Source organism: Pseudophryne corroboree, chromosome 11 (genome assembly GCF_028390025.1).
Source record: "Pseudophryne corroboree isolate aPseCor3 chromosome 11, aPseCor3.hap2, whole genome shotgun sequence".
Classification (NCBI taxonomy): domain Eukaryota; kingdom Metazoa; phylum Chordata; class Amphibia; order Anura; family Myobatrachidae; genus Pseudophryne; species Pseudophryne corroboree.
Window position 1 is genome coordinate 97,012,313 of NC_086454.1, and position 72,089 is coordinate 97,084,401.

General features: G+C 48.7%; 1 protein-coding gene across 2 annotated transcripts; it reads right to left on the minus strand.

Annotated features, from left to right (window-relative positions):
* Positions 1-8,968: 8,968 nt before the first annotated feature.
* Positions 8,969-55,354, minus strand: DDB2 (damage specific DNA binding protein 2). 2 transcript variants are annotated; one of them, XM_063944639.1, is made up of 12 exons: positions 55,219-55,354; positions 34,922-35,059; positions 21,694-21,874; positions 20,025-20,125; positions 19,743-19,931; positions 19,514-19,659; positions 17,726-17,825; positions 17,444-17,621; positions 16,299-16,444; positions 16,019-16,183; positions 14,239-14,284; positions 8,969-10,341 (listed from the first exon to the last, which is right to left on the minus strand). In XM_063944639.1, exons 2-12 carry the CDS (start codon positions 34,922-34,924, stop codon positions 10,121-10,123), a joined length of 1,476 nt encoding a protein of 491 aa, XP_063800709.1. In that variant the 5' UTR covers positions 34,925-35,059; positions 55,219-55,354; the 3' UTR covers positions 8,969-10,120. The 2 variants fall into 2 exon arrangements, with proteins under 2 accessions (XP_063800709.1, XP_063800710.1); XM_063944640.1 differs by lacking the exon at positions 34,922-35,059.
* Positions 55,355-72,089: the final 16,735 nt, after the last annotated feature.

Here is a 72,089-nt window from a genome sequence, read left to right on the forward strand (position 1 = left end):
AGTAGGTCTGTTTCTCTCCCCTCAGTCCCTCGATGCAGAGAGTCTGTTGCCAGCAGGCTCCCTAAAAATAAAAAACCTAACAAAATACTTTCTTTTCTGGAAACTCAGGAGAGCTCCCTGTAATGCACCCAGTCTCCTCTGGGCAGAGTAATAAACTGAGGTCTGGAGGAGGGGCATAGAGGGAGGAGCCAGTGCACACCCATACCTAAAGTTCTTTTTTAGTGCCCATGTCTCCTGCGGAGCCCGTCTATCCCCATGGTCCTAACGGAGTCCCCAGCATCCTCTAGGACATAAGAGAAAAAACAGTTAGACTATAAAAATAGATTAAGAAAGCTTATGGCTGCTAAAAACCAGCAGCCACCATGGTCCGGCTCTTGCCGCACCAAAAAACTGATTTGTCTGAGCCAGGAGGCGGGGATATATGGACGGGCCCATTGCATGCTGGGAGGCCGAAAAGCTTTGACCGATTGGTGCAAATCCGCTGTCGCTTCATCATATCCCAATGTTATCCTGTGGATAACCTGTGGACTCAGCCGGAGAGATTTTTATTATTTTGCCAGACACATAGGATTTGAAGACTAAAGAGATGAGAATTACGTATTGAAGACATTTAGGCAATCTGTTGTGATACAGCAATAATCATTTTATCCACACAATTATTGATTTTTACATTTTTTTTTATTTTACAAAAATTTATATCACATCTTCCATGACCCCCTAGCTTTAAGTTCCAAAACATTTTATGGCCCTAAACAGACAAACTGCAGACATGTCCTCCATCATTGCTGCAGTCATGTTATGCAGCCCTTCTAGTCGCGCCTAGTCGTGGACATGTTTACCAACTCTGGGTATGCCCCGTATCATTTTAATCAGCATAGTCTGTACATGTGTCTTATTCACATAGAGACGCATTTTCACCCGACTTTAGCATAGCTGCACAGGAATTGACGACTTACTCGCACCAGGAATCTCGCGGTGCTTGGCGTATTGAGGCTGGATGCATGAGGACGCATCTGTATTCCTAGCGCTAGTAAATATAGATAAAAAATGCCAAATACAGCTAAATTCAATGTGTCACCAATCCACAATGAAAATGAAAACTACAGAACACAGAAATGGAACATTAATGATAGAATTTTTTTTAAATAATGATTTTGGGGTATATTCAATTGAAGTCGGATCCATTTCAACATGAATTTGTCGGAATGGATCCGACAGGACCTATTCACTGAACAGCCAAATCAGACAGGATTTGGCCGTTCCTGACCATCTCAATCCGACTTAAAAAAAAAAAAAAGTCGGATTTAGAGGAGGGTGCTGAGAGGAGGAGACGGTGGAGAGCAGCGGCTACGGCAGCGTAGCCGGAAGATGGGGAACCGCCGCCAGACCTCATGGCAGTGTCCACCCGGTTCCACCAAGTGGGACCTCGCTTGCTGGAGCCAGGTGGACGTTGCCGTGAGCGGCAGCGGTGCTCCACCCTCCTGCTACACTGCTGTAGCCACTGCTCTCCACCCCGTCTCCGCGCTGCTCTCCTCCGTCTACTCCTCTCAGCACCCTCATCTCCATGCGACTTTTTGTAAAGTCGGATTGAGACGGTCGGAAACAGGGCCAAAACCTGTCAGATTTGGCACAGTTTCTGACAGAAGCACACGGATCAGCAGCTATTCCGCCGATCCACGTGCTTTCCACCAAGTCAAATTCCGACATGTCAGATAAAAAAAGCCGGGGATTGAATAGGTCAGAAACCCTTCCAACCTGAAAAAGTCGAAAACTGCCATCTTTCCGAGAAGACGGCAGTTTCGACAGCAATTGAATATACCCCATAATGTATATGTGACATAGAAAAATATTTTGACCACATGTGAACAAAAACAAATTCATAAAAGGAAATGTATTAAAAACAATGAAAGTAAACAGTAAGAATGTTTCCACTAGTTGCAAATAATAATGTGTATAAACATGTCGTCAACATCAGAAATAGAAACCTTTCCAAAGTTTGTCAGCCCTGTTCCATGCTCCTCATATTTTACGCTAATACTCCATCCTATGTTATCCGCTATAATTTCATTGCCGCACTCTTGTAAGACCCAGTGACTGTCCAACTCGTCTGGGGTCCAGAAACCACACCACCACAGCTTCCACAGATGATCATCTTCAAGGTCAAACTTAACACCAATGTTGAGGCTTAATGGAGCCACCACCTCTTTCATAACTGTTGAGGAATGATCTGTGCGGCGGTACACTCAGCGATTTACCGGTTAGAGGTCTACTACCTTTCAGATGAATTTTATGGATTGATAATTATACATGACTGATAACGCATACTTGCAGATATTTGTTATGACTTGTGGGCACAATATTTGCTATGTAACATATACATAGATAATCTATTAGCACTGTTCCATTTCTGTAATTAGAACCCCACCAATACTGAATGAACATCTGTTTTCCGTTGGATACAGAAAACCACATTTACTATTAAACTTCATTCTTTAAAAAAATATAGTCCTTCAAACAAAGCTGGTAGATGCAAGTTAATAGATAGTGCTATGTCATACCTAGTCGCATAAGACAAACCAAAACACTGGATATAGAGGGGTGGAGGATCGGGGGCACGGAGAGTGGACAGGGACACGGGGCCATGTCACCTAGTATCAGGCCTGACAAGTCTCCCGATTGCTCTAGCGGAGATTATTGCTGGAGTGAAAAAATAGGATTTTAATACCTACCGGTAAATCCTTTTCTCTTAGTCTGTAGAGGATGCTGGGGACACCATAAGAACCATGGGGTATAGACGGGATCCGCAGGAGACATGGGCACGTTAAGACTTTGAAAGGGGTGTGAACTGGCTCCTCCCTCTATGCCCCTCCTCCAGACTCCAGTTATAGGAACTGTGCCCAGGGAGACGGACATTTCGAGGAAAAGGATTTATTGTTAAACTAAGGTGAGATACATACCAGCTCACACCTCAAACACGCCGTACAACATGGCATTTAAACAGAACTCCAGTCAACGGCATGAACAATGTCAGCAACAGGCTGACTATAACATAACACAATCCGTGTGTACACATAACTAATAACTACAGATAGAGTCCGCACTGGGACGGGCGCCCAGCATCCTCTACGGACTAAGAGAAAAGGATTTACCGGTAGGTATTAAAATCCTATTTTCTCATACGTCCTAGAGGATGCTGGGGACACCATAAGAACCATTGGGTTTATACCAAAGCTCCAGAACGGGCGGGAGAGTGCGGATGACTCTGCAGCAACGATTAACCAAACATGAGGTCCTCATCAGCCAGGGTATCAAACTTGTAAAATTTCGCAAAAGTGTTTGAACCCGACCAAGTAGCTGCTCTGCAAAGTTGTAATGCCGAGACCCCCCGGGCCGCCGCCCAGGATGAGCCCACCTTTCTGGTAGAGTGCGCCTTCACTGATTTCAGTAACGGCAATCCAGCCGTAGAATGAGCATGCTGAATCATATTACAGATCCAGCGCGCAATAGTCTGCTTGGAAGCAGGCGTCCCAATCTTGTTGGCAGCATACAGGACAAACAGAGCTTCCGTTTTCCTAAGTTGAGCCGTTCTGGTGACATAAATCTTTAAGGCCCTGACAACGTCGAGAGATTTTGACTTCGCGGAGGCGTCAGAAGCCACCGGTACCACAATAGGCTGGTTCATGTGGAACGATGAAACCACCTTCGGCAGAAATTGTTGACGAGTCCTCAACTCTGCTCTATCTTCATGGAAGATTAAATAAAGGGCTCTTGTGAGACAAAGCCGCTAACTCGGACACCCGCCTTGCGGATGCTAAGGCCAATAGCATGACCACTTTCCAAGTGAGAAATTTCAACTCCACCTTCTGTAAAGGTTCAAACCAATGTGATTGAAGGAAATGCAACACCACGTTAAGATCCCATGGTGCCACCGGGGGCACAAATGGAGGTTGGATGTGCAAAACGCCATTCACGAAAGTCTGAACTTCTGGAAGGGAGGCCAATTGTTTTTGAAAGAAAACCGATAAGGCCGAAATTTGTACTTTAAATCGAGCCTAACTTTAGGCCCGCATCCACACCTGCTTGCAAGAAATGGAGAAAATGCCCTAGCTGAAATTCTTCCGTAGGAGCCTTCTTGGATTCACACCAAGACACATATTTTCTCCAAATACGGTGATAATGTTTAGACGTTACTCCTTTTCTAGCCTGAAGAAGAGTGGGAATGACTTCACTGGGAATACCCTTTCGGGCTAGGATCCGGCGTTCAACCGCCAAGCCGTCAAACGTAGCCGCGGTAAGTCGCGATATACGCACGGCCCCTGCTGTAACAGTTCCTCTCGTAGAGGAAGAGGCCAGGAATCTCTTATGAGTAATTCCTGAAGATCTGGATACCAAGCCCTCCTTGGTCAGTCCGGAACAATGAGGATCGCCTGAACCTTTGTTCTCTTATGATCTTTAGCACCTTTGGAATGAGTGGAAGCGGAGGGAACACATACACCGACTGAAACACCCATGGTGTCACCAGCGCGTCCACTGATCTTGCTTGAGGGTCCCTTGACCTGGAATAATATCTCTGAAGTTTCTTGTTGAGGCGAGACGCCATCATGTCTATTTGAGGAATTCCCCAAAGACTTGTCACTTCTGTGAAGACCTCTTGATGAAGACCCCACACTCCTGGATGGAGATCGTGTCTGCTGAGGAAGTCTGCTTCCCAGTTGTCCACTCCTGGAATGAAGATTGCTGACAGAGTGCTTGTATGTCTTTTCGCCCAGCTGAGAACTTTTGTGGTCTCTGCCATTGCCGCTCTGCTCTTTGTTCCGCCCTGGCGGTTTATGTGCGCTACTGCTGTTATATTGTCCGACTGTATTAGGACGGGTAGGTTGCGAAGAAGATGTTCCGCTTGAAGAAGAAGACCGTTGTAAATGGCCCTTAACTCTAGAAAGTTTATGTGTAGACAAACTTCCTGGCTTGACCATTTTCCCTGGAAGGTTTCCCCCTGTGTGACTGCTCCCCAGCCTCGGAGACTCGCATCCGTGGTTACTAGGATCCAGTCCTGGATCCCGAACCTGCGTCCCTCTAGGAGGTGAGAGCTGTGCAGCCACCACAGGAGCGAGATTCCGGTCTTGGAAGACAGGATTATTTTCCGATGCATGTGCAGATGGGATCTGGACCACTTGTCCAATAGGTCCCACTGAAACACTCTGGCATGGAATCTGCCAAATTGAATGGCCTCGTAGGCCGCCACCATCTTCCCCAGCAATCAAGTGCATTGATGGATTGATACTCTCGCTGGTTTCAGAATTTGTTTGACCAAACTCTGAATTTCCAGAGCCTTCTCTTCTGGAAGAAAAACTCTCTGTAATTCTGTGTCCAGAATCATTCCCAAAAACAACAGCCGTTTTGTCGGATTCAACTGTGACTTCGGCAAGTTTAGGAGACAACCATGTTGTTGCAGAACTGTCAGGGAGAGCGCAATGTCCTGCTCCAGCTTGTCTTTGGATCTCGCCTTTATCAGGAGATCGTCCAAGTAAGGGATAATTGTGACTCCTTGCTTGCGAAGGAGAACCATCATTTCCGCCATTACCTTGGTGAAAATCCTCGGAGCCATGGACAGACCAAACGGCAACGTCTGAAATTGGTAATGACAAACCTGAATAGCACACCTCAGGTAAGCCTGATGCGGAGGATATATGGGGACGTGTAAGTAGGCATCCTTTATGTCGACCGACACCATGAAATACCCTTCCTCCAGACTGGAGATCACTGCTCGGAGAGATTCCATCTTGAATTTGAATTTTCTTAGGTAAAGATTTAGGGACTTTAGGTTCAGAATTGGTCTGACCGAGCAGTCTGGTTTCGGGACCACAAACAGGCTCGAATAAAAGCCTTCTCCCTGTTGTGACGGGGGATCCCAGAGAATGACTTGATTCAGACACAGCTTTTGTATTGCATCGCATACTACCTCCCTGTTCGGAAGAGAAGCTGGTAAGGCCGATTTGAAAAATCGTCGAGGGGGAACGTCTTGAAACTCCAGTTTGTACCCCTGGGACACTATTTCTAAAATCCATGGGTCCAGGGCCGAACGAGCCCAGAATTGACTGAAGAGCTTGAGACGTGCCCCCACCGGTGCGGACTCCAGCAGAGGAGCCCCAGCATCATGCGGTGGCTTTGGCAGAAGCCAGGGAGGACTTCTGCTCCTGGGAACCTGCCACGGCCAGAGATCTTTTACCTTTTCCTCTTCCTCTATTAGCAAGGAATAACCTCAGCATTTTTTGTATTTATTTGGCCGAAAGGACTGCATCTGCAAGTGGTGAGCTTTCTTTTGTTGTGGAGGGACATAAGGCAAAAATGACGACTTATCCGCGGTAGCCGTAGATACCAAATCAGCAAGACCTTCACCAAACAAGACACCACCTTTATATGGGAGAGATTCCATATTTTTGAGTCGGCATCAGCATTCCATTGATGAATGCCCTCCTAGCTGAAACCGCCATGGCTTTGGCTTTTGATCCCAAAAGGCCAATATCTCTCGCCGCTTCCTTTAGGTAGGCTGCAGCGTCCCGGATATAACCCAGCGTTAAAAGGATGCTATCCCTATCTAGGGTATCTATATCAGATGACAAGTTATCTGCCTACTTTTCGATAGCACTACTCCCCCACGCAGATGCAATAGTTGGTCTGAGTAGTGTACCTGTAGTGACGTAAATGGATTTGAACGTATTTTCCTGTCTACGATCCGCAGGATCCTTAAGGGCTGCCGTGTCAGGAGACGGTAAAGCCACCTTTTTAGACAACCATTATAGAGCCTTGTCCACAATGAGAGGTGACTCCCACTTTTCTCTATCCCCAGAGGGGAACGGATACGCCATCTGAATCCTTTTGGGAATCAGAAACTTTTTGTTAGGATTTTCCCAAAGGGTGCTCAGTTCATGAGAAGGAGTAAACGTTACCTCAGGTTTCTTTCCCTTATACATACAGACCCTACTATCAGGAATAGCAGGGTCCTCAGTGATATGCAACACGTCTTTTATTGCCACAATCATGTACTGAATGCTCTTTGCCAATTTTGGGTCTAATCTGGTATCACTATAGTCGACACTGGAGTCAGTGTCCGTGTCGGTATCTGTGTCTGCCAACTGAGCAAACAAACGTTTGTGACCCCGAGGGGGTCTGGACCTGTGATAACACATCCTCCACAGATTTCTTCCATGCCTGGTACTGAGAATCAGATCTATCTAATCTCTTATTAATAAGAGCTACATTAGCATTCAACACGTTTACCCAATCAGGAGTCGGCGGTGCCGACAGGGTCACTCCCACAGCCGTTTCTGTCCCTAACACAGTCTGCTCCTGGGAAGAGCACTCCGCCTCAGACATGCCGACACGTGCGTACCGACACCCACAGACACACTGGGCAAAAAGGGGACAGACCCACAGTAAAGCCTGTCAGAGAAACACAGAGGGAGTTTGCCAGCTCACAACCCAGCGCTTATCCCGGTTCTGAAACTATAATATAAAATATGGCTTAGACCCTGCAGCGCTTTTATAATAACTTATTTTAGCACCAAATTAACTGTGCCCCCCCCCCACCCCATTTTGCACCGTTACTTGTACAGCAGTGGTGAGGAAGGACCAGCGTCTCTGCAGCTCTGTGAAGAGAAAATGGCGCTGATGAGAGCTGTGAGGGCTAAGCCCCGCCCCCTTCATGGTGCGCTTCAGCCCCGCTATTTTTCAATATAATTATACTGGCGGGGTTAAGGATTTAGTGCCTAGGCACTTTCAATCACACTTTGCCAGTCTCAAATGAGTTTTATGCTGCCCAGGGTGCCCCCCCCCCCCCTGCACCATGTAGTGCCGCTGTAAGTGGAAGCATGGCGCGCAGCGCGATCGCTGTGCGGTACCTCATAAGCCGTCACTGAAGTCTTCTATCTTCTTCTACTCACCTGTCTTCTGACTTCTGGCTCTGCAAGGGGGTGACAGCGGGCTCTGGAAATGAACCCCTAGGCGTACCTAGTGTTCCAAACCCTCAGGAGCCAATGGTGTCCTGTAGCCAAGAAGCAGAGCCTTTAAACTCACTGGAAGTAGGTCTGACTTCTCTCCCCTAAGTCCCACGATGCAGGGAGACTGTTGCCAGCAGTGCTCCCTGAAAATAAAAAACCTAACAAAGTCTTTTCCGAGAAACTCAGTAGAGCTCCTCAGTGTGCATCCAGTCTGCCTGGGCACAGATTCTAAACTGGAGTCTGGAGGAGGGGCATAGAGGGAGGAGCCAGTTCACACCCTTTTCAAAGTCTTAAAGTGCCCATGTCTCCTGCGGATCCCGTCTATACCCCATGGTTCTTATGGTGTGCCCAGCATCCTCTAGGATGTATGAGAAAATAAAATCTTCCATAGACTGCAAAGCTGTGTACACCTTATCCAATACTCGGGTGGAACAGACGATTTTCGACTGCTTGGTCCGATCGTCCCAAAGTGAGAAACCAGCACCCAGGACTGATTATCATTTAAAAACCGTTTGAACTACGCATCTCATCTGGTGTGTTACATGGCATATTATCAGAACCAATAAGCAATTATTGTGCACATCTTGTAGCATTGTCCATGATCTGACTGATCTGACAGGCATGCACGCCCTATAGTTCATTTAAAAAAGTCATCTATGATCTTTAGAATTATGATCCTTCAGATAGGAACAATAATTCAGTAGTGTGTACACTGGAAATCAAATGTTATCAAGAACATTTCATCGCTCAGAAAATCGTAGATTGCGAGGATAATCTTTCAGACGTGTTCCTAGCTTAAGCTCCACTGGAACAGGATGTGATGTGAATTCCTACACATTCTCTGCAAATCAATGCAGAATGTGTCCTATATAAAGAGCCATTAAGAAAATAAAGTGTGGCTTTGCCCCGCATTGACTTGTGACACCTACAGAAGAACACACCACCTCTGCCAGTACACACAAGCAGTAAAATAAAATAAAAAATGCCATGTTTAATTAGGCAGGATTTTAAGAAGCATACATATATACACACAGACACAACTGAAGCCTGTCTCACTTCTAAACCTTACTGCATACTTATCCAAGTTTTTGCACTATGAAAATCCTGATGGGCAAAGTAGATATTAGCTGCAGTTTTGGATAACGATCTCACAATTAGCTGTAAGACGATCACACATAATCAGATGCTGCTCATTGTATCACTTAACTGATCAGTTCTCTATCTTGTCCTGATCATCATCAATAGCAGTGGTGAGTATAAAGGGTAAAGGAACGTGCACAACCCCCTTCGGGGGAAAGCACCAGTTTTGAAAATCTATACCTCCCAATAGGGTATGGAAAGAAATTAGGTTTTTTTCCCCTCTAAGGAAGCTTAAGCCATTTAGTCCAGGAGTTGCTATTTGGTTCATAGAAACAGGAAGACGCTATTCCAATGACTAAAATAATCTAAGCCGTTTCATTTATCCTATTTCTTTTTACCAAAGGTCTAAATTTGAAAGGTCAAGAAGCCTTCAAAAAGTTCTAGATTCCATCTCACTATTTTGCTACAGATCCTGTAACTCGCAACGCCAGACTACGTACTGAATCTGTATTTCTGCAGGGTGGAAAAGGTCTCAGTTTAGGGCTTATGTGAGCCACACTTTTTAAAAAAAAGTGTTATTCTTCATTGATTTGCAAAAATGTATCAGCTGCCATTGATGGTCAAGAAGGGGGGAATGGAAATTCCACCTTAACAGTAACCGCTATTATGGCTTGATTTTCATTGTGAACTTCTATCTCTATTTCCTATAAAACAAACCAGTTGTGTTACTTCTAGCTGTGCCGTGCCTTAGCTATCTCTTTTGCTAAGCACTAACACACTGTGGAATGCTTTCACACCAAGAGATGATGCCCAAGGTGGGCATTACCCATATCTTGCCTACATGCGGAGAGAGGGGGATGAGGCAAGAAATAATAGGGACTTCTTGTTTTGGGGGGAGAACACACAAGGTAGACAGTGCCCCCTTAATGTAACCAAATGCACTCTGCTTCTTGAAACCAGTGCATTAAGGCACAACTGGAGTTTGGTTACAGCAGCCGCAGATGTTTTAGTGTAATAACACAGACTGGATCCTTCTGTCGCGATTATTTGTCTCTGCTCTTTCCACGTTGCTTATTAGTTGGTTCCTTTACAACAGTCAGAGTTTTTCCAGTTTCTGATGTGCCGGACTTGTCCTTTTGAGAAGGTCGACTTTTTGGTTGTTCTTTCCTCCCCACCGGAATCCCCTTTTCCCTCAGGGCCCTCATCATTTCCTCTTGCTTCATCATCAACAGAATCTCACGACTCCAGATCAAGATGTTAAAACCTTGAACAAAGATGGAGAACAGAATTTGGGACATTGTTTATTTCAACTGAACAAAATACTGCGTCTTTTCATCTTCATAGAGAGCAATAGAGTCACTCAGAGCAGGAGCGAAACTAGGATTGGTCACCTGGAGCAAGTCAGTAATTAAGACAGATCGATCCTAATTCTCTTTAGACCGAACAAACAAGGGGCCTAATTCAGATGCGGTTGCAAGCGGCTATAGGTCCAAGTCAGACCTAGTCGCTGATGTGCAGCAATTTTTGCACATCTGTGCATGCACGTACGCCAGTATGAGCATGTGCAAGGTCCTAAGCTGCATACTCTGCAGAAAGCAGTTTACGAGCTGGAGGGTGGCAGGAACGGGGTGTCGACACCGCATTTTGTGGGCATCAACGCTCCGTTTAAGGGGCCGTTGCTGGGGCGGGTCGCAGCTGCTGCGTGATGTCACACGCAGCAGCTGCAACCAAAAACATGGCAGGTAGCCGTCTGCTTTCGCAGCTAGGCTGCATAGGCAGAGGGCTACTTGACACATGCACCCACCCCACGTCAAAGATTTTGATCGTAGATGTGCGTTTTTTTACTTTGCATGCGTCTAAGCCGCAGTGCGTATGTGCAGCAAGTGAATTTCAACAGTGGTCACACCGAGGAATTAATCGCAAAGTGAGTGACAGGAAGACAGCGTTTGGGGGGAGGGAATGGGGTGTGTTCGGCATGTTATGGCATTTCCGGCTGCGTTTTCTGGGTGGCCATAAATTAGCAGTTGTGATCTTACTTGCTGCTGGAGAGACCTCTGCGTCCCGGGAGAGCAGCTCAGCCCGCGCGTCTACAGAGGCTCTCAAGACTCTGCGACAATGCTACTGATGTATCAGCAATAATACGCTGTTGGACAGAAATTGTGAGACAGCAGTGGCGTCCCTATGCTCGGGTTAGCTTCTGCCCACATTAGTATTTAATCGCAATTACGTACGCCAAAAGATAGCAGCTGTGCAACCACATCTGAATCAGGCCCAAGGAGCACATGAATGCCGTTTAATATGCTATTCACTGTAAGCAGGCACATAACGAAATAAGAACAAAAAGAAAAAGATGCTCTGCGCTCCAAGAATCACTTATAATTGATTAATTAGTTAGTTAATTAAGTGCAGTCTAACAGGGTGAATAATTGACTCAATGCAACTCATTTTAAAAAACAGATAATTTTATCAGAATGTTATGTTAAACAGACACACAGCTAAAGAAGCAATTGATACATGAAACAGGTTAAAAAAAACCAAAAGTGATTCTTGGAGCGCAGAGCATCTTTTTCTTTTTCTTTTTCATTAAATCCCATTTCAGTCTAACCAGCTGTTTTTGCTCAGCAGCTCCATAACTCACTATTTTTTTTAATATCTCTATTTAATAACTTTACTACTACATATAGCGCCAGGTTATACAGTTTGAGATTATTCTCTAACTGTATTCACATAACGAAATAATGACAATTATTAAAAGAATAGCATTATTTAAAAAAAAATATTGATCCATAGGTATTGCATTTTGACAGCAGAATCACTATGGCATGAATGGGAGTACACCAAATTAATTCACACTCACTTAAGAGTACTATAGATGCCCGTTCAGAAATGTGCAGCATTGAGAAAAGGTCATGTCACGTTGCCCTAAAGGTGTGTACACACGGTGAGATCCTTGCTATGCCCGATTTTCACTTGCGATTTCCCTTGAACTCCCTGGAGCCCAGATAGCACAGATTTTGACTAACTTTTCTTGATATGCACTAGGTGTGCTTACGATTTTGGCTTATGTGAGATTTTGGCTTATGTGAGATGTCATTCACATGTGAGATGAACTAGATCGGATTGACTTGCCTGCACAGTCTATCTTTTCTTGCGATGCCGACCTGGCGGGACCGCGCATTGGGATCGCAAGGTGACTTTCACCTTGTGATATGCACTAACTTTTCTTGCGATTTTGACTATATAGCCAAAATCGAAAGAAAATATCTCACCGTGTGTACACACCCTAAGTCCTGGGGCGGGAGGTTAATGAGTCTGAGTCTGGTGCCGTGCGGGATGCCGGCCAAACTTGGACATTTTTTAAAAGTAGTAATTATTTACAAAGGTTTATTTTAGCCTTGTAAATGATTGCCCCTTTAAAAAAAAAAAACACGACATACAAGTTCGGCTGGCAGCCCACATGGTGCGGAACTCACTTCTTTACATCTTACCCAAATGTAAGAATCCACGTTTTTTCTCTTCATTATTCCCCCCCTTCCTGAATTTCCTTTCCTGCTCATCTTTCCTCAATGCTATTTCCTGTAGTTTTAAAATGGGACTGGTAAGCAGAAAAGCGGTGGAAGACAGGATAGTGGGACTTGCGAATAGATGTTCTATATGGAAGACTTCTTTTCCACCCTCAAACAGTTTTAAGTGCTTCCCCTCATTGGTGAAGAGGTTGTGAGGGAACTAGACTCTTTTGGCAAATTTGCCCTAAAATCATTTGTCTTTCGTACAACCTGTCTACTCTTATTTCTAAGGTCATCTTAACACCAATCTCTCAAGACCAGGGGACCTTGTTAGGCTTGCCAATTGAGGGTCTGTCTAGAATCTGCCCTCACAGATCCCCAATACAACCAGATGCTGATAGCTAGTCACTAGAGAGAGAAAAAACAAAAACGCCTCTTCAACAATTTAGAACCCAGCGTCATGGTAAGAAAGTCCACAAACCTTAACAACAAAGCCCAAAAAGGCACCCGAATAAGACTCCTGTGACACCACTATTATACTTGTAATCCCCAAACCTCACCAATAACGGGATGGCATACCTCCAAGATAATCCTTTCCAGGAGGGACACAATTCTCTGTTCCAGGACTCCCCTCCAAATTTAAAATTGTCCTCACCTGTGTTGAAACACCTTTGTTATCAATTAACCTGTTCAAAGCAGGTAAGGGCAATCCTAAATTAAGAGGGAAGACCAGGAACAGAGCATTGTGTCCCTCCTGGAAAGGGTCATGTTGGGAAATATGGGTTGGGTGTGAAATCCTGGGACTTGGCATGCCATCAGTCACAAACCAGATAGCAGAACCCCTACTGCAGCCTAACCCTAACCATCCCCTCCCGCAGCCTAACCATAACCCTCCCCCTAGTGCCTAACCACTATACTTACCCGTCGGGGTTTTGAGTGTCTGGATTCCACTGCCAGGATTCTGATATTGACTATGGGGGTAATTCAGACCCGATCGCTGGGCTGGGTTTTTTGCTGCCCTGCGATCAGATAGTCGCAGCCTACAGGGGGAGGATTAAATCGCTGGGCAAGTGTGCGTTCGGATGTGTAGTAGAGCTGCACAAACTGATTTTGTGCAGTCTCTGCGTAGCCCAGGACTTACTCATCCGCTGTGATTGTTTCCTGCTGATTGGGGCCGGAGCAGACGTCAGACACCCTCCCTTCAAACGCTTGGGCACGCCTGCGGTTTTCCAGACACTCCCTGAAAACTGTCAGTTGCCACCCACAAACGCCCTCTTCCTGTCAATCTCCTTGTGAACGCCCATGAGAATGGATCCTTCGCACAATCCTGTCACTGACCGGCGATCCCCGTTGCTCTGGTCCGTCGCGCCTGCGCATTGCGGCTCAGACGTATGCGCAGTTCAGATCTGATCGCACTATGTGTGAAAAGGCACAGCAGCGATCAGGTCTGAATTACCCCCTATATCCCCCAATAACAACCTTTCAGACCTTGCTTGGTAATACAGTAATGTGATGGATTGCGTTCCTTTCTTTCCTTTTGGCAGGCTTGTCCGGACCCTTGGTTCTAGCAGCAGTGTGTGTGTGCGTCCCCCTGTCCTCCTCACAACTGCTGTATTTGTACATACATTTTCGGTCTGAAAAAAAAAAATGCTTACCCATTCCGGATGCTAAAAGGTCTCCCATTGGATTGAACTTGTTCAGCTACAAAGAAAAAAGAGAAAAACAAAAAAGCAAAAAAACAATTACAGTATGTACTACTCCCTAGAAAGCGTAAATGGGACAAGAGCAAGGTATAATAAGTTATGGCAGAAGGAGGAATAGATCGGATGAAATAGCCTAAGGATTTTGCTACAATGGCTGCACGTCGCTGTCCTAACTTTTTCCAGTGTTTTGAACAGAGGTTGCCAAGTTTACTACGTGAAGAGTTCAGAAGTCACTTTTGGAAAGGGGACAACAATGTATATTATTTTAATGTCACATCTTACGGTCAAATTTCATTTGGGCAATATGTTTATATTACCCTGGTACCGGAAGCCCTGGGGTACCAGCAAAGGCCAACATGCTAATCAGCTAGGAAGGAACCAGCACACGTTTGTTCTCCCTCCCCTCCCTAGGGTTCAGACCCAATGTGGAATAGTCTAGGACAGTGATCACCTACCCGCCGCTCGTGAGCTACCGGTAGCTCATCGTAGTATTTTCGGTAGCTCACAGAGCGCACAGGCTTGGCCAGTCACTGGCACTCCTCTCCTCCTCCCTTCATTTCTAATATGGTGCCGGCCATCAGTCAATCAGAGATCGCGAACCGGCAGCGGCGGCACCTGATTGGCTCACTTACCGGCGCCATATTTCAAATGCCCGTCGCGGAGACTGTCACTCGTCCCTCACCGCGGAGCTGCTTTCCGAGTCCGGACTTCAGAGGAGAGGCGCGCGCCCTTCCGTCCATCATACAGGAGCAGCTCCAGCGGCAGTGGAAGAATCCAGCAGCGGTGAGCACTGCGGGGGGCTCTGTATCTGGCAATGCGGGGGGGGGCATGATGTGTGTATCTGGCATTGCTGGGGGGTATTACTGTTGCGAGACCACACCCACTTTCACAGGAATGCGCGCGCATTGGGGGGAGCTCTTCCAGAAGTTTTATGTTCCGAAAGTAGCTCACACTCCAATCAAGGTTGGAGACCACTGGCCTAGGAGGAAGGCGACACCCTGCTTGTGTGTCACAACAGTTACACACTACTTAAGATAGAGGTACACACTATGCAGATGGATCCACAATCCGGTGACATACTCAGTTGATTTGGTAAGCATACGCACTTAACCAATTGGCTGCTCAATATGTCTGGCCACAAGACACAGCTGGGTGGGCATTTGAATTTGCCCACCCTTCTGCAATGTAGGTGCATGCAGCCAGTGTACAGGGGCAGACGGGTCGCCTGTACACACAGCCAGACATCTGCAAAATTGACATTGGCTGTGCTACAGGGCTTACGCAGGAGAGGCAGTCAATTTACTGGCTGTCAGGATCCTGGCTGTCAGGATACAGATGCCGAAATCCCGGCACCCGGTGAAATACTGGGCTGGAATCAACACTTGGGTGGCGGTCCACGCCACCACCCAAAGGGGGATAACCCTGAGGCCGCCACTGGGCCCAAAGCGTGGCAAGCGTAGCGAGCCCGCGAGGGGACACGCTGCACTCGCCGCCAGTATTCTGGCTGCAGGGATCCCGGCGTCTGTCTCCTGGCTGTTCGGACCTCGGCGTCGGCCTCCTGACCGCCAGGATATCATACTGATCCGCTACGCAGTATGTCTGAATGCCGTTGTTCACACCCATCGATGATCTACAGTAATATCGCCCATACGTTGGAACACGTTGTATAAGTGTGTACCCAGCTTAATACATGCATCACCATACACGCCATGCACAAGGAACACAGCCTCACCGAGACAATGCCAGACGCATAGGGATCATAGAGCTGACAGACTATGTTGCCACTTTGCCCATCAAACACATCCACGGTACGCAGCTCATCTGCCGTATACCCTGGGAACTGAGGGTCTGGGTAACGTCCAGCAACTATTAAGTCATAACGAGGATGCCACGCGGCCTGGATATAAAAGAGAAACATCGTCCATTACAGCACAATATACTGATAAATACCATCACAGTAGTCAGTCTCCCAAACAGAACGTGTTCATTAGAGTAGGAACCCAAGCACAGACCTTTATGGCAGTGAGGTGCTGGAACTGGCGATGTGGGTGTGGAATGATACGCTGGGGCACTGACCAATCATATGCTGAGTAAACTCGGATTTCGCTGTGCTGGTCAGTGGTCAGAAGTTTGGCTCCATCCGATGGACTGAAATAAGCTGCAAAGAACATATAAAACAGTGGAACTCGCCGTATCAGGGCTAATTGGGTACTGGCATTAGCCTGAGGTAGTAAGAAGGACAGCTGCAGATGTGTCAGGCTCGGAATCAGGCCCTAGGTCAGGGGATCCCAACAATACAGAAGGAGGAACGGAGTAATCTACACAATTCATGTTTTATATTCATTACATTTCATGCAGCATGGCCCTCTCTCCCCTGTATCCTAAATCTAATGATGTGGTAGAGCACTGTGGTTCCGGTATGAAAGATAGATAGTGTCTAGTTAGACAGTCAATAGATAGACACCATATGTTAGACAGACATTAGGTCGACAGGGTCAAAAGGTCGACAGGTCAAAAGGTCGACATGGAAAAGGTCGACAGGTCAAAAGGTCGACAGGGTCAAAAGGTCGACATGAAAAAGGTAGACACCATGTTTTTTGTATTTTTGTGCTTTGTGTGGATAGTTTTGTCATCTGGCACCCCAAATGCAGAAAGGCATACGCTCGCCACGCTTCGGGCACGGTGGCTCCCTGCGCTCGCCACAAGGTTTATAACCAACTCTATGCCGACATGGATAGAGAAAGTATGAAATAATCCCAAAACATGTTAAATAAAAAAACACACATTTGTCTATCTTTTTATGTCGACAATTATCATGTCGACATTTTGACCTGTCGACATTTTGACCTGTCGACATTTTGACCTGTCAACATTTTCCATGTCGACCTTTTGACCCTGTCGACCTAATGTCTGCCTAATATATGGTGTCTATCTATTGATTGTCTAACTAGACACTGTCTATCTACTAAACGGATAGGTAGCACTGTATGTACACAAGTTATGCTGCTCTCTGTGCTATACTCTACTTATGTAGTATGTTATGTGTTACCCCTATGTACGATGCTGCAGAACCCTTGTAGCTCTATATAAATGAAGATTATTCACCAGCAGGCTTTGACTTGACAATGAATTGAATAACATAATAACACAACATTACCAGAGTTCACGCCACGAGCATGTGTCAGTGTATGCAGGCAACTAGACTTGTCCTTGATGTTTCTCAAGTCCCAGAGCTTGACTGTCTGATCCACAGAGGCTGTGGCCAGGAGCCAGTCACATCGAGGGTTAAATTCCACATGTGTCACTTTCTTCTTGTGCAGCCTCAATTTAAAGATCTGAAAAAACGGAAAGGAATTCTTTATTCATCTCGGATCAATAACCTAGATCAGGTACATAACACAGCATCTATGCCAGGACTGCAAGATCAGCCAGTACACACCTCTTTTCCACACGTCTCCAGGAGCACCACGTTTCCCACGTTATCCCCAGTCACTACACACTGCTGGCTAGCGGAGACGTCCAGGCTGCAGTACCACATGCTAGGAGAGAACACTCAATCATTCAGTTATTTTGTAACAGTTTCCCTTTATGCCTCAATAACCATTCTCAAATCCACTGTTGTGAGGCTACAGGTGCTAATAGTTTCTGCTGGTAACTTAGGGAAGCAGTCATGGACATTGTCTCTCGCTGCCAAACCCCGGTGACGTCACTGCACACAAATGCAGTGCCAGCGCTTGGAGGATTTCATCTCCAAGCACTGGCTCTTCCTATGTTGTGGAACTGGTCCCATCGGCCCAGGTTACCCGTTCACACTGAACCACAACCCGGGTTGAACCAGTATTCAACCCTGGGCACTACCCGTGTAGAAGGACCCTTTCAGACCGCAAAATCCCAAATTGCTGTGCGTTCACGTACAATAATCCGCTGTATTTTTTGCTAGTCTGGGGTATTATTCATAGGTAAAGCATCGTAACACCTTCCACCCCATCCTATAGATTGCCAAAATCTGAAAACCCTAGGTAACTGGCTTCAGTTATCACAACTTCCACCAGAGCAAAGCCGGGTACTGCGCCTAGTTATATACAGTATAAGGGTCATTACATCTACAATACAGGATAATGTAAAGGGGGCGCCATTTTGGTATACCCCCTTTTATATAAAACATGCCCCTCTAATACACCTTTCAGACATCAGACCCGAGATATTACTGTGTCTAGCACGCCGGCAAATTCCCGGGTCTGATTTCATTGATACATACCAAAATCCCAGGTTGCTGTGCGTTCAGGTTAATCAAGCCGAGATTTTGATGCAAGTCTGAAAAGGGTATAACAGGCTGTGTAGTGAACCAAAAACCCACCCGATCACATTGCAGACCACCTATACTTGCTGCAGCGCCATCACAGCTCATATCACTGTACAATACTGCGCTACAGTACGGAGATGACCATGTTGGCTACACAGGTGCGGAGTGCAGGTTATATTAAGCAAAGTTGTCCTTTAATGTCACAACGGCTTGTACAACATTAACCATTATACGCCTCAGACAATGCCACAAGGTAAAGTACTTCAACCTGTATGCACTACTATTAATAAAGCAGAATGGGAGCACTTCCATGATCATACGTGTTTTTGTCTGTTTAACACTATTAAGCCGGCCTCCCCCAGTGCAACCAGGATATTTTAGAGTAAAGTGTAACCATTGCTGACAGAGAAGAGTCAGAAATACAAGTCGGATGTCCTTGTTCCTGCATTATGGTGGCTATACACTTATGCGACCACCCGGCAGCAGCATCGCATATGATACATCGTATGCAGTGTGTGTGTGTGTGGCCCAAGGCAAGGCTGCCGGTACAATATATCTATAGTACAGTACTTCTGATCTAGGGGCTCCGATCCGATACTCATGGGACCACGGATCAGAGGTAAAACACATGCGATTATTCTAGTTTTCATCCGATTTATCGTCCCGAAACGTCGGAATTGGATGACATCGGGCAAAATCGCACAAGTGTATGGGCACCTTTACATGCACATAAATAAAGGACAATTGCCCATCTGCAGCCAGACCACCCCATCCGTACACTTAATAGCAGTCACCATGGCCATCGGGCACTTTCTCCAGCCTTGAGACATCTGCTAAGTTAAGATTTTATTTTCAAGAACCCACTGGTTTCCCCAACAGACGCTTTCCCACCATCCATGCAATGTACAGGATAAAGCCTCTTACGCCCAGTCTTCTGTGTTTGTAAACATCTGTACAGTGCGTCCGCACAAGTCCTGCAAGATGGTGCTACCCGCTACGGAGGAGGTGTACAGCTGATTGGGATTGAATGGATCAAACTTCATTCCTGTAATACAGCCTCCTGCTCCAATCTGGGAAACAGAAGAAAGGCGATGAGACACTACATACAGACCAGCTGTGAATACTCCACTCATGCTGCACTTTCCAGACTTACACCAGGGATTAAAGTGTTATTAAGTTCCTCATAGTCCCACAGAATGATGTCCCCGCCTTTTGACCCCACGGCCACTGTAGTTGGCTGAGTTGGATGCCACTCAAGCGTTGTAACTCTCCTGTCAAAGGGACTGTTCGTTCGGTAGAGAATATAAGAGGCCAGAGATCGCAGGAACGGAGTCTGCAGGTACTGGGACGAGACACACCTAATAAAGCATCTGCAGACAGGCAGCAAGCAAGGCATACACTTATGATAGATATGCAGAGCTGCCTGATAACTTACCTTGGCGCGCACATTTCCACCTACTGTACTCCTGTACAGATAATGCACAATGCTTGTCCTTCTGTCTTCACGTTTCGTAGATTTAGAGTCATCTGGTGACTCTGCAAGATAAAATCGTTATATTGTCAGACAAAAAAAAAAAACTCAGAAAACTAAAAAACCCAATAGGTGGCATTGCAACACCAAAAGACTACAACGGTCTCGTAATAAGTCAAATGCAACAAAGGAGATCCATAGAAATCAAAGCGTTAAAATGTGCATCTGAACTTTATTTAATACGTACTGTATGTTTAACAAGAGTCTTCCTTAACTGGTTCAATAGGAGCCTTAAGTCACTACTCTGCTGTTTGGAGACCATTCTCATTTCATTATGTAATTATCAACCTGTGGCTTTCAGTCATCTCCAGTCACATGCAGCCCTGTCCTCACTAACATATAACTCCTGATACACTCTGTGCTGCTGGGGAACCTGCTCTTCCCACTATACACCTCTCAGCCTGTGGCTGCCTGTCATCTCCAGTCCCCTGCTCACATCATGATGCTGTTCCTGTCACATGTAGCCATGACCTCAATAACATATCACTACTCTCCTGATATGCTCTGTGCTGCTGTAGGATCCTGCTCCTGTCACTATGTAATTCTCAGTCTGTGGTTTTTGCTCTTTTCTGGTCCTAGAAACACTGGTTTTCAACTTGGCCATTGCAGTAAGATTAGACAGCATGTTCACCTTCAGTAACTATTAATCTAAGGCCAGCTTTTCATGAAACAAGTCTAAACTATATTTGTAATAAACCCCTAATCCAGGCCTGCATAACATGTATTTTAAACCAAAGAGGTGCCAATTTTATACCAAAGAACACATTTGGGTAATGCCTCCTTTAGCACTTCATACGAATCTGAAGCCGCCAGTTCCTTCCGTCTCTACAATATAACTATTACCCTTTTACCCCCATCACTCCCTCTCTTCTGAATCCTGCTATCATTTTACCAATCTCTTCAACCTGCCCCCCCATCAGTTGTTTCACCAATCCTTAAGAAACCTTCACTCGATCCAGACTCTCTCTCAAATTACAGCCCATCACTCTTCTCCCTTTTGGCTCCAATCTCCTTCAGAGCATTGGCCATCACCAATGCCCTTCTTCATTGCCGGAAAAAGGTCAAGTCCCTATTTTCATCCTTCTCAATTTTATACATTTTCATTTTCATGCAGCTAATGTATTGTTCCTTAACAATATACTGTATGAGATGAACCTTTCAAGAGATAACCAGCTGTATTACCTATGTAAGATCATATAAAAAGATTGTAGAGGTCTGGTGGCACATTATTTAGATTAGGCCTACTTGCCATATCAGTTTATAAGAGGTCTCCATAAATTTTCTGTGGTTGGACTTTGTGTCTAGTTACAGTAGGTTTAGGACAACTGCAGTTCTGCTTCTTTAGAATCTACTGTAGCAGGACTGATCCACATAACACATGCAGACTGAGACAAAAATGGAATGCAACCCATGAAATCCACTGCGACAGCTCCCATTCCCCAACATTTTCATTGGCCAACATCACCTCCTCTTTGAAATCTTGTGTTTGCCCCTGAGCCTGTGTGGACCATGCGATTATTGTACAGGAACCTTATCCCTAATGCAATATAAATGTAATTAGGGTGTGGGTTACCTTTGCTCCTCCTTGGATCAACCGCGGAAGCATTTTTCTTCTTAGAGGTTTTTTTGGGTACTTGGTCAGCCCCAGAGTCTGGTTCCCGCTTCCTCTTCCCAGGAGACTCCTCTTCTTGTTCTGTACTCTGGGAGGGAGGCTCCGATGTCTTCTTTCCCCGAGCTGATTTTTTGGGGGGCATCTGGGGTCATAAAGAAAGACAGAAAAAGTTATAGGTTTTGTATAATTACAGAAAATGTACACCACTACATTAAGGATGTCAGATGGCAGAAAACACTGTAAAAAAAGTAAACACCCCCACATTCATACAGTAACCACCAAAATCTCAATTACTCATTGTTCTTGTAGACGACCTTCACCTATTCTTGGGTCATTTTAGTCCCACCTCCCTTTTGAAAACCACATCCAACAACTGCTCTTCTACAGTCCAATCAGTATCCACAAGGACCTGATGGATTATAACTAACCCACCATAGGGCCATGGTGGCCGGTAATGCATACACCCCCCTTCCCCACCACCACCAGCATCCATAAGTTTCATGCAAGATGCAACGTCACCATATCTCAGCCTCCAGAATTACCCATACCCTTCAGTACCAAAATGTTCTGTCCCAGAACTTGCCACTTAACTTTTCTATTGCAATAACAGGAGCTGAATTGATGTTCAGAATACACTAAGAGTCTCTTGCCACCAGGTATTTGCAATGGTAAATGTAGTGGAAGGTTCAGGAGCAGAGTGTTTTTAATGGTTGAAAATAGTCAAGTTGGAAAGACAGCTGTATAGGCGACAGACACATTTATCATTATATGTTTGTTTTTGGGGGGGTACCTGCGAATATTAGAGTATACGCCAGATATACTATGGATGGATCACCGCAGATATCTCTGATGGGTCTTATGGGGGGCTTCTGTACTGCTGAATTTACCAGTCTCCGGAATGCTAAGCTTATAGAGCTTTATCCCAATGGCCACTATTTCACAGAGACAGAGAGAGACAGAGAGAGACAGAGAGAGACAGAGAGAGAGAGAGAGAGAGAGAGAGAGAGAGAGAGAGAGAGAGAGAGAGAGGTATATTTACAAAGATTCGTGTTTTTGCCGTTTTGAAGGGTGTTTGAACTCGAATGGTATCGGGTGCATTTTACTGCAACTTTTTGAATCCTGATACGATCATTCACTAAGCTGCCGAGTTTTGCACAACCAGCCTCGGGCTCTTTGAGCCGGTCCTGGTTGAAAAAATATGGGGGGAAAAAAATGACAGAGGTTCCCCCATATTTCATCAACCAGCCTCGGGCTCTGCGCCTGGTCCTGGTTCCAAAAATACGGGGGACAAAAAGCGTAGGGGTCCCCCGTATTTTTGAAACCAGCACCGGGCTCCACTAGCCAGGTACATAATGCTACAGCCGGGGGACACTTTTATATTGGTCCCTGCGGCCCTGGCATTACATACCCAACTAGTCACCCCTGGCCGGGGTACCCTGGAGGAGTGGGAACCCCTTAAATCAAGGGGTCCCCCCCCTCCAGCCACCCAAGGGCCAGGGGTGAAGACCGAGGCTGTCTTCCCCCATCCAAGGGCGGCGGATGGGGGGCTGATAGCCTTTTGAAAAAAAATAAGATTTTACTTACCGATAAATCTATTTCTCGTAGTCCGTAGTGGATGCTGGGGACTCCGTCAGGACCATGGGGATTAGCGGCTCCGCAGGAGACAGGGCACAAAACTAAAGCTTTAGGATCAGGTGGTGTGTACTGGCTCCTCCCCCTATGACCCCCCTCCAAGCCTCAGTTAGGATACTGTGCCCGGACGAGCGTACACAATAAGGAAGGATATTGAATCCCGGGTAAGACTCATACCAGCCACACCAATCACACCGTATAACTTGTGATCTAAACCCAGTTAACAGCATGACAAACGTAGGAGCCTCTGAACAGACGGCTCACAACAATAACAACCCGATTTTTTTGTAACAATAACTATGTACAAGTATTGCAGACAATCCGCACTTGGGATGGGCGCCCAGCATCCACTACGGACTACGAGAAATAGATTTATCGGTAAGTAAAATCTTATTTTCTCTGACGTCCTAAGTGGATGCTGGGGACTCCGTCAGGACCATGGGGATTATACCAAAGCTCCCAAACGGGCGGGAGAGTGCGGATGACTCTGCAGCACCGAGTGAGAGAACTCCAGGTCCTCCTCAGCCAGGGTGTACCCCTGACCAAGTAGCAGCTCGGCAAAGTTGTAAAGCCGAGACCCCTCGGGCAGTCGCCCAAGATGAGCCCACCTTCCTTGTGGAATGGGCATTTATATATTTTGGCTGTGGCAGTCCTGACACAGAATGTGCAAGCTGAATTGTACTACACATTCAACTAGCAATCGTCTGCTTAGAAGCAAGAGCACCCAGTTTTTTGGGTGCATACAGGATAACAGCAAGTCAGTTTTCCTGACTCCAGCCGTCCTGGAATCTATATTTTCAGGGCCCTGACAACATCTAGCAACTTGGAGTCCTCCAAGTCTCTAGTAGCCGCAGGTACCACAATAAGCTGGTTCAGATGAAACGCTGACACCACCTTAGGGAGAAACTGGGGACGAGTCCGCAGCTCTGCCCTGTCCGAATGGACAATCAGATATGGGCTTTTGTGAGACAAAGCCGCCAATTCTGACACTCGCCTGGCCGAGGCCAGGGCCAACATCATGGTCACTTTCCATGTGAGATATTTCAAATCCACAGATTTGAGCGGTTTAAACCAATGTGATTTGAGGAATCCCAGGACAACGTTGAGATCCCACAGTGCCACTGGAGGCACAAAAGGGGGTTGTATATGCAGTACTCCCTTGTCAAATTTCTGGACTTCAGGAACTGAAGCCAATTCTTTCTGGAAGAAAATCGACAGGGCCGAAATTTGAACCTTAATGGACCCCAATTTGAGGCCCATAGACACTCCTGTTTGCAGGAAATGCAGGAATCGACCGAGTTGAAATTTCTTCGTGGGGCCTTCCTGGCCTCACACCACGCAACATATTTTCGCCACATGTGGTGATAATGTTGTGCGGTCACCTCCTTCCTGGCTTTGACCAGGGTAGGAATGACCTCTTCCGGAATGCCTTTTTTTTTTTTTTTCCTTAGGATCCGGCGTTCAACCGCCATGCCGTCAAACGCACCCGCGGTAAGTCTTGGAACAGACATGGTACTTGCTGAAGCAAGTCCCTTCTTATCGGCAGAGGCCCTGAGTCCTCTGTGAGCATCTCATGAAGTTCCGGGTACCAAGTCCTTCTTGGCCCATCCGGAGCCACGAGTATAGTTCTTACTCCTCTACGTCTTATAATTCTCAGTACCTTTGGTATGAGAAGCAGAGGAGGGAACACATACACCGACTGGTACACCCATGGTGTTACCAGAACGTCCACAGCTATTTCCTGAGGGTCTCTTGACCTGGCGCAAAACCTGTCCAGTTTTTTGTTCAGGCGGGACGCCATCATGTCCACCTTTGGTCTTTCCCAACGGTGCACAATCATGTGGAAACAACTTCTCGATGAAGTCCCCACTCTCCCGGGTGGAGGTCGTGCTGAGGAAGTCTGCTTCCCAGTTGTCCACTCCCGGAATGAAAACTGCTGACAGTGCTATCACATGATTTTCCGCCCAGCAAAGAATCCTTGCAGTTTCTGCCATTGTCCTCCTGCTTCTTGTGCCGCCCTGTCTGTTTACGTGGGTGACTGCCGTGATGTTGTCCCACTGGATCAATAACGGCTGACCTTGAAGCAGAGGTCTTGCTAAGCTTAGAGCATTGTAAATTGCTCTTAGCTCCAGTATATTTATGCGGAGAGAAGTCCCCAGACTTGATCACACTCCCTGGAAATTTTTTCCCTGTGTGACTGCTCCCCAGCCTTTCAAGCTGGAATCCGTGGTCACCAGGACCCAGTCCTGAATGCATAACTGTGGCACTTTAGTAGATGAGCACTCTGCAGCCACCACAGAAGAGACACCCTTGTCCTTGGAGACAGGGTTATCCGCTGATGCATCTGAAGATGCGATCCGGACCATTTGTCCAGCAGATCCCACTGAAAAGTTCTTGCGTGAAATCTGCCGAATGGAATCGCTTCGTAAGAAGCCACCATTTTTCCCAGGACCCTTGTGCAATGATGCACTGACACTTTTCCTGGTTTTTGGAGGTTCCTGACTAGCTCGGATAACTCCCTGGCTTTCTCCTCCGGGAGAAACACCTTTTTCTGGACTGTGTCCAGAATCATCCCTAGGGACAGCAGACGTGTCGTCGGAGACAGCTGCGATTTTGGAATATTTAGAATCCACCCGTGCTGTCGTAGAACTACTTGAGATAGTGCTACTCCGACCTCCAACTGTTCTCTGGACCTTGCCCTTATCAGGAGATCGTCCAAGTAAGGGATAATTAAGACGCCTTATCTTTGAAGAAGAATCATCATTTCGGCCATTACCTTGGTAAAGACCCGGGGTGCCGTGGACAATCCAAACGGCAGCGTCTGAAACTGATAGTGACAGTTTTGTACCATGAACCTGAGGTACCCTTTGTGAGAAGGGCAAATTTGGACATGGAGGTAAGCATCCTTGATGTCCAGGGACACCATATAGTCCCCTTCTTCCTGGTTCGCTATCACTGCTCTGAGTGACTCCATTTAGAATAGGTCTCACCGAGCCGTCTGGCTTCAGTACCACAATATAGTGTGGAATAATACCCCTTTACTTGTTGTAGGAGGGGTACTTTGATTATCACCTGCTGGGAATACAGCTTGTGAATTGTTTCCAATACTGCCTCCCTGTCGGAGGTAGACGTTGGTAAAGCAAACTTCAGGAACCTGCGAGGGGGAGACGTCTCGAATTTCCAATCTGTACCCCTGGGATACTACTTGTAGGATCCAGGGGTCCACTTGCGAGTGAGCCCACTGCGTGCTGAAACTCTTGAGACGACCCCCCACCGCACCTGTTTGTACGGCCCCAGCGTCATGCTGAGGACTTGGCAGAAGCGGTGGAAGGCTTCTGTTCCTGGGAATGGGCTGCCTGCTGCAGTCTTCTTCCCTTACCTCTATCCCTGAGCAGATATTATGGGGACGAAAGGACTGAGGCTGAAAAGACTATGTCTTTTTCTGCTGAGATGTGACTTGGGGTAAAAAAGGTGGATTTTCTAGCTGTTGCCGTGGCCACCAGGTCCGATGGACCGACCCCAAATAACTCCTCCCCTTTATACGGCAATACTTCCATGTGCCGTTTGGAATCTGCATCACCTGACCACTGTCGTGTCCAGAAACATCGTCTGGCAGATATGGACATCGCACTTACTCTTGATGCCAGAGTTTCGCATATATAGAAATGCATCTTTTAAATGCTCTATAGTCAATAAAATACTGTCCCTGTCAAGGGTATCAATATTTCCAGTCAGGGAATCCGACCAAGCCACCCCAGCGCTGCCCATCCAGGCTGAGGCGATCGCTGGTCGCAGTATAACACCAGTATGTGTGTATATACTTTTTAGGATATTTTCCAACCTCCTATCAGTTGGCTCTTTGAGGGCGTCCGTATCTGGAGACGGTAACGCCACTTGTTTTTATAAGCGTGTGAGCGCCTTATCCACCCTAAGGTGTGTTTCCCAACGCGCCATAACTTCTGGCGGGAAAAGGTATACCGCCAATAATTTTCTATCGGGGGAAACCCACGCATCATCACACACTTCATTTAATTTATCTGATTCAGGAAAAACCACATGTAGTTTTTTCACACTCCACATAATACCCTTTTTTGTGGTACTTGTAGTATCAGAAATATGTAACATCTCCTTCATTGCCCTTAACAAGTAACGTGTGGCCCTAAAGGAAAATACGTTTGTTTCTTCACCGTCGACACTGGAGTCAGTGTCCGTGTCTGTGTCGACCGACTGAGGTAAAAGGACGTTTTAACGCCCCTGACGGTGTTTTAGACGCCTGGACAGATACTAATTGGTTTGCCGGCCGTCTCATGTCGTCAACCGACCTTGCAGCGTGTTGACATTATCACGTAATTCCTTAAATAAGCCATCCATTCCGGTGTCGACTCCCTAGAGAGTGACATCACCATTACCGGCAATTGCTCCGCCTCCTCACCAACATCGTCCTCATACATGTCGACACACAAGTACCGACACACAGCACACACACAGGGAATGCTCTGATAGAGGACAGGACCCCACTAGCCCTTTGGGGAGACAGAGGGAGAGTTTGCCAGCACACACCAAAAACGCTATATATTATACAGGGACAACCTTTATATAAGTGTTTTTCCCTTATAGCATTTTAATATATATATACATATCGCCAAATAAGTGCCCCCCCTCTCTGTTTTAACCCTGTTTCTGTAGTGCAGTGCAGGGGAGAGCCTGGGAGCCTTCCCACCAGCCTTTCTGTGAGGGAAAATGGCGCTGTGTGCTGAGGAGAATAGGCCCCGCCCCCTTTTCGGCGGGCTTCTTCTCCCGTTTTTCTGAGACCTGGCAGGGGTTAAATACATCCATATAGCCTCCAGGGGCTATGTGATGTATTTTTAGCCAGAATAAGGTATTATACATTGCTGCCCAGGGTGCCCCCAGCAACGCCCTGCACCCTCCGTGACCGTTGGTGTGAAGTGTGTGACAACAATGGCGCACAGCTGCAGTGCTGTGCGCTACCTTCATGAAGACTGAAAAGCCTTCTGCCGCCGGTTTCTGGACCTTCAATCTTCAGCATCTGCAAGGGGGGTCGGCGGCGCGGCTCCGGGACGAACCCCAGGGTGAGACCTGTGTTCCGACTCCCTCTGGAGCTAATGGTGTCCAGTAGCCTAAGAAGCCAATCCATCCTGCACGCAGGTGAGTTGAACTTCTCTCCCCTAAGTCCCTCGATGCAGTGAGCCTGTTGCCAGCAGGACTCACTGAAAATAAGAAACCTAAAAACTTTTTCTAAGCAGCTCCTTAAGAGAGCCACCTAGATTGCACCCTGCTCGGACGGGCACAAAAACCTAACTGAGGCTTGGAGGGGGGTCATAGGGGGAGGAGCCAGTACACACCACCTGATCCTAAAGCTTTAGTTTTGTGCCCTATCTCCTGCGGAGCCGCTAATCCCCATGGTCCTGACGGAGTCCCCAGCATCCACTAGGACGTCAGAGAAATGTGAATATTGTTTTTAGTAGATGTACTACAAGTCCCAGCAAGCCTCCCCCACAAGCTGGTACTTGGAGAACCACAAGTACCAGCATGCGGTGGAAAACCGGTCCCGCTGGTACCTGTAGTACTACTACTAAAAAAATACCCCCATTAAAAACAGGACACACACACCGTGAAAGTATAAGTTTATTACATACATGCACACCTCCATACATACATACATACCTATGTTCCCACGAGGCTCGGTCCTCTTCTCCATGTAGAATCCTTGGGGTACCTGTGAAAAAAATTATACTCACATAATCCAGTGTAGAATCAGACCTTTGTATGATCCACGTACTTGGCAAAATAATAAAACGGAAACCCGACCACGCACTGAAAGGGGTCCCATGTTTACACATGGGACCCCTTTCCCCGACTGCCAGGACCCCCCCTGACTCCTGTCAAAGAGGGTCCCTTGAGCCAATCAGGGAGCGCCACGTCGTGGCACTCTCCTAACTGGCTGTGTGCTCCTGTAGTGTCTGTCAGGCAGCACACGGCAGAGATACAATGCAGCGCCTATGCGCTCCATTGTAGCCAATGGTGGGAACTTTGCGGTCAGCGGTTGACCGAAAGTAACCTCACCGCTGACCGCAAAGTTGGGCAGCCGCCCAAGAAGAGCCCACCTTCCTTGTGGAGTGGGCTTTTACTGATTTTGGAAGCGGCAATCCAGCCGCAGAATGAGCCTGCTGAATCGTGTTACAGAAGCAGGAGCACCCAGCTTGTTGGATGCATACAGGATAAACAGCGACTCAGTTTTCCTGACTCTAGCCATTCTGGCTACATAAATCTTCAAAGCCCTGACTACATCCAGTAACTCGGAATCCTCCAAGTCACGAGAAGCCACAGGCACCACAATAGGATGGTTCATATGAAAAGATGACACCACTTTTGGCAGAAATTGCGGACGAGTCCGCAATTCTGCCCTGTCCATATGGAAAACCAGATAGGGGCTTTTATGTGACAAAGCCGCCAAGGCTTATAGCATGACCACCTTCCACGTGAGATATTTTAACTCCACGGTTTTAAGTGGCTCAAACCAGTGTAATTTCAGGAAACTCAACACCACGTTAAGATCCCAAGGTGCCACTGGAGGCACAAACGGGGGCTGAATATGCAGCACTCCCTTTACAAACGTCTGAACTTCAGGAAGAGAAGCCAGTTCTTTTTGAAAGAAAATGGATAGGGCCGAAATCTGGATCTTAATGGACCCCAATTTTAGGCCCAAAGTCACTCCCGACTGTAGGAAGTGAAGGAAACGGCCCAGCTGGAATTCCTCTGTAGGGGCATTCCTGGCCTCACACCAAGCAACATATTTTCGCCATATACGGTGATAATGTTTAGCCGTCACGTCGTTCCTAGCCTTTATCAGCGTAGGAATAACCTCATCCGGAATGCCTTTTTCTGCTACGATCCGGCGTTCAACCGCCATGCCGTCAAACGCAGCCGCGGTAAGTCTTGGAACAGACAGGGCCTTTGTTGCAACAAGTCCTGTCTTAGAGGTAGAGGCCATGGGTCCTCTGAGCATTTCTTGTAGCTCTGGATACCAAGTCCTTCTTGGCCAATCCGGAACAATGAGTATTGTTCTCACTCCTCTTTTTCTTATGATTCTCAGTACCTTGGGTATGAGAGGAAGAGGAGGAAACACCTAAACCGACTGGAACACCCACGGTGTCACTAGTGCGTCTACAGCTATCGCCTGAGGGTCTCTTGACCTGGGGCAATACCTCTGTAGCTTTTTGTTGAGGCGGGATGCCATCATGTCCACCTGTGGCAGTTCCCATCGCCTTGCAATCTGCGTGAAGACCTCTTGATGAAGTCCCCACTCTCCTGGGTGGAGGTCGTGCCTGCTGAGGAAGTCTGCTTCCCAGTTGTCCACTCCCGGAATGAACACTGCTGACAGTGCTCGTACGTGATTCTCCGCCCATCGAAGAATTCTGGTGGCTTCCGCCATCGCCACCCTGCTCCTTGTGCCGCCTTGGCGGTTTACATGAGCCACTGTGGTGATGTTGTCTGATTGAATCAGCACCGATTGGTTGCGAAGCAGGGTCTCCGCTTGACTTAGGGCGTTGTATATGGCCCTTCGTTCCAGGATATTGATGTGAAGGCAAGTCTCCTGACTTGACCACAGACCCTGGAAATTTCTTCCCTGTGTGACTGCCCCCCACCCTCGGAGGCTTGCATCCGTGGTCACCAGGACCCAGTCCTGAATGCCGAATCTGCGGCCCTTGAGAAGGTGAGCACTCTGCAGCCACCACAGAAGAGACACCCTGGCCCTGGGGGATAGGGTGATCAGCCGATGCTTCTGTAGATGCGATCCGGACCACTTGTCCAACAGATCCCATTGAAAGGTCCTCGCATGGAACCTGCCGAAGGGAATGGCCTCGTATGATGCCACCATCTTTCCCAGGACTCTCGTGCAGTGTTGCACCGACACCTGTTTTGGTTTTAAGAGGTCTCTGACCAGTGTCATGAGCTCCTGCGCCTTCTCCGTCGGGAGAAAAACCTTCTTCTGGTCTGTGTCCAGAATCATGCCCAGGAAGGGCAGACGCGTCGTAGGAATCAGCTGCGACTTTGGAATATTCAGAATCCAGCCGTGCTGTTGTAACACTTCCCGAGAGCGTGCTACACTGATCAGCAACTGCTCTCTGGACCTCGCCTTTATGAGGAGATCGTCCAAGTATGGGATAATTGTGACTCCTTGCTTTCGCAGGAGCACCATCATTTCTGCCATTACCTTGGTAAATATTCTTGGTGCTGTGGAGAGACCAAACGGCAACGTCTGGAATTGGTAATGACAATCCTGTACCACAAATCTGAGGTACTCCTGATGAGGTGGATAAATGGGGACATGAAGGTAAGCATCCTTTATGTCCAGAGACACCATAAAATCCCCCTCCTCCAGGCTTGCAATGATTTTAAATTCAATATGGGTCTGACCGAACCGTCCGGTTTCGGTACCAAACACTTTGTCGAATAGTAACCCCTTCCCTGTTGAAGGAGGGGAACCTTTACCACCACCTGCTGGAGATACAATTTGTGAATTGCAGCTAACACTATTTCCCTCTCTATGGGGGAAGCTGGCAGGGCCGATTTGAGGTAACAGTGAGGGGGCATCACTTCGAATTCCAGCTTGTATCCCTGAGACACAATCTCTATAGCCCAGGGATCCACCTGTGAGTGAACCCACTTGTGGCTGAAATTTCGGAGACGCGCCTCCACCGGGCCTGGCTCCGCCTGTGGAGCCCCAACGTCATGCGGTGGATTTTGTTGAAGCCGGGGAGGACTTCTGTTCCTGGGAACTAGCTGTATTGTGCAGCTTCTTTCCTCTACCCCTGCCTCTGGCAAGAAAGGACACACCTCGGACTTTCTTGCCTTTTTGTGATCGAAAGGACTGCATTTGGTAATACGGTGCTTTCTTAGGTGTTGAGGGAATGTATGGCAAAAAATTTGACTTTCCAGCCGTAGCTGTGGAGACCACGTCCGAGAGACCGTCCCCAAACAATTCCTCACCCTTGTAAGGTAAAACCTCCATGTGCCTTTTTGAGTCGGCATCGCCTGTCCATTGCCGAGTCCACAGGACCCTTCTGGCAGAAATCGACATTGCATTTATTCTAGAGCCCAGTAGGCTAATGTCTCTTTGGGCATCTCTCATATATAGGACAGCGTCTTTTATATGCCCCAGGGTCAGTATTATAGTATCCTTGTCCAAGGTATCAAGTTCCTCAGATAAGGTATCTGTCCATGCTGCTACAGCACTACACATCCAGGCCAACGCAATTGCCGGCCTTAGTAGGGTACCTGAATGTGTATAAATGGACTTTAGGATACCCTCCTGCTTTCTATCCGCAGCATCTTTTAGGGTGGCCGTATCCTGTGACGGCAGGGCTACCCTCTTGGATAAGCGTGTTAAAGCTTTATCTACCCTAGGGGAAGATTCCCAGCGTAACCTGTCCGTTGGCGGGAAAGGATACACCATAAGCATCCGTTTGGAAATCTGCAGTTTCTTATCTGGAGATTCCCAAGCCTTTTCACATAACTCATTTAACTCATGTGAAGGGGCAAAGGTAACCTCTTCCCTTTTTTCCCCATACATATAAACCCTCTTGTCAGGGACTGGGGTTTCCTCTGTGATGTGTAACACATCTTTCATTGCTATAATCATGTAGCGGATGGCTTTAGCCATTTTAGGCTGTAACTTAGCATCATCGCCATCGACACTGGAGTCAGAATCCGTGTCGATATCTGTGTCAACAATTTGGGATAGTGGGCGCTTTTGAGACCCTGACGGCCTCTGCGCTGTAGGATCAGGCATGGGTTGAGACCCTGACTGTCCCAAGGCTTCAGCTTTATCCAACCTTTTATGCAAGGAATTAACATGATCATTTAAAACCTTCCACATATCCATCCAATCGGGTGTCGGCGGCGACCACACATTCATTTGTGCCCGCTCTGTTTCCACATAGCCTTCCTCGTCAAACATGCAGACACAAGCGTACCGACACACCACACACACAGGGGATGCTCTATTTGAAGACAGTTCCCCCACAAGGCCTTTTGGAGAGACAGAGAGAGAGTATGCCAGCACACACCCCAGCGCTATATTACCCAGGAGTCACACAGTAACTTAGTGTTAACCCAGTAGCTGCTGTATATACTGTTTTTGCGCCAAATTTATGTGCCCCCCCCCCCCTCTCTTTTTACCCTCTTTCTACCGTGATTCTGCAGGGGAGAGCCTGGGGAGCTTCCTCTCAGCGGAGGTGTGGAGAGAAAATGGCGCTGGTGAGTGCTGAGGAAGAAGCCCCGCCCCCTCAGCGGCAGGCTTCTGTCCCGCGTTTTGTGTAAAAATAATAGCGGGGGCTCATGCATATATACAGTGCCCAACTGTATATATGCTGCTTTTGCCAAGAGGTACCTAATTGCTGCCCAGGGCACCCCCCCCCCCCTGCGCCCTGCACCCTACAGTGACCGGAGTGTGTGGGTTTAGTGTGGGAGCAATGGCGCACAGCTGCAGTGCTGTGCGCTACCTCATATGAAGACAGGAGTCTTCTGCCGCCGATTTCGAAGTCTTCTTGCTTCTCACGCCGGCTTCTGTCTTCTGGCTCTGCGAGGGGACGGCGGCGCGGCTCCGGGATCGGACGACCAAGGGAGCGTTCCTGTGTACGATCCCTCTGGAGCTAATGGTGTCCAGTAGCCTAAGAAGCAGGACCTATCTTCTAGTGAGTAGGGCTGCTTCTCTGCCCTCAGTCCCACGTAGCAGAGGGGCTCTTTTACATTGAGAATAAATAGAGTGTAGTGTGCCACCGTGCCCGCAAGGGGCTCTTTTGCATTTAGAATAAATAGCGTGTAGTGCGCCACCGTACCCGCAAGGGGCTCTTTTACATTGAGGATAAATAGTTTGTAATGCGCCACAATGCCCACAAGGGGTTCATTTGCATTAATAAATAGCATGTAGCGCGCCACCATGCCCGCAGCGAGCCCGCAAGGTGCTCTTTTGCACTCGCCACACTGCCGGTATAGACCCCCCTAATACTATATTGCAAATAGAGAATAGCCCCTCACTCATTATAACTTCCATCATTTCAAAGAAAAGGAGACTCGTTATGACAGATCTGACAAGTTTCAATTCACATTTGCATACTTAAATTGGATTTTTTTGCTTGCTATATATGTTGGAATATTTTAAAGGATAAAATAAAAAGTGTGTTTTACATTAATTGGTGGAGAAGAGGGCTATAGGTTCTATACTAGACTGGTAACCAATATATCTACAAAGGACATGTATTTTTGACAAATCCATTCTCTCTATACACAGTCAGTGGCATGAAGGGCCCCCTGGGGTAATGCAGTTATAGGGGCCCGTGTTTTCGGGTGTGGCTGGTCTCTAGAAGGGGTGTGGCCAGACACCACTTTGGTTTGCCTAACCATTACAGAGTACATGGGCTGGGGCCCCTTGATAAATATATATAAATTCCATAAGGTTGCTTACTGTGAGACCTATTTCGAGAGAACGAGTGAACACAAAAATATGGTTGGGGAATCAAATTAAAGGTCTTACCATGTAGAGGTGCTAGTCAAAGACAAAAGTTAGATTGGGAAAATTGTTCGGGCATTGCGGAGCAGCAAAGTTCACATGTAAAGTCTATGGGAGAAGTGTGCACAGGCAAGTTTACATTTGCTACTTGACAAGTTTATCCTTTAAAGAAAAGAAGAAAAAAAATAACAGTTAATTTTGTCCGGTTTCCACTAGTATATAGTAAACACTGCTAGTGCATGCATGATAATGTACCAGATGCACTGTAGAAAATACCCCATAGTCTTGTGCAGTATCATGTAACATGTATAATTTACGTATAATTAAAGGGCACAGTCCAATCCAATCCAACCCTGCATACAGTATATACCTCTGGTTCTCAAACTGCGTGCCGTGGCAACCTGGGATGCCTTTAGCACTTGCAGGGGTGTCTACAGAAAGCGGAGGTTAATCTGCACACTATAGGTAAACTTATATACATCAAATAAGTTGGCGGTCAGTGCCCTGGTATTTAATACTGGTAGAATTGTATATTGTCAGGGGGTGCTACCGATTACAACCAAAGGTATATTCACAAAACGAAAGGAAGGAAGGAAGGAAGGAAGGAAGGAAGGAAGGAAGGAAGGAAGGAAGGAAGGAAGGAAGGAAGGAAGGAAGGAAGGAAGGAAGGAAGGAAGGAAGGAAGGAAGGAAGGAAGGAAGGAAAGAAAGAAAGAAAGAAAGAAAGAAAGAAAGAAAGAAAAGAAAGAAAGAAAAGAAAGAAAGAAAAGAAAGAAAGGGGTTGCGTACTAGTGTTGGGGGGGAGGGAGGGGGGGGGCTGTGAAGTTTCTTCACTCCCCCTGTCACCCGGCTCCACAGCTGTGCGTGCTAATATGGACGAGATTGTCCATATTGGCATGCATGTATAAGCGACCCGGCACAGACAATGAACGAGCGCGAGGCCGTACACTGAACGATATGAATGAGAACATTCATATCGTCAGTTAGGTCTTTACGTGTGTAGGGCCTATGAAAGCAGGATAGGCACAGGACGGATGAGGGCCCTGCTCAAGAGCTTACGTTCTCAAGGATATACATAAAAGTCTCATAGTGCACAACACATAGGAGTACCCCTTCTTGTCATCTTTGCTGTTATACGTCCATAATAGTTGTCTACTATGGGGCATAAACTTAAAATAAGAATTTACTTACCGATAATTCTATTTCTCGGAGTCCGTAGTGGATGCTGGGGTTCCTGAAAGGACCATGGGGAATAGCGGCTCCGCAGGAGACAGGGCACAAAAAGTAAAGCTTTAGGATCAGGTGGTGTGCACTGGCTCCTCCCCCTATGACCCTCCTCCAAGCCTCAGTTAGGATACTGTGCCCGGACGAGCGTACACAATAAGGAAGGATTTTGAATCCCGGGTAAGACTCATACCAGCCACACCAATCACACTGTACAACCTGTGATCTGAACCCAGTTAACAGTATGATAACAGCGGAGCCTCTGAAAAGATGGCTCACAACAATAATAACCCGATTTTTGTAACTATGTACAAGTAATGCAGATAATCCGCACTTGGGATGGGCGCCCAGCATCCACTACGGACTCCGAGAAATAGAATTATCGGTAAGTAAATTCTTATTTTCTCTATCGTCCTAGTGGATGCTGGGGTTCCTGAAAGGACCATGGGGATTATACCAAAGCTCCCAAACGGGCGGGAGAGTGCGGATGACTCTGCAGCACCGAATGAGAGAACTCCAGGTCCTCCTTAGCCAGGGTATCAAATTTGTAGGATTTTACAAACGTGTTTGCCCCTGACTAAATAGCCGCTCGGCAAAGTTGTAAAGCCGAGACCCCTCGGGCAGCCGCCCAAGATGAGCCCACCTTCCTTGTGGAATGGGCATTTACATATTTTGGCTGTGGCAGGCCTGCCACAGAATGTGCAAGCTGAATTGTATTACACATCCAACTAGCAATAGTCTGCTTAGAAGCAAGAGCACCCAGTTTGTTGGGTGCATACAGGATAACAGCAAGTCAGTTTTCCTGACTCCAGCCGTCCTGGAACCTATACTTTCAGGGCCCTGACAACATCCAGCAACTTGGAGTCCTCCAAGTCCCTAGTAGGCGCAAGGCACCACAATAAGCTGGTTCAGGTGAAACACTGACACCACCTTAGGGAGAGAACTGGGGACGAGTCCGCAGCTCTGCCCTGTCCGAATGGACAAACAGATATGGGCTTTATTGAGAAAAAAAAAACCCACCAATTTGACACTCGCCTGGCCCAGGCCAGGGCCAAGAGCATGGTCACTTTTCATGTGAGATGCTTCAAATCCACAGATTTGACTGGTTTTAAACCAATGTGATTTGAGGAATCCCAGAACTACGTTGAGATCCCACAGTGCCACTGGAGGCACAAAAGGGGGTTGTATATGCAATACTCCCTTGACAAACTTCTGGACTTCAGGAACTGAAGCCAATTCTTTCTGGAAGAAAATCGACAGGGCCGAAATTTGAACCTTAATGGGCCCCAATTTGAGGCCCATAGACACTCCTGTTTGCAGGAAATGCAGGAATCGACCGAGTTGAAATTTCTTCGTGGGGCCTTCCTGGCCTCACACCACGCAACATATTTTCGCCACATGTGGTGATAATGTTGTGCGGTCACCTCCTTCCTGGCTTTGACCAGGGTAGGAATGACCTCTTCCGGAATGCCTTTTTCCCCTAGGATCCGGCGTTCCACCGCCATGCCGTCAAACGCAGCTGCGGTAAGTCTTGGAACAGACATGGTACTTGCTGAAGCAAGTCCCTTCTTAGCGGCAGAGGCCATAAGTCCTCTGTGAGCATCTCTTGAAGTTCCGGGTACCAAGTCCTTCTTGGCCAATCCGGAGCCATGAGTATAGTTCTTACTCCTCTACGTCTTATAATTCTCAGTACCTTAGGTATGAGAAGCAGAGGAGGGAACACATACACCGACTGGTACACCCACGGTGTTACCAGAACGTCCACAGCTATTGCCTGAGGGTCTCTTGATCTGGCGCAATACCTGTCCCGTTTTTTGTTCAGACGGGACGCCATCATGTCCACCTTTGGTATTTCCCAACGGTTCACAATCATGTGGAAAAACTTCCCGATGAAGTTTCCACTCTCCCGGGTGGAGGTCGTGCCTGCTGAGGAAGTCTGCTTCCCAGTTTCCACTCCCGGAATGAAACACTGCTGACAGTGCTATCACATGATTTTCCGCCCAGCGAAAAGTCCTTGCAGTTTTTGCCATTGCCCTCCTGCTTCTTGTGCCGCCCTGTCTGTTTACGTGGGCGACTGCCGTGATGTTTTTCCCACTGGATCAATACCGGCTGACCTTGAAGCAGAGGTCTTGCTAAGCTTAGAGCATTATAAATTTACCCTTAGCTCCAGTATATTTATGTGGAGAAAAGTCTCCAGACTTGATCACACTCCCTGGAAATTTTCTCCTTGTGTGACTGCTCCCCAGCCTCTCGGGCTGGCCTCCGTGGTCACCAGCATCCAATCCTGAATGCCGAATCTGCGGCCCTCTAGAAGATGAGCACTCTGTAACCACCACAGGAGAGACACCCTTGTCCTTGGATATAGGGTTATCCGCTGATGCATCTGAAGATGCGATCCGGACCATTTGTCCAGCAGATCCCACTGAAAAGTTCTTGCGTGAAATCTGCCGAATGGAATTGCTTCGTAGGAAGCCACCATTTTTACCAGGACCCTTGTGCAATGATGCACTGACACTTTTCCTGGTTTTAGGAGGTTCTTGACTAGCTCGGATAACTCCCTGGCTTTCTCTTCCGGGAGAAACACCTTTTTCTGGACTGTGTCCAGAATCATCCCTAGGCACAGCAGACGTGTCGTCAGGATCAGCTGCGATTTTGGAATATTTAGAATCCATCCGTGCTGTTGTAGCAGTATCCGAGATAGTGCTACTCCGACCTCCAACTGTTCCCTGGACTTTGCCCTTATCAGGAGATCGTCCAAGTAAGGGGTAATTAAGACGCCTTTTCTTCGAAGAAGAATCATCATTTCGGCCATTACCTTGGTAAAGACCCGGGGTGCCGTGGACAATCCAAACGGCAGCGTCTGAAACTGACAGTGACAGTTCTATACCACGAACCTGAGGTACCCTTAGTGAGAAGGGCAAATTTGGGACATGGAGGTAAGCATCCCTGATGTCCCGGGACACTATATAGTCCCCTTCTTCCTGGTTCGTTATCACTGCTCTGAGTGACTCCATCTTGATTTGAACCTTTGTAAGTGTTCAAATTTTTTTAGATTTAGAATAGGTCTCACCTAGCCTTCTGGCTTCAGTACCACAATATAGTGTGGAATAATACCCCTTTCCTTGTTGTAGGAGGGGTAATTTGATTATCACCTGCTGGGAATACAGCTTGTGAATTTTTTCCCATACTGCCTCCTTGTCGGAGGGATACCTTGGTAAAGCAGACTTCAGGAGCCTGCGAGGGGGAAACGTTTCGACATTCCAATCTGTACCCCTGGGATACTACTTGTAGGATCCAGGGGTCCTGTACGGTCCCAGCATCATGCTGAGAGCTTGGCAGAAGCGGTGGAAGGCTTCTGTTCCTGGGAATGGGCTGCCTGCTGCAGTCTTCTTCCCTTTCCTCTATCCCTGGGCAAATATGACTCTTATAGGGACGAAAGGACTGAGGCTGAAAAGACGGTGTCTTTTTCTGCAGAGATGTGACTTAGGGTAAAAACGGTGGATTTTCCAGCAGTTGCCGTGGCCACCAGGTCCGATGGACCGACCCCAAATAACTCCTCTTCCTTTATACGGCAATACACCTTTGTGCCGTTTGGAATCTGCATCACCTGACCACTGTCGTGTCCATAAACATCTTCTGGCAGATATGGACATCGCACTTACTCTTGATGCCAGAGTGCAAATATCCCTCTGTGCATCTCGCATATATAGAAATGCATCCTTTAAATGCTCTATAGTCAATAAAATACTGTCCCTGTCAAGGGTATCAATATTTTTAGTCAGGGAATCCGACCAAGCCACCCCAGCTCTGCACATCCAGGCTGAGGCGATCGCTGGTCGCAGTATAAACACCAGTATGTGTGTATATACTTTTATATGATATTTTCCAGTCTCCTGTCAGCTGGCTCCTTGAGGACGGCCCTATCTATAGACGGTACCGCCACTTGTTTTGATAAGCGTGTGAGCGCCTTATCCACCCTAAGGGGTGTTTCCCAACGCGCCCTAACTTCTGGCGGGAAAGGGTATACCGCCAATAATTTTCTATCGGGGGAAACCCACGCATCATCACACACTTCATTTAATTTATCTGATTCAGGAAAAACTACAGGTAGTTTTTTCACATCCCACATAATACCCTCTTTTGTGGTACTTGTAGTATCAGAAATATGTAACACCTCCTTCATTGCCCTTAACGTGTGGCCCTAATAAGGAATACGTTTGTTTATTCACCGTCGACACTGGATTCAGTGTCCGTGTCTGTGTCGACCGACTAAGGTAAACGGGCGTTTTAAAACCCCTGACGGTGTTTTTGAGACGTCTGGACCGGTACTAATTGTTTGTCGGCCGTCTCATGTCGTCAACCGACCTTGCAGCGTGTTGACATTATCACGTAATTCCCTAAATAAGCCATCCATTCCGGTGTCGACTCCCTAGAGAGTGACATCACCATTACAGGCAATTGCTCCGCCTCCTCACCAACATCGTCCTCATACATGTCGACACACACGTACCGACACACAGCACACACACAGGGAATGCTCTGATAGAGGACAGGACCCACTAGCCCTTTGGAGAGACAGAGGGAGAGTTTGCCAGCACACACCAAAAAACGCTATAATTATATAGGGACAACCTTATATAAGTGTTTTCCCTTATAGCATCTTTTTATATATATTTCTAACGCCAAATTAGTGCCCCCCCTCTCTGTTTTAACCCTGTTTCTGTAGTGCAGTGCAGGGGAGAGCCTGGGAGCCTTCCCTCCAGCCTTTCTGTGAGGGAAAATGGCGCTGTGTGCTGAGGAGATAGGCCCCGCCCCTTTTTCGGTGGGCTCGTCTCCCGCTCTTCAACGGATTCTGGCAGGGGTTAAATATCTCCATATAGCCCCCGGAGGCTATATGTGAGGTATTTTTTGCCAAAAAATAGGTTTACATTGCCTCCCAGGGCGCCCCCCTCCCAGCGCCCTGCACCCTCAGTGACTGCCGTGTGAAGTGTGCTGAGAGCAATGGCGCACAGCTGCAGTGCTGTGCGCTACCTTAAGAAGACTGAGGAGTCTTCTGCCGCCGATTCTGGACCTTCTTCTCTTTTCAGCATCTGCAAGGGGGCCGGCGGCGAGGCTCCGGTGACCATCCAGGCTGTACCTGTGATCGTCCCTCTGGAGCTAATGTCCAGTAGCCAAAGAAGCCAATCCATCCTGCACGCAGGTGAGTTCACTTCTTCTCCCCTAAGTCCCTCGTTGCAGTGATCCTGTTGCCAGCAGGACTCACTGTAAAATAAAAAACCTAAGCTAAACTTTTCTAAGCAGCTCTTTAGGAGAGCCACCTAGATTGCACCCTTCTCGGCCGGGCACAAAAATCTAACTGAGGCTTGGAGGAGGGTCATAGGGGGAGGAGCCAGTGCACACCACCTGATCCTAAAGCTTTACTTTTTGTGCCCTGTCTCCTGCGGAGCCGCTATTCCCCATGGTCCTTTCAGGAACCCCAGCATCCACTAGGACGATAGAGAAATAGGGCATAAAATGAACTGGGGCAATACAACGGGGCATGACATGAACAACTGCTATGTAGAGGTGTTCCTCTAGATCAGAGGTGGCCAAAAGGTAGATCGCAATCTACCAGTAGCTCGCAGAGCATGCGCCAGTAGCTCGCGACAGACTTAACAGAAAATAACTGTAAAGGAGCCTGCCGCCACTGCTTCTCTTCACAGTTCCCAGGGATGCAGGGTGCGCGGGGGACGTAATGATGTCACCTGCGATGTGAGGAGCCTGGGTGTTAGTTGGATCCAGTTTGATCCAGCCGGCGACAACAGGAGAGGCAGCCAGCGGGAGGCCATGCAGCGTGAAAGCGGGAGTGTAACTGTGGGGAGAGGGAGGACTGAAGCTAGGCAGCGTGACAACTTGCGAGGTAAGTTACGCAAAGGGGGGTTTCTTCACAAGGGGGGGGGGGGATCTGCAAAATGGGGGATTATTTGCACGGAGGAGGGTGTTGTACAAGGGGCTATTATGCAGGGGAGTGGAAGCGGGGTATCTTCACAAGAGGGGGGGGATCTGCTAAGAGGGGGATTTGCACAGAGGGGGGGTTATTTGATGTTGTCATTCTTAATGCCATTTTCAAATGTGTGCATTATTATTGGTGCTGTTATTTGATGGCATCATTATTAATGCTATTTTTTAAATGTGAGCGTTACTATTGGTGTTATTTGACGCTGGGAGATCACCGGTAAAGTAAGTGAACAAGAAGTAGAGCCCAGAATCCAAAGGTCCGGCCACCCCTGCTCTAGACAGAAGCATTAGGCCGGGGGTCACTTAAAAATGTTGCTATGGGAATAAAAGTTTTACACCTCTGCCTAAAGCCACCAAGATATTACAGGATACCTAAGGGAATAAAACAATGCAATATCCAGTCAAATAATCCAATATCAGCTGCTCCCACCTTTCTGGCAAGTAATGTAAAGAATGGGATGCTGAAAACACATGTACTAAAGAATACCAGAGGAGAAATTTATTGCAGATGTATGGAAAGTGAAGGTGGATAAACAAAGGGTCCTCTCCATGACAGCTCCAACAAGTGGCCCATAAAAATAGGATTTTAATTACCTACCGGTAAATCCTTTTCTCGTAGTACGTAGAGGATGCTGGGGTCCACATTAGTACCATGGGGTATAAACGGTTCCACTAGGAGCCATTGTTACTTTAAGAGTTTAACAGTGTGGGCTGGCTCCTCCCTCTATGCCCCTCCTACCAGACAGTCTAGAAACTGTGCCCAAGGAGACTGACAACTTTGAGAGAGAATTTTACAGATAGTGGTGAGATTCACACCAGCTCACACATACAGGGCAAACCAAGCTAACTAGTTTGAAACATCAGCAACAGCTGAACAATAACACTTAACCAAGTAACAAAACAGTACTAAACCAAGAACAAAGCAGTACTGAACAAAGTAACCACTGCAGGAGCACGAAGCACTGGGCGGGCACCCAGCATCCTCTACGGACTACGAGAAAAGGATTTATGGTAGGTAATTAAAATCCTATTTTCTCTTACGTCCTAGAGGATGCTGGGGTCCACATTAGTACCATGGGGATGTACCAAAGCTCCCAGAACGGGAGGGAGAGCGCGGAGGCTCCTGCAGAACTGACTGACCAAACTTCAGGTCCTCAGTGGCCAAGGTATCGAACTTTTAGAACCTTGCAAAAGTGTTTGACCCCAATCAAGTAGCTGCTCGGCAAAGCTGTAAAGCCGAGACACCCCGGGCAGCCGCCCAAGAAGAGCCCACTTTCCTTGTGGAATGGGCTTTTACTGATTTTGGATGCGGCAATCCAGCCGCAGAATGAGCCTGCTGAATCCACCTTACGAGTAGAGAGTGGGCCTTAACAGACGTAGGACACGGCAATCCTGCCGTAGAATACGCGTGCCGAGATAGTGAACCTGATCCAGCAAGAGATCGTCTGCTTAGAAACAGGACACCCAAGTTTCTTGGGATCATACAGGACAAACAGAGAGTCCGATTTTCTGTGACGAGTAGTACTCTTCACAGAGATTTTCAGAGCCCTTACAACATCCAAGGACTTTGATGAAATTGAGGAGTCAGTAGCAACTGGCACCACAATAATAGGATTTTGGTTACCTACCGTTAAATCCTTTTCTCGTTGTCCGTAGACGATGCTGTGGTCCATATTAGTACCATGGGGTATAGACGAGTCCAACAGGAGCCGTTGGCACTTTAAGAGAGTTTAATAGTGTGGGCTGGCTCCTCCCTCTATGCCCCTCCTACCAGACTCCGTTTAGAAACTGTGCCCGAGGAGACGACATATTTCGAGAGAAGGAATTACACAGATAGTGGCGAGATTCATACCAGCTCACACAAACGTGAAAATCCGGCTAACATGCCGGAATAACTTCAGCAACAGCTGAAACAGTAAATAACGCAGAACTTACCTAGGAACCAGGTAACACTGAACCAGAAAACCAATGTAGGAAAATGCAGCGCTGGGCGGGCGCCCAGCATCCTCTACGGACTACGAGAAAAGGATTTACCGGTAGGTAACCAAATTCCTATTTTCTCTTACGTCCTAGAGGATGCTGGGGTCCATATTAGTACCATGGGGATGTACCAAAGCTCCCAGAACGGGAGGGAGAGCGCGGAGGCTCCTGCAACACTGCTTGACCAAATTTGAGGTCATCAGAGGCCAAAGTATCGAACCTGTAAAACTTGGCAAACGTGTTTGACCCAGACCAAGTAGCTGCTCGGCAGAGTTGCACCGCCGAGACACCCCGAGCAGCCGCCCAGGAAGAGCCCACTTTACGAGTAGAGTGGGCCTTTACGGAATTCGGACAAAGCAATCCTGCCGTGGAATAAGCAAGCTGGATAGTGAACCTGATCCAGCGTGAAATTGACTGCTTAGAAGCAGGAAATCCAATTTTCTTTGGATCATAGAGGACAAATAGAGAGAGTCACTTTTCCTATGACGAGCCGTCCTCTTCACGTAAATCTTCAAAGTCCTCACTACATCCAAGGCCTTTGAAGCAATTGAGAAGTCAGTAGCCAGTGGCACCACAATAGGTTGGTTAATGTGGAAAGCAGACAACCTTAGGTAGGAACTGCGGACGAGTCCGAAGTTCAGTCCTGTCCTCATGGAAGATCAGATAGGGGCTTTTACAAGATAAAGCCCCAAATTCCGACACGCGTCGTGCAGAAGCCAAGGCCAACAAGGTAACCGCCTTCCACGTGAGAAACTTGAGATCAAACTCCTGTAGAGGCTCAAACCAAGCAGATTGCAAAAACTGCAACACCACATCAAGATCCCATGGAGCCGTAGGCGCCACAAAGGGAGGCTGGATGTGCAGAACCCCTTTCAAAAAGGTCTGAACCTCAGGACGAACAGCCAATTGTTTTTGGAAGAAGATAGACAAAGCAGAGATCTGGACCTTGATGGAGCCCAGTCTCAGTCCCATATCCACCCCTGCTTGCAGGAAAAGGAGAAAACGTCCAAGTTGAAACTCCACCGCCGGAAACTTCTTGGCCTCACACCAAGAAACATATTTCTTCCAAATGTGATGGAAATGCTTAGACATTACCCCCTTCCTGGCCTGTATCAGGGTAGGAATGACCTCACTCGGGATACCCTTCCGAGCTAGGATCTGGCGTTCAACCGCCATGCCGTCAAACGAAGCCGCGGTAAGTCAAGATAAGCGGACGGCACCTGTAGAAGCAGATCCTCCCAAAGAGGTAAAGGCCATGGATCTTCCAGCAGAAGATCCAGCAGATCAGCATACCAAGCCCTCCTTGGCCAGTCCGGAGCAATGAGTATTGCCAGAACCTTTGTTCTTCTCACGAGCTGAAGAACCTTTGGTATCAGAGGAAGTGGAGGGAACACATACACTGACTTGAACACCCACGGTGTTACCAGTGCGTCCACTGCCACTGCCTGTGAGTTTCTTGACCTGGAACAGTACCTCCGTAGCTTCTTGTTGAGGTGGGAAGCTATCATGTCTATGTGAGGAACCCCCCACCAACAGTTTACCTCCTCGAACACCTCCGGATGGAGGCCCCACTCCACTGGATGGAGATAGTGTCTGCTGAAGAAGTCTGCTTCCCAGATGTCTACGCCTGGAATGAAGATTGCCGACATCGTGCCTTTCTGCCCAGATGAGGATTTTTGACACCTCTGCCAAGGCAGCTCTGCTCTTCGTTCCGCCTGGTCGGTTTATGTAGGCCACTGTGGTCACATTGTCAGACTGCACCTGAACAGCCCGATCCTGTAGAAGGTGTGCTGCTTGCAGAAGGGCGTTGTAAACTGCCCTGAGTTCCAGGATGTTTATTGGGAGAAGCAACTCTTGATCCGACCATCGTCCCTGTAAGGTCTCCCCCAGAGCGACTGCTCCCCAACCTCTTAGACTCGCGTCTGTGGTTAAAAGGATCCAGTCTTGAATTCCGAACCTTCTTCCTTCCAGAAGGTGTGGAAGTTGTAGCCACCAGAGGAGTGAAATCCTGGCTTTCGGAGACAGGCGTATCCTCTTGTGCATGTGTAGCTGAGAGCCCGACCACTGTTCCAATAGGTCCAGCTGAAAGGGTTGAGCATGAAACCTGCCGTACTGCAGAGCCTCGTAGGCAGCAACCATCTTCCCCAGAAGGCATATGCATTGATGAACCGATACCCGGGCAGGCTTTAGGACCTCCCGGACCATTGCTTGAATCACCAACGCTTTCTTCACCAGGAGAAATACCCTCTGCACTTCCGTGACGAGGATCATTCCCAGGAAAAAGACAGCCGCCTTGTCGGCTCCAGATGAGACTTTGGAAGGTTTAGGATCCAACCGTGCCTCCTGAGCAGCCGCGTCGTGAGCTCGATGGAAAGCGACAACCTCTCCCTGGACGACGTCTTGATCAGGAGATCGTCCAGATATGGAATTATGTTCACCCCCTGTTTGCGGAGGAGAACCATCATCTCCGCCATCACCGTGGTGCTGTGGAGAGGCCAAACGGTAGCGCCTGAAACTGATAGTGATAGTCCATCAGCGCAAACCGGAGATATGCTTGATGCAGCACCCAAATGGGAATGTGGAGGTAAGCATCCTTGATGTCCAGGGACACCAGGAACTCCCCCTCCGACAGTCCTAAGATGAGAGCTCTCAGAGATTCCATCTTGACTTTGAACTCCCTGAGATAAGGATTCAAAGATTTTAAGTTTAAAATAGGCCGTACCGAACCATCCGGTTTCGGTACCACGAAAAGGTTCGAATAATAACTCTTGTTCCGCTGCTGAAGTGGGACCGGAACAATGACCTCTGACATCACCAATTTTCTGATGGCCTCCAGAAGAATTGTCCTGTCTGCCAGCAGGGCTGGCAAGCCTGACTTGAAGAAACGGTGAGGCGGGGGATCTTGAAACTCCAGTCTGTACCCTCTGGACACTATATCCAGAACTCAGGGGTCCAGACCCGACGACACTCAGACATGGCTGAACTGCCGGAGTCTTGCCCCCACCTGACCTTCCTCCAGGCCTAGCGGTCCACCGTCTTGCGGAGGACTTGGGGTTATCAGAAGCAGGCTTCTGGGCCTGGGAACCTGCGGGAGCAGGTTTCTTTCCTTTGGCACAACCACCTCTGAAGGTGTTCGAAGGCTTATTCTTTCTAGGCCTCGCGGGCCGAAAGGATTGTGACGTGGTAGATGAAAAAGGCTTCTTCGTAGCCGCTGCAGCTGAGGGGAGAAAAGGAGATTTACCGGCGGTAGCCGAGGCAATCCACGCATCCAGCGCCTCCCCAAAAAGAGCGCCTGAGCCTTGTATGGTAGGCCCTCCACACACTTCCTGGATTCCGCATCCACAGACCAGTTGCGCAGCCAGAGACCTCTGCGAGCCGAGACGGACATGGAGGAGATCCCTGCAGCCATGGAATCCCTGCAGCCATGGAATCCATCAGGAACCCTGCAGAATCCTAGTGTTCACTCTAGGCTGTTTTAGCAGGGCGCCGCGCCCTGCCCGTTTTTAAGCAGGCAAAACCCGCCCTGCCCCTTTTGCGGCGACCTGCTAGAACAGCCGCCCGCTCCCTGCCCTCCCGGCGTGTATAGATGCCGTGCGCATGCGCGCGGCATCCATTCACGCATTGGGAGAGGGCTGGGGGAAGCCCAGCACCGACGGAGGTGCTGGGCACGCCCCCAACAGTGACGTCGCCGGCCACAGACGCTCTCTATAGTAGCGTCTGTGGGCCGCACCGCCTCCTAAAATGACGTCGGCGTGGCCACCCCCCCTAATTTGCGTGGCCGCGCCCCCATTTCGGACGCGCACGTGCCCCCGGAGTCCGGCCGCCCTGCCCCTTTTCACTCCTAGAGTGAACACTAGAATCCTGAATATTACGTAAAAATAAATAAACGTCAACTTTGTCCTTCGTAGTCGATTCCTCCTGCAGAGTGATTGACCACCTGGCAATAGCTTTAGCAATCCAAGCACAGGCTATAGTAGGCCGCAATAAAGCCCCTGAAGCCGTGTAAATGGATTTCAGCGTAGCATCCACCTTGCGATCTGCCGGGTCCTTTAACACGGTAGATCCCGGGACCGGTAAAACCACCTGCTATGGACAGCCTGGATACAGAGGCGTCGACTATCGGCGGGGACTCCCATCTCTTCCTATCTTCCTCTGGGAAGGGAAAAGCCACCAAGACCCTCTTGGGAATCTGGAATTTCTTTTCCGGAGTTTCCCATGCCTTTTCAAAGATAGCATTCAATTTTTTGGATGCCGGGAAGGTGAGGGGGGGCTTCTTATTATCCGTAAAGAAGGCCTCCTCCACCTGTTCCGGAGCCGTGTCCGAAATGTGTAAAACATCCCTAACAGCCTCAATCATCAACTGCACCCCCTTGGCAAGTGATGCCGTCCCCCGCAACACATCCCCATCACCGTCTGCAGCGTCAGAGTCGGTGTCCGTGTCATCCTGCATAATTCCAAGCGCACTTTTATGAGAATGAACCGCAGGGGACCACGAGGAGGCAGAATCAGACCATACCACCATAGAGGACTGGAGGACCTGAGTGGCATGCTCAGTCCTAGCAACCCTATCAGAAATCTGAGAAATAGTCCCCCTCAGAGAGATTAACCATTCTGGCTCTCTAGCTGGGATCTGTGCTAAAACGGTGCAATCCTGATTACCTGGAATGGAGTCTTCCTGGGAAGACAAACCCTCTGCAGCATATGAAACAGTGTCCCTAGACATGTTGTCACACACTCTCTAAACACCCCACAAACACACAGGGTATTATATAGACAGAGTTTCCCCCCCAAATATGGCAGAGAGACACAGAGATTGGAGCCAACCCACACACACAGCGCTTTTCAGGTAAAGGGAGTCCCTTCCCAGCGCTGACTGTGTCCCTTAATAGGTGACACAGCCTTTAAGCAGCCTCCCCTCCCTTCTACAGCCCCTACAGACTGCTGAAGAACGCTCTGGGAGGGACCTGGATCCAATGAACCGTGACTGCAGGCAGGAAAAATGGCGCTGAATGCTGCTGGGTCCGCTCTGAGGAGAAGCTCCGTTCCCTTCAATGGCGCTGTCTTCCTGCTCACATGAGGATTATACTGACCCGGAGGATTGTGCTGACCTGGATCCGCAGACCCAGACATGCCTGAAACGACCAGTGTAGGGTCCGGAGCTGGCCCAGGGCGCTCCCTACCAGCGCCGCACCAAGGTACCGCTGAGCCTTCCAGGAGCGCAGGTAAGACCGCGCTCCTGACCCTGTAGCCGCCCTCTTCACACTGTCCCCCCCCGCTTGCAAGGGGGGACAGTGACTCACTCGCCACTCTTCAGCTCCTGAGGGCGGCTGGCTGCCGGGGCGAACAGACCCCTCTGGAGCCAACGTCCAGTCAGCGGGAGCAGTGGCTCAAGACCCCGCAGGGCGGACACTGCTCCACCCACCCAGTCCCACGCTGCAGGGAGGCTGTCGCCAACAGCCTCCCTGTAAAATAAAAAAAGCCTGAAAAAGGAAGAAAAATACTCTTTACCAAGAGAACTCTGTAGAGCACCCCTAGCTGTGACCGGCTCCTCCGGGCACATTTTCTAAACTGAGTCTGGTAGGAGGGGCATAGAGGGAGGAGCCAGCCCATACTATTAAATTCTTAAAGTGCCAATGGCTCCTGGTGGACCAGTCTATACCCCATGGTACTAATATGGACCCCAGCATCCTCCAGGACGTAAGAGAAAGGTTGGTTGACATGTAATGCCGACACAACCTTCGGAAGGAACTGCTGACGTGTCCGGAGCTCAGCTCTATCTTCATGGAAGATCAAGTAGGGGCTCTTACAAGACAAAGCCCCCAGCTCCGACATACGTCTAGCAGAAGCTAAGGCCAACAAAGAGACAGCCTTCCATGTGAGATACTTGACCTCTACCTCCTGTAGAGGCTCGAACCAATCTGACTGGAGAAACTGCAGCACCACGTTAAGATCCCATGGTGCCGTAGGTGGCACAAAGGGAGGCTGGATGTGCAGAACCCCTTTCAAAAAAATGTTTGAACCTCCGGGAGGGAAGCCAACGGTTTCTGGAAGAAAATGGATAGGGCCGAAATCTGGACCATTACGGATCCCAACCTCAGGTCCATATCCACACCTGCTTGCAGGAAGAGGAGAAACCCTCCCAGTTGAAACTCCACCGTAGGAAACTTCTTGGACTCACACCAAGATACATATATTTTCCAAATATGATGGTAATGTTTATACAGTATTCCTGTCCTAGCCTGTATCAGGGTAGGAATAACCTTGTTCGGAATGCCCTTCCGAGCTGATATCCGGCACTCAACCTCCATGCCGTCAAACGTAGCCGCTGTAAGTCTTGATAAGCGAACGGCCCTGTTGCAGCAAGTCCGCCCGAAGAGGAAGAGGCCTCGGCTCTTCTAGCAGTAGATCCAGAAGGTCCGTGTACCAAGCCCTTCTTGGCCAGTCCGGAGCAATGAGGATTGCCTGAACTCTTGTTCTTCTTATGAGTTTTAGAACTCTTGGAATGAGTGGAACTGGAGGAAACACATACACCGACTGGAAGACCCACGGAGTCACTAGGGCAGGCATTCCCAACCACGGTCCTCAAGGCACACCAACAGTGTAGGTTTTAGTGATATCCAGGCTGCAGCACAGATGGTTAAATCAAAATAACCGAGTTACTGATTAAGTCACCTGTGCTGAAGCCTGGATATCACTAAAACCTGCACTGTTAGTATGCCTTGAGGACCGTGGTTGGGAATGCCTGCACTAGGGCGTCCACTGCCACGGCTTGTGGGTCCCTCGACCTGGAACAATTCCGCCAAAGCTTCTTGTTGAGACGAGAGGCCATCATGTCTATTTGAGGTACACCCCAAAGATCTGTCACCTCTGTGAACACTGCCCGATGGAGTCCCCACTCTCCTGGATGGAGATAGTGTCTGCTGAGGAGGTCCGCTTCCCAGTTGTCTACTCCCGGAATGAAGATTGCCGACAGCGCCAATGCGTGTTTTTCTGCCCAGAGGATGATTCTTGTTACCTCTGACATTGCAGCTCTGCTCTTCGTTCCGCCCTGTCGGTTTATGTAAGCCACTGTCGTTACATTGTCCAACTGCACTTGAATGGCTCGATCTCGCAGAAGATGGGCCGCTTTGAGAAGACCGATGTAGACGGCTCTTAGTTCCCAAATGTTTATTGGTAGGCTGGATTCCAGGCTTGAGCACCTTCCTTGGAAGGTTTTCCCCCCCAGTCTCGGAGACTTGCATCCGTGGTTAGAAGGATCCTCAGGACCTGCAGCCCTGCAGGTGAGGTAGTTGTAGCCACCAGAGGAGTGAAATCCTGGCTTTTGGTGACAGGCGTATTCTCTGGTGCATGTGTGTAGATGAGATCCGGACCACTTGTCCAGGAGATCCAGTTGGAAGGGCCGAGCATGAAACCTTCCGTACCGTAGAGCCTCGTAAGAGGCCACCGTCTTCCCCAGAAGGCGAATGCACTGATGAACGAAAACCCGGGCTGGCTTCAGGACATCCCGGACCATTGTTTGTATCACCAACGCTTTTTCCCCTGGAAGACACACCCTCTGCACTACTGTGTCGAGGATCATTCCCAGAAAAGACAATCTCCTGATGTGAGTTTTGAAAATTCAGGATCCAACAGTGTTCCCTGAGCAGATGAGTCATGAGAACAATGGACTGCAACAACCTCTCCCTGGACGATGCAACAACCTCTCCCTGGACGATGCAACAACCTCTCCCTGGACGATGCCTTTATCAGCAGATCGTCCAGAAATGGGATCATGTTAATCCCCTTTTTGCGGAAGAGAACCATCATCTCTGCTATCACCTTGGTGAACACCCTCGGCGCTGTGGAGATACTGAATGGTAGTGCCTGGAATTGATAGTGACTGTCCAACAGTGCAAATCTGAGATAAGCCTGGTGAGGCGGCCAAATCGGAATGTGGAGGTACGCATCCTTGATATCCAGGGATACCAGAAACTCTTCCTCCTTCAGACATGAAATCACTGCTCTGAAAGACTCCATTTTGAATTTGAACACCCTTAGGTAAGGGTTCAATGATTTCAAGTTCAAAATTGGTCTGACCGAACCATCCGGTTTCGGTACCACGAAAAGGTTTGAATAATAATCCTTGCTTTGCATATGAGATGGCACTGGGACAATGACCTGTGATTTTTACCAATTTTAGGATGGCTTCCTGTCAGATAGCCCTGTCTGTCAGCAAAACTGGCAAGGCCGATTTGAAGAATCGGTGAGGCAGGAGTTCTTGAAACTCCAGTCAGTACCCCTGGGACACAATATCCTGTACCCTGGGATCCAGGCCGGATGACACCCAGACGTGGCTGAAACGTCAGTCTCGCACCGACCAGCCCGTCCTCCAGGCTTTGAGGTCCACCGTCATGCTGAGGATTTTGAGGAACCAGAAGCAGGTCTCTGGTCCTGGGAGCCTACGGGTGCAGGCTTTTTGGATTCTGCCCGACCACCTCTAAAGAAAGTGGTAGAAGGCTTGGGCTTTTTTGTCTTAGCGGTCCGAAAGGACTGCTGCACAGCTGAAGAAAACGGTTTCTTCATAGAAGGAGTAGCAGAGGGAAGGAAAGGTGACTTACCCGCGGTTGCCGTGGAAATCCACGTATCCAACTCTTCCCCAAATAGAGCCTGACCTGTGTAGGGTAGGTTCTCCACACTTCTCCTGGATTCCGCGTCTGCAGATCATTGACATAGCCAGAGTCCCCTGCGAGCTGATACCGACATGGAGGATATCCGTGCAGTCAGCGTACCCAGGTCTTTCATGGATTCCACCATGAACCCCGCAGAATCCTGAATGTTACGTAACAATTCAATGTCACTACTATCCATTGCATCTAAATCCTCTAGTAATGTGCCACCACTTTACTATGGGTTTAGAAATCCATGCACAGGCAATAGTGGGCCTTAAGGCCACTCCTGAAGCAGTGTATATGGATTTGAGCATAGTGTCAATCTTACGATCAGCCGGTTCATTCAACGCGGTAGAACCAGGGACAGGTAAAAACCACCTTCTTAGGCAGTCCGGAGACAGATGCGTCAACAATTGGTGGGTTTTCCCATTTTTTCCTATCTTCCTCAGGGAAGTGAAAAGCAACCAGAACGCTTTTTGGGATCTGGAATTTTTTATCTGGGTTTCCCCAGGATTTTAAAATGTAGCGCTTAATTCTTTAGATGCAGGAAAGGTTAGCGGGGCTTTCTTATTATCAGTGAAGTAAGCCTCCTCAACCTGCTCAGGTGTAGTGTCATTAATGTTTAACACATCTCTAATGGACTCATCATGAGCTACACCCCCCTTTGCAAGGGATGCCGCCCCCCTCAGCACGTCCCCATCACCGTCTGAAGTATCAGAATCAGTATCCGTGTCATCTTGCATAATTTGGGCAAGTGCACGTTTCTGTGGGAACATGCTAGGGGGTTTTGCAGGAATAAGGACAGAGCCTGACCAAACTGCCCTAGACTTCTTCAACACCTGAGTTTCAGTCTCAGTATTAGCTTCAACAATAGGGATCTGAGACAAAGCATTACAATCCTTACATGGAATGGATCCCTCCTGAGAGGAAACATCTTCTGCAGCATATGACACTGAGTCCCTAGACATGGCTACGTGAGATATTAAACACCCACACACACAGGGAAATGTCAGTCACAGTCCCCCCCCCCACCCCAAGTATGCCACAGAGAGACACAGAGATTGGAGCCAACCCACACACAGTGCTTTTTAAGGTAGAACTAATGACACTACCAGCGCCGTCTGTGTACCTTAATAGACTACACAGACTTTACACAGCCTTCCACAACCCCCTAGTACCGTACAAGATAGCTGGAGTTGACTTGGAGGACAGCTCTCCCTGTCAGCGCTTCTGCAGGCAGGAAGATGGCACTGAACGCTGATGGGTCCGCTCTGAGGAGAAGCTCCGCCCCCTTTCATGGCCGGCTTCCCGCTCTCCTGTAGTTTATACTGGCCTCAGGAATTGTGCTGGCAGTGATCCTGGGACCCTGACAGGCTTGTTGGACAGTGTAGGATGTAGGTGCTGGCTCAGGGCGCCCCTCACAGCGTCGCACCATGTACCGCTGAGCCCCAGAGCGCAGTTAGTACTGCGCTCCCTACCCTGTTGCCGCCATCTTCACACCGGCTCCCCGCTTGTCAGGGGGGACGGTGACTAACTCGCCACTAAAGTCTTCTGGCCCCGTAAGGGGGTGGCAGCATGCTGCTGGGGTGAGCGATCCCCTGTGGCAGCGAACGTTCGATCCCCTCAGGAGCTCAGTGTCCTGTCAGCGGAGATAGTGGCTCAGACCCCGCAGGGCAGACACTACTCCCACCCTTAGTCCCTCGAAGCAGGTAGGCTGTTGCCAGCAGTCTCCCTGTGCCTAAACTCTAAAAAAAAAAAAAAAAAAAAAAAAAAAAACACACACACACACACACCTAAAAGAACTCCTACGGAGCTCCCCTAGCTGTGACCGGCTCCTCCGGGCACATTTTCTAAACAGAGTCTGGTAGGAGGGGCATAGAGGGAGGAGCCAGCACACACTCTCAAACTCTTTAAGTGCCAGTGGCTCCTAGTGGACTTGTCTATACCCCATGGTACTAATGTGGACCCCAGCATCCTCTAGGACGTAAGAGAAAACAGAAGTAACCAGAGGACATTCATGAAACCTGGTGCAATGAATAAGTGCTCCACATTGCAACCAGATTGGAATTCTTCTAACATTATTTAACAAACAAAACAAAATACGAGGTACTCATTAATAGTGAAGTGCAGCAAAGCATAACATACAGTAGCATATACAGCAATAGCATAACATGCAGGATGCTACAGACTTGCATAATAGCAGTAATAATAATAATAATAATAATGTATTAGCATAGTAGACTCAGCTATCAGAGAGAGAGAGAGAGAGAGAGAGAGAGAGTGTGTACACACACACAAATATACTAGAGATGGGTGAAAGCTTGGCATGGAGCAGAGGCACTGGGCAGACATCCAGTGATATGCAGGACTCTGCACAGGGGGCCCCAGGAGAAGGTGCAGCAGTGTCACAGGAGCGCAGCACGGCACCTCAGCAAGCAGCCCCGCAGGCCCTCTGTCCCCTCCTCCCGGTTACCTGTCAATCCCGGTATCCAGCACACACAGACGTCGGTCACCACCAATGCCGCCTGTATACACAGGGTAAGGCAAGATGTCGCTGCTGCGGCTACGCGCATGCGCGCCCTACCGACAGGCAAACTACCGTATTGTCTCTCGGCCCCGCCTCTTTCATTGGCACCACCTCCAGTGATTGGCTGACGGGCAATTCCAAGCAGCAACAACGTGCACGTCATTTGCCCGCCTGGACTCGTCGGAGCCAGGGATGTTGAGGCTGTGCTGTGTTGTCTGCTGCAGTTGCTGCTGCTCATTTGTGTGGTGGCGGCGGCTGCAGTGCTTGTTGTGGGGGAGCAGCAGAGCAGCACCCATCAGTCAGTGACAGCCAGGGTGGTGCGTGCAGCGGGTGCTGTGCCTCTGCAGCTGCCCTGCCTGCAGCAGCACTGTCGGCTGCCTGGACATGCTGGGATTTGTAGTTCCACACCTACTTGAATTGTACAAGATTGTTAGTAGCAGTATCAGCATTGGGTGAGGTTACTGAGGCCTGAGAGTGCACCAGAGGCAGAGATTAGCAGGTGCTTTGGTTAAGGTTAAGATGTGTCGGATTGCAGATAGTATTTATTAACATTATTTCTCTAACGTCCTAGTGGATGCTGGGGACTCCGTAAGGACCATGGGGAATAGACGGGCTCCGCAGGAGACAGGGCACTTTAAGAAAGAATTAGGATACTGGTGTGCACTGGCTCCTCCCTCTATGTCCCTCCTCCAGACCTCAGTTAGAATCTGTGCCCGGACGAGCTGGGTGCACTTTAGTGAGCTCTCCTGAGCTTGCTGATAAGAAAGTATTTTGTTAGGATTTTTTATTTTCAGAGAGATCTGCTGGCAACAGACTCCCTGCATCGTGGGACTGAGGGGAGAGAAGCAGCCCTACTCACTGAAGATAGGTCCTGCTTCTTAGGCTACTGGACACCATTAGCTCCAGAGGGATTGTACACAGGAACGCACCCTTGGTCGTCCGATCCCGGAGCCGCGCCGCCGTCCCCCTCGCAGAGCCAGAAGACAGAAGCCGGCGTGAGAAGCAAGAAGACTTCGAAATCGGCGGCAGAAGACTCCTGTCTTCATCTGAGGTAGCGCACAGCACTGCAGCTGTGCGCCATTGCTCCCACACTAAACCCACACACTCCGGTCACTGTAGGGTGCAGGGCGCGGTGCCCTGGGCAGCAATTGGGAACCTCATGGCAAAAAGCATCATATATACAGTTGGGCACTGTATATATGCATGAGCCCCCGCCATTATTTTACACACAAAACGTGGGACAGAAGCCCGCCGCTGAGGGGGCGGGGCTTCTTCCCCAGCACTCACCAGCGCCATTTTCTCTCCACCGCTCCGCTGAGAGGAAGCTCCCCAGGCTCTCCCCTGCAGAATCACGGTAGAAAGAGGGTGAAAAGAGAGGAGGGGGCACATAAATTTGGCGCAAAAACAGATATACAGCAGCTTCTGGGTTAACACTAAGTTACTGTGTGATTCCTGGGTCATATAGCGCTGGGGTGTGTGCTGGCATACTCTCTCTCTGTCTCTCCAAAAGGCCTTGTGGGGGAACTGTCTTCAAATAGAGCATCCCCTGTGTGTGTGGTGTGTCGGTACGCTTGTGTCGGCATGTTTGACGAGGAAGGCTATGTGGAAACAGAGCGGGTACAAATGAATGTGGGGTCGCCGCCGATGGCGCCGACACCCAATTGGATGGATATGTGGAAGGTTTTAAATGATCATGTTAATTCCTTGCATAAAAGGTTGGATAAAGCTGAAGCCTTGGGACAGTCAGGGTCTCAACCCATGCCTGATCCTACAGCGCAGAGGCCGTCAGGGTAGACAAAGCTTTAACACGCTTATCCAAGAGGGTAGCCCTGCCATCACAGGATACGGCCACCCTAATAGATGCTGCAGATAGAAAGCAGGAGGGTATCCTGAAATCCATTTATACACATTCAGGTACCCTGCTAAGGCCGGCAATTGCGTCGGCCTGGATGTGTAGTGCTGTAGCAGCATGGACAGATACCTTATCTGAGGAACTTGATACCTTGGACAAGGATACTATAATACTGACCCTGGGGCATATAAAAGACGCTGTCCTATATATGAGAGATGCCCAAAGAGACATTAGCCTACTGGGCTCTAGAATAAATGCAATGTCGATTTCTGCCAGAAGGGTCCTGTGGACTCGGCAATGGACAGGCGATGCCGACTCAAAAAGGCACATGGAGGTTTTACCTTATAAGGGTGAGGAATTGTTTGGGGACGGTCTCTCGGACCTGGTATCCACAGCTACGGCTGGAAAGTAAAATTTTTTTGCCATATATTCCCTCACAACCTAAGAAAGCACCGTATTACACAATGCAGTCCTTTCGCTCACAGAAAGGCAAGAAAGTCCGAGGTGCGTCCTTTCTTGCCAGAGGCAGGGGTAGAGGAAAGAAGCTGCACAATACAGCTAGTTCCTAGGAACAGAAGTCCTCCCCGGCTTCCACTAAATCCACCGCATGACGCTGGGGCTCCACAGGCGGAGCCAGGCCCGGTGGGGGCGTGTCTCCGAAATTTCAGCCACAAGTGGGTTCACTCACAGGTGGATCCCTGGGCTATAGAGATTGTGTCTCAGGGATACAAGCTGGAATTCGAAGTGATGCCCCCTCACCATTACCTCAAATCGGCCCTGCCAGCTTCCCCCATAGAGAGGGAAATAGTGTTAGCTGCAATTCACAAATTGTATCTCCAGCAGGTGGTGGTAAAGGTTCCCCTCCTTCAACAGGGAAGGGGTTACTATTCGACAATGTTTGTGGTACCGAAACCGGACGGTTCGGTCAGACCCATATTGAATTTAAAATCCCTGAATATATACCTGAAAAGGTTCAAGTTCAAGATGGAATCGCTCAGAGCGGTCATCGCAAGCCTGGAGGAGGGGGATTTTATGGTGTCTCTGGACATAAAGGATGCTTACCTTCATGTCCCCATTTATCCACCTCATCAGGAGTACCTCAGATTTGTGGTACAGGATTGTCATTACCAATTCCAGACGTTGCCGTTTGGTCTGTCCACGGCACCGAGAATATTTACCAAGGTAATGGCAGAAATGATGGTGCTCCTGCGAAAGCAAGGAGTCACAATTATCCCATACTTGGACGATCTCCTCATAAAGGCGAGGTCCAGAGAGCAGTTGCTGATCAGTGTAGCACGCTCTCGGGAAGTGTTACAACAGCACGGCTGGATTCTGAATATTCCAAAGTCGCAGCTGATTCCTACGACGCGTCTGCCCTTCCTGGGCATGATTCTGGACACAGACCAGAAGAAGGTTTTTCTCCCGGAGGAGAAGGCGCAGGAACTCATGACACTGGTCAGAGACCTCTTAAAACCAAAACAGGTGTCGGTGCATCACTGCACTAGAGTCCTGGGAAAGATGGTGGCGTCATACGAGGCCATTCCCTTCGGCAGGTTCCATGCGAGTACCTTTCAATGGGATCTGTTGGACAAGTGGTCCGGATCGCATCTACAGATGCATCGGCTGATCACCCTATCCCCCAGGGCCAGGGTGTCTCTTCTGTGGTGGCTGCAGAGTGCTCACCTTCTCGAGGGCCGCAGATTCGGCATTCAGGACTGGGGCCTGGTGACCACGGATGCAAGCCTCCGAGGGTGGGGGGCAGTCACACAGGGAAGAAATTTCCAGGGTCTGTGGTCAAGTCAGGAGACTTGCCTTCACATCAATATCCTGGAACTAAGGGCCATATACAACGCCCTAAGTCAAGCGGAGACCCTGCTTCGCGACCAATCGGTGCTGATTCAATCAGACAACATCACCGCAGTGGCTCATGTAAACCGCCAAGGCGGCACAAGGAGCAGGGTGGCGATGGCGGAAGCCACCAGAATTCTTCGATGGGCGGAGAATCACGTACGAGCACTGTCAGCAGTGTTTATTCCGGGAGTGGACAACTGGGAAGCAGACTTCCTCAGCAGGCACGACCTCCACCCGGGAGAGTGGGGACTTCATCAGGAAGTCTTCACGCAGATTGCAAGGCGATGGGACCTGCCACAGGTGGACATGATGGCGTCCCGCCTCAACAAAAAGCTACAGAGGTATTGCGCCAGGTCAAGAGACCCTCAGGTGATAGCTGTAGACGCACTGGTGACACCGTGGGTGTTCCAGTCGGTTTATGTGTTTCCTCCTCTTCCTCTCATACCCAAGGTGCTGAGAATCATAAGAAAAAGAGGAGTGCGAACAATACTCATTGTTCCGGATTGGCCAAGAAGGACTTGGTATCCAGAGCTACTAGAAATGCTCACAGAGGACCCATGGCCTCTGCCTCTAAGGCAGGATCTGTTGCAGCAGGGGCCCTATCTGTTCCAAGACTTACCGCAGCTGCGTTTGACGGCATGGCGGTTGAACGCCGGATCCTAGCAGAAAAAGGGATTCCGGATGAGGTTATTCCTACGCTAATAAAGGCTAGGAAGGACGTGACGGCTAAACATCACCGTATATGGCGAAAATATGTTGCTTGGTGCGAGGCCAGGAATGCCCCTACAGAGGAATTCCAGCTGGGCCGTTTCCTTCACTTCCTACAGTCTGGAGTGACTTTGGGCCTTAAATTGGGGTCCATTAAGGTCCAGATTTCGGCCCTATCCATTTTCTTTCAAAAAGAACTGGCTTCTCTTCCTGAAGTTCAGACGTTTGTAAAGGGAGTGCTGCATATTCAGCCCCCGTTTGAGCCTCCAGTGGCACCTTGGGATCTTAACGTGGTGTTGAGTTTCCTGAAATTACACTGGTTTGAGCCACTTAAAACCGTGGAGTTAAAATATCTCACGTGGAAGGTGGTCATGCTATTAGCCTTGGCTTCGGCTAGGCGTGTGTCAGAATTGGCGGCTTTGTCACATAAAAGCCCCTATCTGGTTTTCCATATGGACAGGGCAGAATTGCGGACTCGTCCGCAATTTCTGCCAAAAGTGGTGTCATCTTTTCATATGAACCAACCTATTGTGGTGCCTGTGGCTACTCGTGACTTGGAGGATTCCGAGTTACTGGATGTAGTCAGGGCTTTTAAGATTTATGTAGCCAGAACGGCTACAGTCAGGAAAACTGAGTCGCTGTTTATCCTGTATGCATCCAACAAGCTGGGTGCTCCTGCTTCAAAGCAAACTATTGCTCGCTGGATCTGTAACACGATTCAGCAGGCTCATTCTGCGGCAGGATTGCCGCTTCCAAAATCAGTAAAAGCCCATTCCACTAGGAAGGTGGGCTCTTCTTGGGCGTCTGCCCGAGGGGTCTCGGCATTACAGCTTTGCCGAGCGGCTACTTGGTCAGGTTCAAACACCTTTGCAGAGTTCTACAAATTTGATACCCTGGCTGAGGAGGACCTTGTGTTTGCTCATTCGGTGCTGCAGAGTCATCCGCACTCTCCCGCCCGTTTGGGAGCTTTGGTATAATCCCCATGGTCCTTACGGAGTCCCCAGCATCCACTAGGACGTTAGAGAAAATAAGATTTTACTTACCGGTAAATCTATTTCTCGTAGTCCGTAGTGGATGCTGGGCGCCCGTCCCAAGTGCGGACTTCTTCTGCAATACTTGTATATAGTTATTGCTTAAATAAGGGTTATGTTATGGTTGCATCAGGGTTATCTGATGCTCTGTTGTTGTTCATGCTGTTAACTGGGTAAGTTTATCACAAGTTATACGGTGTGATTGGTGTGGCTGGTATGAGTCTTACCCTGGATTCCAAAATCCTTTCCTTGTACTGTCAGCTCTTCCGGGCACAGTTTCCTTAACTGAGGTCTGGAGGAGGGACATAGAGGGAGGAGCCAGTGCACACCAATATCCTAATTCTTTCTTAAAGTGCCCTGTCTCTTGCGGAGCCCGTCTATTCTCCATGGTCCTTACGGAGTCCCCAGCATCCACTACGGACTACGAGAAATAGATTTACCGGTAAGCAAAATCTTATTTAATCTAGATAATAATGCGCTATGGCTTGTACTGAGATGGACCTACACGTTACGAGCAGCTGCCATGATGGATGGTTAAGGCATACCTCCCAACTGTCCCGATTTTCGCGGGACAGTCCCGTTTTTTGGGGACTGTCCCGCTGTCCCACCCGCGGGCCGCAGTGTCCCGCGGTGGGGGGCAGTTGGGAGTCTCTGTCTCTCGCTGCCCTGCTTAGCAGAGCAGCGGTGAATAGACGCTGTGCGCATGCGCACAGCATCTATTCACTGGAGACAGAGGGAGAGGGGGCATGCCAGCGGCTCTCAGAGCGCTGGGCATGCCCCCTCAGTGACGAAAATGGGGGCGTGCCTCGCAATCGCGGGTCCTCCGCGAAGCAACGCCCCTTTTTGTAGGCCACGCCCGCGCGTGTGTCCCTCTTACTGCAAGGGCAAAGTTGGGAGGTATGTTAAGGCAACAGAGGATTGCACAAGGTAATTTATGGCAATCAGAGGACAGACAAGACCCCGCCATACATCTGGTCGAAAGCTTGCTAGTAATATTAAGGATTAATGCATATTTCTGCAGCAGGGTGCACTGTGTTCCACAGGGAATACATCAAGGTGTAGAGTTGGATCTTGATCCAGAGGCACCAACAGGCTAAAGTTTTGACTGTTCCCATGATGTATTGCACCGCCTCCTCTATAACCCCGCCTCCAGGCATTTGAGCTCAGTTTGTAAGTTGGTGCCTGCAGAGCAGGTCACTTAACAGGTGGGGCTGCACCAGGCAGCCCTGAAAAGAGCTTTTTAAGAAGACTTCAAGGGCCGTAGCCCTGTTTATGTTATTATGACATGCTGTGCTGCGGCTCTATCACCTCCCCAGCAGCGCTGCATTCTCCCTTGGCCGGTTCCCGGGTACTTGCAGCGGAGGCGCACCAGTCCACAGGAAATCCGCGGACACTTCTGCAGCATGCAGTGCTTGCACCAAGTATTTACCTGAGGGGGAAGTTTTAACTGATGGTTCAGGCACTGGGTGCCATACATCTCCCAGTCAGCCCGCAGCACCTGTGCCCAATCAGGAACAACCTTGGGCAGCGTTCTCAAGTATGCTGATTACGCTTGTGACACGTCTTACGCCCGCTGTGGGACCTCCTGTGCCATTGCAGCCACATATTGTCCCTGTAGTTAATCCGCCCTGAGTGGATACTCTGTCTACCCAGATCCAACAATTAAATTAATCTTTGGTTAGACAAAAGTCTACCCCACGCCCCTCTGGGGTCAAGGAGTCATCTAAGCGGGCCGCTTCCTCCCCACAATCCACTAATACTTCAGATAATTTTGATGAGGATGGGGAATATACTGATCCATCAGACACTGATACAGTTGCTTCTGACGGGGAACCTAGAACTCAGGTTGATGTTCCTGACCTAGAGGAGGCTATTAAGCTAATTCTACAAATTGATGACGAGGTAGATCCCACTACTGCGTCTAAGAAACCTGATAAATTCAAACGTCAGAAGGTTACTAAAGTAATCTTACCAAATTCTGACCATTTAATTGACATACGTCAGGAATCCTGGTCGTCTCCAGGAAATAAATTTTCCCTGTCTAAAAGATGCTATCCTATCCCTGCGGAGTTGAGTAACAAGTGGGAAACTCCACCACTGGTGGACTCTCATGTCGCCCGTCTTGTGGTGTCATCTACTCTGCCTGTCACCTCACTGAAGGAGCCGACGGATAAGCGTGTGCAGGGATGCCTGAAGTCTATTTACTCCCTTACCGGTGCTGTATATAGACCCACTATAGCAGCCTCCTGGGCCGCGAAAGGAATTTAAGCATGGGTTCAGGCATTAGAGGATGAGCTGCCTCAGGATACATCTGACACTGCCAGATAATATCTGTCTCATATTACCACAACCTCCCACTATATTCAGGTGGTGTCCTCTGAGGCAGATGTAATGGAGGCCAAGGCGTCTACTATGTCTATACTGGCGTCCCCCTCACCAGTTCTGCTCAACAGTTATCCCTTCGGATCCGCTGAAAGCGCAAGCTCTACACTTGGTTTTGCAATCCCTCCTGGACACAGGAGTGGTAGTGCCGGTACCTCTGTCCCAGAGAAGCAGAGCAGTTCCGAAACCAAATGTGTCCTTCCGGCCTATACTCAACCTCAAATCATTAAACAAATTTGTGAGAGTGTCCAAATTCTGTATGGAAACTCTGCGCTCTATTGTACTGGCCATGGAACCCGAAGACTATATGGTATCCCTGGACATGCAGGATGCTTACCTGCATATACCTATTTCCATATTGCATCAACAATATCTGCGGTTTGCTATTGGAAACCTCCATTATCATTTCCAGACTCTGCCATTTGGACTGGCCACGGCCCCTCGGATCTTCACCAAGGTCATGGCCGTGATGACGGCCCTTCTCCGCCGTCAGGGAATCAGGATCCTGCCATCTCTGGATGATTTGCTGATCCTGGCGAATTTCCAAGAGGTTCTCCTCAGTCATCTGGAACTGACTGTCCAATTCCTACCAGCCCACGGTTGGCTCATCAACTGGAAAAAGTCCTCACTGGTCCCTACTCGGAGCATGGTGCACCTGGGGGCACTGCTGAACACACACAAAGACTGTTTCTGTCTCCAGAGAAGGTCCTGAAACTTCAGGACAGGATCAGATACTTTTCTTGCCCAAGAATGTCAATACACTGGGCGATGCAAGTACTAGGCCTCATGGTGTCTGTTTTCAACATGGTAGAGTACGCTCAATTTCATTCTCGCCCTCTGCAGAGGTTAACCCTTTCCAAGTGGGATGGCCTGCCTCATCGGATCAGGTCTCAAATGATCTTGACTCCGGAGGTTCGTCTGTCACTGAGCTAGTTGCTACATGACCAACAGTTGAGCAGGGGCCGACTCTTCTGGATCCCCAGCTGGGTCCTACTGACTATGGACGCCAGTCTGCGGGGTTGGGGCGCGGTGCTAGAACAACACTCCAAGGTCGGTGGACCAAGGAGGAATCTCTCCTCCCGATAAACATTCTGGAATTGCGGGCAGTGTTCAATGCTTTGACTCTGGCCCTGCCTCTGATACGGAACAGGCATGTTCAAGTACAGTCAGACAACGCCACCACGGTGGCATACATAAATCATCAAGGCGGCAATCGAAGCTGCATGGCAATGATGGAAGTGTCAAAAATCCTTTGTTTGGCGGAACGCCATCTGCCAGCAATATCGGCAGTGTTCATTCCCTGAGTCCTCAACTGGGAAGCGGATTTCCTCAGTCGTCAGGACGTACACGCCGGAGAATGGCGTCTTCATCCGGAAGTCTTTCAACTCCTAGTGGACAAGTGGGGCCTGCCAGATGTAGACCTGATGGCGTCTCGACACAATCACAAGGTTCCGGTCTTCAGATCAAGAACAAGGGATCCTCAAGCAGCGTTCGTGGACACACTGGCAATTCCATGGAAATTTCAGCTGCCATACGTGTTCCCTCCAGTGTCACTCCTGCCCAGGGTACTACGGAAGTTCAAGCAAGAAGGAGGAATACTACTTCTAGTCGCTCCAGCGTGGGACAGACGGCATTGGTTCTCAGATCTGCAGGGTCTATCGATCGAGCGTCCTCTTCTACTTCCTCAACACCCAGACCTCCTCGTTCAGGACCCTTGTGCCTACCCGGACCTGGCCAGACTGGCTTTGACAGCGTGGCTTTTGAAGCTTCACTCCTGAGGGCCAAAGGATTCTCCGAGGCGGTTATCCAAACTATGCTAAAGGCCCGCAAACCAGCTTCTGCACGGATTTATTACAGGGTCTGGAATTCTTACTTCACCCGGTGTGCCTCTAAGAATTACGATGTATACAATTTCAGAACTTCCAGACTTTTGTCTTTTCTGCAACAGGGCCTAGACTTAGGCCTTTGTCTGTCCTCCCTCAAGGTTTATATTTCTGCCTTGTTGGTGTGGTTTCAGAGGAAGATTGCGTCTATTCCTGACATTCATACATTCACTCAAGGCGTTTTTACGGATTCAGCCTCCATGGGATCTGTCTGTTTTCTTGAATGCCCTACAAGAGTCTCCGTTTGAACCTCTTGAGTCTGTGGACCTTAAATCTCTTACACTATTGCCTCTGTGAGGAGGGTGTCGGACTTAGGCGCTTTGTCCTGTCATCCATCCTTTCTGATTTTCACCGTGACCGGGCAGTTTTTAGAACTCGTCCCAGTTATCGACCTAAGGTGGTGTCTTCTTTTCACCTTAACCAAAAGATCGTGGTTCCGGCTTTTAATTCTTCTGGCTTGTCCTCCAAAGAGCGGTCTTTGGATGTGGTACAGGCTCTCCATATTTATGTGGAGAGGACTGACTCTCAGGAGGTCCGATACCCTTTTTGTACTTTTTGGTTTTCACAAACGTGGCTGGCCTGCGAATTAGCAAGCCTTGGCCAGATGGATTAGAATAGTGATTGCACAAGCTTATGCACAGGCTGGTCTTTCAGCTCCTGCTGCTATCAAAGCCCATTCTACACAGTCTGTTGGACCTTCTTGGGCGGCCCACCGAGGCGTGTCCGCTGAACAATTGTGCAAGGCGGCTACGTGGTTCTCGGTGAACACGTTCATTAGGTTTTATGCCTTTGATACTTTCACCTCCCAGGATGCTTCCTTTTGGACGTCGGGTTCTTGTGCCCGCTACGGTGCGTCCCCACCCATGAGGAACTGCTTTAGGACATACCGCTTTCACACTGCACAAATAACCGGTATATTGCGGTGTGAAAGGCAAGTCCCGAATTCCAGGGTCACATGACCCGGTATTTCAACCTGGGAATAAAGCAGGGTTATTACCAGGTCAGGTGCTGTGTGAACAGGTGACCCGGGTCGATACGATCTGGGACCTGTTCACACTATGGAGGAGACTGCATGGAGATTATCTCAGACCTCTGCACCTGCCCCCGATGGCGGCCCGGCATATTGCCGGGTTGCGTTTCCTCTCTGAAAGGGGTCGCACCTGGGAAGGATCCATGTACAATTCCCGGGTGCAACCCACCTTTGCAATGTGAAAGCTGTATAATTTAGGTGTGGCCATCAATGACTTCAACATGGAGTCTCTGAGAGCGGGGGTCTCAGGTCTGGAGGAAGGGGAATTCTGAGTGTCTCTGGATATCAAGGATGCGTACCTTCACATTCCGATCTGGCCGCCTCATCAGGCTTATCTTTGATTTGCACTGCAGGACTGTCACTACCAGTTCCAGGCCCTGCTATTTGTTCTCTCCGCAACAGCGAGGGTGTTCACCAAAGTGTTGGCAGAGATGATGTTTCTACTCCGCAAACAGGGAGTGAATATAATTTTGTACCTGGACGATCTTCTGATAAAGGCATCGTCCAGGCAGAGGTTGCTGGACAGAATTGCTCTCTCAACCAAACTTCTCCAGGATCACGGGTGTTTTCTGAACCTTCCGAAATCTCACCTAGAGCCAACACGGAGGCTTCCATTCTTGGGAATGATACCGGATACGGAGTCGCAGAAGGTGGTCCTTCCGTTGGAAAAGACATTGGTAATCCAGTCGATGGTGCGGGATATCCTGAAGCCAACCTGGATATCGGTGCATCTATGCATTCGTCTTCTGGGGAAAATGGCGGCCTCTTACGAGGCGCTTCAATACGGAAGGTTTCACGCAAGACCCTTCCAGCTCGATCTGTTGGACAAATGGTCCGGATCGCATCTTCACATACACCAGAGGATCTGTCTGTTGCCAAAAGCCAGGATCTCCATTCTGTGGTGGCTACACAACTGGGTAGCAGACTTTCTCAGCAGACATGACCTGTACCTGGGGGAATGTGGGGCCTTCACCCAGAAGTGTTCAGGTGCTTGACACATAGATGGGGATATCCACAAAGCGACATGATGGCCTCTCGTCTCAACAAGAAGCTCAAGCAGTATTGTTCCAGGTCGAGAGACCCACAGGCAGTGGCAGTGGATGCTCTGACGATTCCATGGATCTATCGGATGGTGTCCACTTCCTTGAATTCCAAGAATTCTAAAAAGAATAAAAAGGGAAAAGGTTCAAGCAATATTCATTGCTCTGGACTGGCCAAGAAGAGCCTGGGTACACGGACCTTCTGGAGATGCTCCTCAAAGATCTGTGACCTCTACCTCTTCCCAAGGATCTTCTGCAACAGGGCTTGTTCGTCTATCAGGACTTACCGCGGCTACGTTTGATGGCATGGAAGTTGAACGGCTGATTCTAGCCAGAAGAGGGATCCCCAACAAGATTATCCCAACTATGAACCAAGCAGGAAGGGGGTGACATCTTCACATTATCACCGTATTTGGAATAAATACGTCTCTTGGTGTGAGAGCAGAAAATATTCTGCGGTGGAATTTCATCTGGGATGTTTCCTACTTTTTCTGTAGGCAGGTGTGGATTTTGGCCTACAACTGGGCTCCATAAAAGTCCAGATTTCGGCCTTATACATTTTCTTTCAGAAACAAGTGGCTTCTCTCCCTGAGGTCCAGACGTTCTTAAAAGGTGTTCTGCACATCCAACTTCCCTTTGTGCCTCCCATGGCACCTTGGGATCTCAATTTGGTGCTGCATTTCCTCCAGTCGGACTGGTTTGAACCGTTACAGGAGGTGGACGTAAAATATCTTACATGGAAGACCGTCACACTGTTGGCCTTGGCTTCAGCAAGACGTGTGTCGGAACTGGGAGTTTTGTCTCACAAAAGTCCCTATTTAATTTTCCATGAGGCCAGAGCTGAACTCAGAACTCGTCAGCAATTTCTTCCTAAAGTGGTGTCTGTGTTTCACATCAACCAACCTATTGTGGTTCCGGTTGTCACCGACACCTCTGCTACTTCGAAGTCTTTGGATGTTGTGAGGGCTATGAAGGTGTATGTAAAGCACACAGCTCATCACAGAAAAACTGACTCGCTGTTTGTTCTCTATGATCCCAATAAAATTGGGGGTCCTGCTTCAAAGCAGTCCATTGCACGCTGGATCAGGCTCGCTATCCAGCATGCTTATTCCACGGCAGGTCTGCCGGTTCCATAATCTGTTCAGGTCCACTCTACTCGGTGGGGTCTTCCTGGGTGGCTGCCCGGGGTGTCTCGGCTTTACAGCTCTGCTGAGCAGCTATTTGGTCTGGTTCGAACACGTTTGCTAAGTTCTACAAGTTCGATAATTTGGCCTCTGAGAACCTTCAGTTTGGTCAATCAGTTCTGAATGAACCTCAGCACTCTCCCACCCGGTTTGGGAGCTTTGGTACATCCCCATGGTACTAAATGGAACCCCAGTATCCTCTAGGACGTAAGAGAAAATAGGATTTTAATTACCTACCAGTAAATCCTTTTCTCGTAGTCCATAGAGGATACTGGGCACCCGCCCAGTGCTTCGTTCTTCCTGCACTGTTACTTGGTTAAGTATTGTTGGTTCAGCTGTTGCTGTTCCTGGTTAAAGTTGGGTTAGCATAGCTTTCCTCTGGTTTGTGTGTGCTGGTTCGGAATCTCGCCACTATCCTTTATATCCTTCTCTCAAAGTATATCCATCTCCTCGGGCACAGTTTCCTAGACTGAGTCTGGTAGAAGGGGCATAGAGGAAGGAGCCAGCCCACACTATAAAATGGACCCGTTTATAACCCATGGTACTAAATGGAGCCAAAGTATCCTCTATGGACTACGAGAAAAGGATTTACCGGTAGGTAATTTAAAATCCTATTTTTTAAATTCTGCTGGCAAAATCGCTACCAATCAGCTCATTTAGTAAATATACCCCTAGATTTTAACAGGCAGGCAGGGTCTGGTTCTGAGTTGGACACAATGCACTGCCGATGTGTCAAGCAGTTGATTTTTGTTTTTAATTTTCTGCTTGTGCATCTAAGGCAGCTTGCGATACAGATTCGATCCCGATGCGTGCTTCGGTGGGGTAGGTATCGTAAGGCTGGATAGACTGTGCAGGCAAGTCAATCTTGACTTTCTAGTGTACTATCTAGTACAAAGTATAGTCAAAATTGGCACTTAGTCAAGATCATACATTGGAGGTAATTCCAAGTTGATCGCAGCAGGATTTTTGTTAGCAATTGGGCAAAACCATGGGGGTAATTCCAAGTTGATTGCAGCAGGAAATTTTTTAGCAGTTGGGCAAAACCATGTGCACTGCAGGGGAGGCAGATATAACATGTGCAGAGAGAGTTAGATTTGGGTGGGGTGTGTTCAATCTGCAATCTAATTTGCACTGTAAAAATAAAGCAGCCAGTATTTACCCTGCACAGAAACAAAATAACCCACCCAAATCTAACTCTTTCTGCACATGTTATATCTGCCTCCCCTGCAGTGCACATGGTTTTGCACAATTGCTAAAAAAAATCTTGCTGCTATCAACTTGGAATTACCCCCATAGACCAAATCGAAAGTACAGATAGCACAGGTTTTGACTATCTGAGCTCTGGGGGAGTTCAAGGGAAATCGCATAGTAAAAATCTGCCATAGCAAGGATCTCACCGTGTGTACACACCTTTAGTTGCACTGTGCGTGCCTCCAGAATCACAGTTGCAATTAGGATTCAAGTTTTGTAGACGTATTGGGTGTTCCTGGGCGGTGGGTTTGTGGATGCATAAGATGGTTCATGTTATGAGAGTGTCGCTGATGGTGGTTGCGTACATATACGCAGATTGGTTTACATAGGATGCTGTATTCAGATGGATAATTTGCATCTACCTTAGAGCTGGTACAGGTTTCAATGGTGCGGCATTTATTGGTGTCTCAGTCCTTGCAGAGGCACGGATGTACACCAGGGAAGAGCTTGGAGTGGCATTTATTGGTGTCTCAATCCTTGCAGATGTACACCAGGGAAGGGCTTGGAGCGGAATTTGTGGGTGTCTCAGTCCTTGCAGATGCACGGATCTACACCAGGGAAGGGCTTTAAGCAGTATTTGTGGGTGTCCCAGTCTTTGCAGATGCCCGGATGTACACCAGGGAAGGGCATGGAGTGGTATTTGTGGGTGTCTCAGTCCTTGCAGATGCACGGATGTACACCAGGGAAGGCCCTGGAGCGGTATTTATTGGTGCCCCAGTCTTTACAGATGTACACCAGGGAATGGCTTTAAGCAGTATTTGTGGGTGTCTCAGTCTTTGCAGATGCACGGATGTACACCAGGGAAGGGCTTTAAGCGGTATTTGTGGGTGTCTCAGTCCTTGCATTGGCATGCATGTACACCAGGGAATGGCTTTAAGCAGTATTTGTGGGTGTCTCAGTCTTTGCATTTGCATGCATGTACACCAGGGAATGGCTTTAAGCGGTATTTGTGGGTGTCTCAGTCCTTGCAGATGCACAGATGTACACCAGGGAAGGGCGTGGAGCTGCATTTGTGTCTCAGTCCTTGCAGATGCACAGATGTACACCTGGGAAGGGCTTGGAGCTGCATTTGTGGGTGTCTCAGTCCTTATAGATGCACGGATGTACACCAGGGAAGGGCTTGGAGCGGCATTTATGGGTGTCTCAGTCCTTGCAGATGCACAGATATACACCTGAGAAGGGCTTGGAGCTGCATTTGTGGGTGTCTCAGTCCTTATAGATGTACATATGTACACCAGGGAATGGCTTGGAGTGGTATCTGTGGGTGTCTCAGTCCTTACGGATGCACGGATGTACACCAGGAAAGGGCTTGGAGCGGCATTTATGGGTGTCTCAGTACTTACGGATGCACAGATGTACACCAGGGAAGGGTTTGGAGCAGTATTTGTGTCTCAGTCCTTGCAGATGCACAGATGTACACTTGGGAAGGGCTTGTAGCTGCATTTGTGGGTGTCTCAGTCCTTATAGATGCACAGATGTACACTTGGGAAGGGCTTGTAGCTGCATTTGTGGGTGTCTCGGTCCTTATAGATGCACAGATGTACACCTGGGAAGGGCTTGGAGCTGCATTTGTGGGTGTCTCAGTCCTTGCAGATGCACAGATATACACCTGAGAAGGGCTTGGAGCTGCATTTGTGGGTGTCTCAGTCTTTATAGATGTACATATGTACACCAGGGAATGGCTTGGAGTGGTATCTGTGGGTGTCTCAGTCCTTACAGATGCACAGATGTACACCAGGGAAGGGCTTGGAGCTGCATTTGTGCGTGTCTCAGTCCTTGCATATGCACAGATGTACGGGATCCGGTCTGAAGAACGACAGTGTCTAGGTCGACAATGTTTAGGTTGACCACTATAGGTCGACAGTCAATAGGTCGACAGGGTCAGAAGGTCGACATGTTCTAGGTCAAAAGATCGACATGAGGGTTTTTTTTTTAATTCTTTTTTAAAACTTTTTCATACTTAATGATCCACGTGGACTACGATTGGAACGGTAATCTGTGTCGAGCGAAGCGGTAGCGGAGCGAGGCACCTTGCCCAAAGCATGGCGTACGAAGTGAGCCATGCGAGGGGACACGGTGCACTAATTGTGGTTCCTGGTCACTCTACGAAGAAAACGACACCAAAAAAACATCAAAAACTCTTGTCGACATTTTGACCTGTCAACTTAGAACATGTCGACCTTCTGACCCTGTCGACATATAGTGGTCGACCTAAATATTGTCGACCTAGACACTGTTGATCTAATGATCCACACCCAGATGTACACCTGGGAAGGGCTTGGAGCTGTATTTGTGGGTGTCTCAGTCCTTATAGATGTACGTATGTACACCAGGGAATGGCTTGGAGTGGTATCTGTGGGTGTCTCAGTCCTTATAGATGTTCGTATGTACACCAGGGAATGGCTTGGAGTGGTATCTGTGGGTGTCTCAGTCCTTATGGATGCACAGATGTACACCAGGGAAGGGCTTGGAGTGGTATTTGTGGGTGTCTCAGTCCTTACGGATGCACAGATGTACACCAGGGAAGGGCTTGGAGCGGTATTTGTGGGTGTCTCAGTCCTTGCAGATGCACAGATGTACACCTGGGAAGGGCTTGGAGCTGCAT

Bases quoted from the DNA above. Each gene is read 5' to 3' on its own strand.
- DDB2 (XM_063944639.1), bottom strand. The intron at 17,622-17,725 runs GTGTGTACTGGC...CCGTTTTTTCAG, and splicing joins TGGAGACGTGTGGAAAAGAG to ATCTTTAAATTGAGGCTGCA. The intron at 16,184-16,298 runs GTCTGTGCTTGG...TTTTATATCCAG, and splicing joins AGCACCTCACTGCCATAAAG to GCCGCGTGGCATCCTCGTTA.